This window comes from Panthera pardus, unplaced genomic scaffold (genome assembly GCF_024362965.1).
Source record: "Panthera pardus isolate Hobbes unplaced genomic scaffold, ASM2436296v1 HiC_scaffold_13, whole genome shotgun sequence".
Classification (NCBI taxonomy): Eukaryota; Metazoa; Chordata; class Mammalia; order Carnivora; family Felidae; genus Panthera; species Panthera pardus.
In genome coordinates, this window is record NW_026526688.1 from 117,622,410 (window position 1) to 117,694,498 (window position 72,089).

Sequence of the window (72,089 nt, forward strand, 5' to 3'; positions counted from 1 at the left end):
GAGTGGCCTTTGCCAAAACAGGTTTAGTGTTGAGGCCAGCAGCCAAATTGTAGAGGCTGGGGAATTAGTGGGTGCTGGGGACCATGCAGAAGCAGGGCCCATGAGTTTGTGTCTTTTTTTTTTTCCAGAGAGAATTTTCTTTATAAAGAGCTGGACCACAGTTGTAGCTAGAGGGGGCACTTTGGGGGGAGGTATTCAGACATATTTATGCGTTGAAGGGAAAGAATGAGACTATTTTCTTTTTTAAGAAAATCTTCTTTTCTTTTTTCTTTTACTTTCTTTTTTAAAGTTTATTTACTTTGAGAGAGAGCAAGCGAGTGCAAGTGGGGGAGGGGCAGAGAGCGAGGGAGAGAGAGAATCCCAAACAGGCTCTGCACTGTCAGTGGGGCTCAAACTCATAAGACCCCTGAGATCATGATCTGAGCTGAAATCAAGTCAGGTGCTTAACCAGCTGAGCCAACCAGGTGCCCCACGACTGACATTTTAGAAGAGAAATTTAACACAGTAAGATCTCCTGGATGCAGGAATGTTGTATTAGTTTGAAAGGAGAATGATGTTCAGTGAGGCTGACCTTCCACCCTACAAAGGGATGGAGGTGACTCGAGCAGTCACCATGGTCGGCATGTTCTCTGGGATTGGACACCTTTCGATGTTCAGGGAAAGTGGAATCTAGGGCATACATCCTCCTAGAGAAGAACAAGTACTGGTTTGCCCTGAACGCAGACATTTTATCAAAATATTTTGTAACAATAATAAATCAAATTATGGAAAAATTCGTTTGTATGGATTGCGTTTTGAATTTTTACCCTGCTTCTAGAGGATAAGAGCTAGTCAGGTGATTGGAAAAAAGTCAGCGGCTCTATGGGACTGACCAGCTGAGATAAATTCTCAGTACTATATGGTGTTTATCAGGACTGAACCTGAATTTCAGACCTGGAGGTTTGTCCAGCTGACATCCTATCTGGTTTATGCTTTTTCTGATAGGCAAGTGACTCGGGATCTGACATACAGACACCAGGCCATCCACATATTGATGATATTATAAACTTGCCATGAAGTGGACTAAGCCAAATTAAGCATATTAGGAATGAAAAGTGTAGATGGAAGCTGATGTCTTTGGGATTCCAGTATGTGACTCTGCCAGATCAGTGTGTTAACTTAATGAGGGAAAGCAGCTCTCTTTTTCAGGATGGAAAACAGCCACATTGTCCTGACAAATACACCAATCCCTTCATGCAGGTCCTGTGTCTGTAGAGCGTCCCCCACCCCCAACTTATCCCCCAAAAGCACTCATCTGACTCATTGTAAAAATACACTCAGGGCTTAGATGTTGCCCTTCTGATATCCGTAGCCTTTTCTGCAGACCAATTACTCTGTAAATACGTTGCTTCTGAATTCCCTTTAATGCACAGTTCTTTGTTCCTTTCTGTTGACGTCCTCTTTAGTTTGTGAGCCATTTCCTGCTTCTCCCTTCTCAATACTCATCAGAATTTTAGACACCTCAATAATTATCCCTCCTAATCTCTTCCTTTCTAATGAACATAAAGCTAATTTTTCTCCCCTTTCTTTGCAGTTATGAACCCAGGTACCACTTATCATTTTGTTACTGTTTCTGTATTTCTTCAAGTCTTTGATACTTTTTCTGGCAATAATATACTTGAAGCCTTGCACAGTATTTCAGTGGCCCATTGTACTGTGATTAGTGTCCTTTGCTAATTTTTGTCAGATTTGTACTAGTTTTATGTCACTCTTTGTTTAGAATGTTTTTTGTTTTTTTTGTTTTTTTTTGTTTTTTTTTTTTTCAACATTTATTTATTTTTGGGACAGAGAGAGACAGAGCATGAATGGGGGAGGGGCAGAGAGAGAGGGAGACACAGAATCGGAAACAGGCTCCAGGCTCTGAGCCATCAGCCCAGAGCCTGACGCGGGGCTCGAACTCACGGACTGCGAGATCGTGACCTGGCTGAAGTCGGACGCCCAACCGACTGCGCCACCCAGGCGCCCCTAGAATGTTTTAGATGACATTGAAGCATTGGTTTTGAATTTCTGCTTCCTTTTGGCTCTAGACCTCTCCCTTAGTCCATATAAACTGTCTTAGTCTATTGGGGCTTCTATAACAAAAATAGCATAGACTAAGTAGCTTAAACAGTAAATATTTATTTCTCATAGCTCTGGAGGCTAAGAAGTCCAAGAACAAGGTGCTGGCAGAGTCTATATCTGCTCAGAGCTGGCTTCCTGTTCATAGTCTTTTGGCTGTGTCTTCATATGGCAGAAGGGGCAAGGCAGCTCTGTGGGGTCTCTTTTATTAGGCCACTAATCCCAATCATGAGAGCTCCACCCTAATGATCTAATCATGCTGCATAGGCCCCACCTAATACCATCACATTGAGGGGTAAGATTTCAACGTATGAATTTTGGGGCCACAAGTTAATCCAGAATATGCTTCACAGCTTGTGAGCGTTTGGGGTTTTACTCTCTGTAGCTTTTACACGCATTTACTTCTCTATCTGTATTAACACAGTCTTAGGCTGGACCCATACCTAAATCATTCATATCCTTACTTGTAGAATGCTTGAGCAATCAATTGTCCCAGACTCAGGAAAAAAACCAATATGCCATATGTATTCCATTTGTTTTTTGTTTTTTTTTTTCTTACATAGCTATCTCCCTATCTTAGGTCCCAGCCTGTAAATAAAAAAGGACTTCCCTTATCAAAGTATAGAATGTAAGGGAAAATGTCAAAGCTCTTCTAAAGAGAATTTGTGGCTAGAGTCCATTATATCAATGTTTTTCAAAGTGAAATGCTGTCTCTTTTAATCTATTCCTTTTTGCCTACCAAGCTTAGAGACACTGTCTACTCTTATTTCTTATACCCATAACTTATTATCACCCAAGCCAACACCTAGCTGCAGAGCTAGATTGGGGGGATGGGGCAGAGCTCTAACTGTACCAGATGGCAACCTGGCATAGTTAGAATTCTCTGGAGTTCTTCTGTCCCTCCATCCCACTGAGCTTACCATACGCTGAGAGACTTAGACTTGACTAAAGGCTAAGGAATTGACCTGGCTGGAGCAGAACCTCCATATTTTCATTGCCTGTACACAGCAGTTGACTCCCCAAACAGACTTACTTCCTGTTACAAGTAACATGTATCACACTCACCTTTCTGTCTAGGAAAGGAAGTTTTATGTGGGGCTTTTCCATTTTCACATTTGATAAAACCAAACTCCCTGGGAGACAGTACCATTTTGCCTTTGTCTCATTTGGGTGAGACAGGGAAGGAAAGAGGTCCAACAAAGGAATATTCTGGGAAGAAAGTCTATTCCCTAATAGTTCCAGTTTATATATAGAACCTCAAGAACATCATGAATTTTAAAAAGGATTTAATTTAGAAGTATGTACATATTTTATCTTCTAGAGATGTGGTGGCGTCTTTATGCAAAAACTCAAATAAGAGGATACTTGTAGGGCAGTAGCTGTAGTGATTTACTGAAATTGTATCTTCCATGCTGCAGCAGCCTCCACAACAAAAAGGGTTGAAGTGGCCACAGGAGGACTCTGGCAGAGTTAGCAATCTGTCCATTTAACAAAGGGGACAGTGAAGAGTTGGTAGTGTTAACTCACAAGGTAGAGAGAGGTTGGCATAGTTGAGGGAAGTTTTCCACTACCACCCAAAGAAATTCTAAGAAGCCCATTGTGGGATGAGAAGAGGAGACCTTCCTATGTAAGACGAGCCTATAGGAAGAATAGAAAGGGACCGAAGAGGAGGTGATACACACAGCGGTCTGTCTGGGATCCCAAGATATAGCATCTGGACAAGGATTCCCTTCGATAGAGTCTAGGCTATGGTGGCAGTCCCTGCATGGGATGGTGGCTAATATTGCTGCAGCTGCCACATCTATGAAAGAGGATGGTAAAGAAGCAGAATTATGGTCTTTACCCATTCATTTTCCCCTTACTGGTTCCTGGGGAAATATTATTATTTGCATAGTTATGAAGAGAAACATATTCAGGTCAATTTAACAAGTACTTATTTGGCCCTCTCTACATATCAAACACTTTGCTAGATTCTGGAAATACAGAGGCATAGTACACAATTCTGCCTTCAAGATATATTTTAGGATGTTTTGCTCATGTGAGGAGATCATTGTTTTTCGTGAGGTGATGTATAAGCCCTCACACAAATGGTCCCTAACTAGTTAAAATGACAAGTTTATACAAGTTGCTGATGAGGGGCCATGCATTTTGTTTCCTGTCCAAACATCACAGAAGGTGATTTCATGTAATAGAATATATTCAACTGGTTAAACCCTTAGAGAAACTTGAGACCACAAGGCACACGTATTCTGGTTACCGAACTCCTTGTCTCTTTAAAGAATATATACACTGCATGCTGGTATAGTGCAAGAATGAAGAGTAAGGCTGTTTGATTCAGGGCTTTCAAATGACTTACTTATGCCCAGGGAAGCATTCAAGTTCAAAAGGTATGGAGACAAACAATTTGAATTACAGAAGCATAAATGGAGACAGTATCAAGTTTGTGACAAAAACATGGGAAAAAAAAACCAGTCATAGCTGAAGTGGAAATCTTGCTTTAGGTAATACTGAAATATCTGCCTTATTTCTGACAACCCTCCCCTGTTTCTACTACAATGAGGCTTTTGTTTTTTTTCTGTTTTTCTGCCCCCCCACCCCAAGAGACAGGAACATACTCAAGGACATAGAACCCTGTATTGGAGCCGGGGTTGAAGCTCAGATATTTTTGGCTTCTAATTCTCTGCCGAGTCCATTAGACTGTGTCTCCTCTTAGTTCTATTATTTGATTTTCTGTTCCCTGTGTGTTTACATACTCAAAGTGATAAAATACATTTTTGTTCTTATGTTACTAATGCAGTAGATGTATTTTTCAATTTTGCTGAACTACAACACTCTTAACATGGCAAATAACTGCTTTCAACAAAATGTTTTCAAGGCATGCCTTGAAATGGGAGTTAAAAATAGGAATGCAAATGCTAATAACCGTATTGATAAAAGAAACTCTGGCTTCAGAAGTGAGAAATTCAATTAGAAAAAAAAGCAAAAGTATTTGAGGACAATACAATGTATGAGAGTACTAATGGAAAATTCAGTTCCATAGCATTATTACAAATTAGATAAAGTTTTCTGCAACATAGTTACCTGCAGGTCAGCTAAAATAATAAGAGGAGTGGGTTCTGGGACTCTCAATTCTCATCAACTTTCTATAGGTTACATCTTGGAACTTAGATCACTTTGACATTTGTAAACAATGAAAAAACTAAGTCAAGGATTTACCCACTGGACCCAGCCTGATAGCTTAATGTTCAGCTGCTCAGACCTATCAGAAACTTTATCTGCCTACATCTCAGAGGTAAATGCCTCACTGACTATTTTAAGATCATCTAATATACAAGTGCTTAGGTACTAAGACAAATGCTTTTATATATATAAAGTATTTCTATATCTCTATCTCTATCTATCTATCTATCTATCTAAAGTATTTTTTATATGGTCGTCCCCAAAGGAACTCAAAAGCATTTATCAAACTTCCTGTCATTAATTTTCACAGCATCTTTGTGATGGAGCAAAAATCATTCTGTTCATTGTTATCATCAACATTTTTAGATATTATATACTTAAGATACTCTGTAAGACTTAAGAAAGCTGTTGTGTCCCTCTGCATGGAGGTTACAAACTAGGAAGACCTGATAAGATCAACATCACAGATATCAAAACCATTTATAGCAATGAAGAATTAAATGCCCTCCAGAGCCAAAAAGAGTCTGTGTTCTCCCTCAGTAGATTTCAGTTAATAATTGAAATCTTAATACTTTATGTTTTGATATAAAGCTGCTTACTCCAGATCTTTTCTTAATAGACATGGAGTTCAGCCCATCATAAAACTTTGTGAAAAGGACTTAAAGTTTTTGTTTTTGTTTTTTTCTGAAGGCTGTAGGTGAGTGGGAAATTGGCATATCAGAAAGGAGTTTTAATATAGCCTGATCATTTGCCCATAGTTGCAGTGGGGATCGTCATGACAAAGACTAGCCTTTTAAATACATATGGATATGTGGGATTACTTTATATGCTTCATATAAATAATACATATTTATATTAAAAGAGAGTTGGGTGAATACTAGCTCTTAAGCCAGGCTTTTAAGAAGTATATATTCTGGAACACTAGTTGCATAAGATACTCTTGAAATAAAAGGCCAATAAATTTGATAAACTTTTCATTATTATTCCCTTTTAGATATTAACCATATATAGTCCTATTCTAAAGACTCTGAGACATCTTAAAGAAACATGTTTTAATCTTGTAAAAATTGCCTGAACTTATTTTAATGCCAAAACATTTTTCATGTAGCATTGGGAAAATAAAAAACACTGAGAAAATAACCTTAATTCATTTCATCTGAATATTTAACAAGTTCAGCACATTCCTTCTATATGAGGGATGAGGGGAGATGTGTAAGCCAAGAGGTGTAATACAGGGAGAAGGATTTTATGAAAGGTTGGTGCCATTGACTGAATGTTTGTGTTCCCCTAAATGTGTATGTTGAAAGCTGATCCCCAATACAATGGTACTTGGAGGTAGGGACTTTGGGTGGTGACTAGATCATATGGGTAGACACTCATGAATGTAACTATTACCCTTATAAAAGACCCCAGAGAGCACCCTGGACTCTTCCACCATGTGAGGACACAGAGAAAAGACAGCTATCTATGAACCAGGAAACAGGCTCTTGTCAGACACTGAATCTACCAGCATTTTGATCTTAGAATGTCTGGTCTCCAGAATCATGAGAGAGAGAGAGAGTATTTCATTATTTGTAAGCCACCCAGTCTTGGTGGTTTGTTTATAAGCTACCCATTATAGCAGCCCAGATGGACTAAGACAATTGGGTAGTCTCAAGCGATGCGGAAAGGGGCAAAACAGTCAAATTCTATGGGGCATGGTCAAATTGTGTGGATTGGAGAATGGGAGAAGGGAAGGAAGCTAAGCATGATATTCCATCTTCCAAGGATAAGCCAAGAATGTCTGATTGACTGTATTCATGCTTAGCAATTACAGTTTAAGGAAAACAGGCTTTATTCCTCAATCACTAGGGTTAGATGTATCAGTAGATCAGTAGACTTCACCTCAGAGACTCCAGTGCGGCTGCTGCCACCAAAATTGCTTACAATAGAAAGATAGCCTCAGGCTCTGTTCATTTCCTATTAGACTCCTCACTTCTCTGTCCAGGGTCATCTGCCAGATTTGCAACATTGGGACAGGAATACAATTGGAGACCTACATACCATATATCTAAATACTTAAAGTAGCAAATTTGGAAAACTAACTATTGAATATGTTCTATCCTTCTACATTGACAAGTATGCCTTCATAGGCCAAAGCTGCAAGGCCAGGTTCACATTTAGAATTCTTATGGTAGGCAGACTTCTAAAAGTAGCCCTTATTATGCACTGAATTACGTTTCTCCCAAATTCATATGTTGAAATCCTAATTCCCAGTACCTCAGAATGTGACTCTATTTAGAGATTGAGTCTTTAAAGAGATAATTAAGTTTAAAATTATGTCCTTAGAGCAGGGCCTAATGCAATATGATTGGCATCCTTATAAGGAAAAAAAATAGGGCACAGGCATATACAAAGGGAAGAAGATGTGAAGACATAGGGAGAGGTTGATCATCTAGAAGTCATGAAGAGGACTCCTAAAAAAACAATCCTTCTGGCACCTTGACCTCAAACTTTCATCCTCCAGAACTGTGAGCAAATAAATTTTCTGTTGCTGAAGCCACTCAATCTGTGGTACTTTGCTCTGGCAGCCCTAGCAAACTAATTAATACAGCTCCCAAACACATCCGGCCCTAATCCCCAGAACCTGTAAATGTGAGGAGATGCTGCTCATTAGGTAATTTTGCATGGCACAGCTTTCATCCTAGATTTTCTTGGTAGACCAAAGTAATCATATGAGCCATTAAAAGCACAGAGCTTTCTCTGCTAGCTGAAGAGAAAGTCAGAATGATGAAGAGTCCATGAACTGTTGCCATTCTGAAGAGGGAGGGGCCTTGTGAGAAGAAATGCAAGTGGTCTTCAGAAAATGAGAGAAAAGCCAGTGGATGATGGCGAGAAGGGAAAGGGAACTCAGTCTGACTGAATTCTGCCAAAACATAACTGAGCTTGGAAGCAGATTCTTCCCCAGATCCTCCATAAGACCATAGCCCAGCTGACACCATAACTTTAGCCATATGAGACCCCAAGCAGAGAACCTGTCTGAGCCCATTTGGATTTCTGACCTACAGAAATGAGATGATAAATTGGTGCTGTTTTAAGTTAGTAAGTTTGTGGTAATTTGTTTATGCAGCCATAGAAATCTACTGCAATGCCCTTAGAGTTTATCTCAGGAAAAGATAGTAAGGGACTTACAAACCATACGTCTTTTCGTCCTACACTTAACCCCATCCTTCATATAGTCTGAGAGACTTAACCATACACATTCCAACTTTATCTACACCTTCTGAAAACAGCTATTTATTGGCCACTCTTTGGACCTAGATATGCACAGATTTGCCTCATGACTCATTATTAGAAGGACGGAGTCAGGAAAGAGGCTCACACAGGCAGACCCCAGGCAGGTATCTAGAGCATAGTTCCACTTAGGGAACAAAAAGCTCTCGGTGGGTAACTACCCTGGCCTATCGATTGCTTGTCAGAGGTAGAAGATGGGGGGTTGGAGGGAGTCATGGTCAGATGAGGACTCAGTGGGTCCTCCAAGTGCAGAATCCATGATCGGGCTTCTGTTAACAGGGTCTAGTTATCACACAGTCTCTGATTAGTGCTTTTGAAAACTAAAAAAAGCGAGAGTTCCTATACAAAATAGGTTAAGAAACTTCACTGTAATGGAAGGCTAATTAGGTTTTTTTTTCCTTTTAAGTCAGCAGAATAATATAATAAAAATGGAACTTGAGTTCTCTTTGATTCAAAGTTAGGTATAAATTGGATTTGAAGTGGAAGAGATTGAAAGAGGAATTAGCAGATGAGGATGCTTTGCAATAATCCGAACACAAGGTGAGGATAACTCAGATGCAGGTAACAACACTGGAAATAGGTAAAATAACAACAACAACAAACAGTGCAAATATATTTTGTAATATTATTGTATTTGAAATTCAATAGTATTTCTAACTGGAGATGTTTTATATGCAGTTAATGCAATGAAACAGATTGAAGAAACAATCAGCATGGATAGAAAGAGGCACTTTGCTATAATTAGCATTATGGGAATACCTGCAACTGTTAGGATATAAGGTTTTTCAGTGGGGTGCAGTACAGGGGATGAAGATAAACCTTAGAGAACTATGAAAGATCAGGAACAGAATAAGAAAACCTGGAGGCAGAGAGAAAGGGTGTGCATAGAAACACCTTTCTAGACGATCCCTCTGAGATGGACCTGAGGAAAAGAAAGGGTGAGGCTCTGAGTCAGGTGAACATGAACCTGGAACATCCTCTCTCTCCTTCCATGATCTTCTCCCTTACATTTCTGGCCTCTGAACCAAACTTCTGATTCTCTCTATAGTATTCTGACTTTGGGTTTATAACCATGTTTGGATTTTCTATGTCTCTGAACTTGTTCTTGTTTACTACCTCTGTTCCTCAAAGGTCCTAGACTCAGTGCTCCCGGTATCATCTCTGCCCTCACTTCTATCTCATTAGAACTGATGGAGTTCAGTTGGCTCAAGACTTTTTATCCAGCAATACTGGGTGGTCCTTGAGGTTAAATGCAGCAAGAGGGAGAATAAAGATTAAGGAAAGGAGTTAGAGATTAGGTAGTCATCACTGGCCTTGAAAAAGACCATTTCTTGCCAGAAAAATTAAAATAAGTTGATAAATCAATCATCTAACCTTAGTCTTCTCACTCTGTAGTATTGATTTTCCAGGGAATTTTAAGAGTGGCCAATATGAAAATTAATTTTGTGCTCATTGTTTAGAGGAAGAAGGTAGAGCCAGAGTTCAGAGAGTTTGTCATCATATTTCTCATTTCTGTCTTCTCAGAATGTTAGAAATGACTTCAATTTTATTGATCTGACAGGCTCAGAAGTAAAATATTGCATGAACACTTGACTGAAGATGTGACGTAAACTATGAGGATTCCTGTAATCATGATCTCAATCATACACAATGCACAGTCATCCAGTGCACACATACTTATTGAGTCTTACACTGTTTTGTGGGCTAGTCCACATGCTCAATTTAGAGTGGTAACAAGAGTATAAAACCTTGTCCTCAAGGAGTTTACATTTTAGTGATGTGAGGTAGACTAAGTTAAACATGAGAACAAATAACATGTTTGCAAACACAGAAATCATCTATCTTGTAATTTTATTTATTTATTTATTTATTTATTTATTTATTTATTTATTTATATTTTATCTTGTTTTTTGAGAGAGTGCTTGCACACATGCATGCGAACAGGGGAGGGGCAGAGAAAGAGGGAAAGAGAGAAAATCTTAAGCAGGCTCCCTGACATAGGGCTCCATCTCACAACCCTGAGATCATGACCTGAGTTGAAATCAAGAGTCGGACATTTGACTGACTGAACTACCCAGGCACCCCTCTTGTAATTTTAAATGCAAATTGCCTTTTCATGCGTTCTCTAAATTCTAATGGGGCCATTTTCTAAACATCACTATACCAAAATTTTCCAACGAATTTGGAACCTAGCCTGATAGTTGGATCTTTGTTAGATGTTGCTTATTTGTGTCCTAGTAACTGTAGCGTTAACCTGTAGTATGCTCTTGATTTATGCAGTAAGCAAATCAGAGAACTGGGAATCATTGTACACTCCCTAGCAAGGAAATCTATTGGTCTACATGATGCCATTTCTCATTTTTACCTCTTTGACATATCTAGAATCTTCCTCATCTACTCCAACTCCATGGTTACTTAACTAAATGGCATTATTTATTGCTTTGAATTATTTAAATTGTCTACTAACTTGTCTCTCTGCCTTCCAATTTGAGTGAGTCTTACCTCAAAACCTTAAAACTTAAACCTTAAGGTTTTAAGGTTATACCTTAAAACTTCAGTATGATCATGTCATTTCCTCATTTAATATCATTCAGAGGCATCTTGTTAACCAAAAGTAAGGTGTAAACAGCCTCCCTTGGCTTACACAGCTTTTTGTGACCTGGCTTCTGTTCAACTCACCAGGCTCAGTTCCACCACTTTCCTTCTCATCCACTCTGATCCAGATGCACTAGTGATCCTATGACTTGGGAAAGAAGATAGACTTTATGGACCGTTTGGACTTGGCTCCAAGCCAGGCTGACATACAGTGGATTACTCAAAGCTTTCTTATGTTTAGTTTTGTCTTAAATAAATATGATATTGCCTACTTTAATAGATTGCTATGGGGACCACATAAGATACTGATTGTTAATTTGATAGTTATGAACCCTAACACGTAGTAAATGCTTTAAATGATAGCTATTATTAAAATTCCTCTCTGTCTAAAATATTCATTCTCTAATGTTTACCTGTTCATAAAACAGGCTTTAATTCTTTTTTCATGATTCAGCACAGACATAACCTTCTCTAAGACACTTTCCGTAAACTTACAAGAATAAAGTTCTTGAGTTTGTTGGAACTGGGTTCAATCTTAGTTCCATTATATTCAATATGTATAACTTTCAGCAAGTAGCAGTTTCTCAGATCTTCAGTTTTCTCATTGGTGCAATGAGGATGAAATCCCTATCTTGTGAGTTTCTATGAGTATTATTTTTGAAAAGACAAATAAATCTGCTCCTTCTTTCCCAGTGCACAAATGTTCTCTCATGCTCACGTTTTTTGTTTGTTTTTTTTTTTTCTCCATCTCTTTGGTGTTTTTATCATTTTCAATATTAATGGAAAACTGGTCCTATTTTTCAAAATTATAGGTTTATTATTTGTCTCTTTAAACTTTCTTTCAAAGCCATTGCCAATGAGCCTGAATTATTTTAATTATTTCTTTCTGTATTCCTTTCAGAAACAGGAAGACCTTTATTTATTGGTAGAATCAGAGCATGAATCATGTGCATTTATTTGTTTATATTTTTCAAGTATAAATGCATGATGCTACATAAAACCTGCACCTTAAGGAGTCCATCATCCATGGAAATAACCATGTATAGCAGACAAAATCATGTGGTCTGATTTTGTGTTCGGTAATGGTAAATGAGGTGTAGGTCCTGTTTGGGGTGAGAAACACTTCATTTTCTCAAAAAAGAGAGAAGTTATTTCGTGTGGTAGAAGAGATCCTTTACAGGAAAATAAGCCAGCACTAGAAAAGACCCATGGTCTTGAGCAGAAGAAATTTTAAATAGGCACCTTTAAAAAATTACTACATGGTTATTTCTCTAAAGTGCATAAAATATATATTGATTGTTACCTTCTGAATAATAATGATCATAATGGAATACTGTGAAATTTGCAATCTCTGATGTTTATACATTTTTTCTTTCTGTTATCCTTCTTTAACATTATAAATACATTCCTTTGTAAACCTCTCCTGATAAAACTTTAAAATCTATGCACAACCATGTGATTTGAATAATACTATTTGAATGGTCATATGAGATGATGAACTGAATTGATAGCAATGGCTTCTGTCGTTTTAATAATCAGAGTGCTTATGCTACCTGGTCCTTATAATGCTTAACGATTGGTCACTCTATGAAATCTACAGTAGGCAGCCTATAGTCTTATTTCCATCTCTCTTTCTTTCTAAACATAATTGTCTTCAATCAGTTCTTGTTTTATGGGCTTTTAAAATTGTGTAGAACAGCTTCCTTTATTGATATAATATGGAGTATCTCAGCTTTAGCCCTCATACAGGTTGAAATGTCTCTGTAATAACCTTGCAAATTATAGGTATTATACTAGCAACCAATTGCTGATGGTTTGTTTCATCTTGAGTAACTTTATAAAAGATTCAGCTTTCTTTCAAAATCTTTGCAAACTGTTTGGATCAGGCTGAATGATTTCTTGAATGAGTTGAGTCATCTCTGGCTGTTTCACACACACACACACATACACACACTCCTGAAAGAGATGAGTCACCAAGAAGAGTGAACCTTGAGCACAGACTGAAGCTCTGCCAAGTTAAATATCAAACCAAATAAATCAGTGTTTCCTTTAGCTGGGTTGCCTGTAGACTAAGGAAGAATGGGCTACACATTAACAGAAGCCTTCAAATCTCACTGAACAGAGTAGAGAGAAGCTCCAGGGATGGGGAGATCCTGACACAGTCAATCAAATCATTCTGGATTGGAAAGGCTCAGAGAAGCTAAGAGAGAGAGAATGCCGTAAAAATGCGTCAAGTTAATTTCACGCTTTTCCACCTTCAACTTTTGCGCAAATTAAATTTAATGCTCCTCAGCCTGAGTGGTCTGCATGCAAAATGGTACCACAGTGGCTTGGGCTGATGGAGATAAAAAGGGTTTAGTGTTATTTACAAAATAGTAAGAAAATATTTGTGATCATGAGTGGCTTCACAGTAATTAAAATGTCCTCTCCGCTTCTCTTTAAATATACTAAAACTCTTGTAATTCACACTGCATTAACATTAAACCATTTACTGTTCCTTAATATGAGATACCAAGTTAAAGTAACTAACTACTTCAATGTCTCAATTTCAATCTCAACATCAAAGTGAGAAGTTTTGTTCATTAGATGATTACCTTTGGCACTTTCCTGGTCTAATGTTTTAAAATCTAAATGGAGTCCATCCTTGGTGACTGTCTCAATATGAAGGTTAAAATAAAACTCTGCAGGACAGGGAGATGTGTGTGTGACCTAACCATATGTTAACTAAACTTATTATGGTGATTATTTTGTAGTATACACAAATATTGATTCATTATATTGTTTACTTGAAACTAGTATAATGTTATATGCCAATTATACCTCTTTAAAACAAAGAATAAAACTCCACAGGACTGGGAAATGTGGTGTGTGCATGGCCTGAACTGTATCTGAGAACAGATACAGACACATTTTTCTTTCTTTCTTTCTTTTTGACACATTACTAATATTCACTAGAATTGATGACACCAATCTTCACCTATGATGAAACAAATCCAAATTAACCATGTTCAAACATGACAACCCTTAGTAATAGCTAAGAATTAGAGTGTTTGACTCTAATTCTGTAAATATTTGTGCAAAAATCATATACAAATGTATATGTGTATGTAGAATATAACATCGATTTACCTCGGCACTTTGAGGAGTTTTTGGGCTTAAGGAAGAGCTCACCTTCTTCCAGATCTGTTCCTTCAGGAATGAGGAAATGATGGAAGCCCACAGGAAATGTGTAGGGTGTAAGAGCTCGGGGGAGAATCTAGGGGAAAGGAAGGGACTTGATAGAGTTGTCAAAAAATAATTTCTCCATTTTTCACCTCAGTTAATATACTCCTCTTGCACTTCAACACCCTCAGAACATTTTTTTCTCTGTTATCCTCAAATATGGTTGTGTCCCTAATAATTATTGAGGGAAGCTTTTCCCAGCAGCAACTCCTAGGTAATCCACTGGTCTTGCAATGGTGAGTTAAAGGAAGAAGTCAGGAGATTGCCCTCACTTGGTTGGGCTTAGTTTGCCATGATGTTACTTTTTGTTGAGGCAAATGAGGTGGTGAGAGATTTTTTAAAATGTTTTCCCAGATAATGTATGATTTCAATCATATATGGAATTTGAGAAATTATGTAACAGATGAACATAGAGGAAGGGAAGGAAAAATAAGATAAAAACAGAGAGGGAGGCAAACCATAAGAGACTCTTAAATACAGAGAACAAACTGAGGGTTGATGGGAGTAGGGGGTGGGTTAAATGGGTGAGAGGCATTAAGAAGGGCACTTTTTGGGATGAGCACTGGATGTCACGTAAGAGATGAATCACTGGGTTCTACTCCTGAAGCTAAGAATACACTGGATGGTAACGAACTTGAGAACTAAAAAAAAGTGTTTTCCCTAGTCTTGAAATGTATATAAGGACATTATAGATGCAAATAGAGACACTGGATTGCCATAGTTCTTGTCCTTTCTTTACAATACAAGGACACTTTTGCAAGGAGAGGAGAGTGCTGTCACCTACTGAACTGCTTCACAAGGAGAAGGCAGAAAAAAAAGGTAAGAGAAAATGTGTTTACTTCAAACTAAACTGAACCTTCTTTCTTGGATGATGCTTAGATGTGCCTTGATAATTTTTGTTTACCACAGCATCTCTATAAAATATGACATGAATCTCAAAGATTTCATCTTTTCAGTAGGAATTACAGTGAACACATATGCTCTTGCCTTGAGCAATCTCAGGCATTTGTGGAAAAGAAACTGTTTTTGCTTTAATCCCATAAAGTATTTGAGAAATATTATTTTATTTTTCCCTGAATTTCATTCCATTTTTTCCCCTAAGCCTCCTTTAAAATCTTATAGCTAAGCCAATGTCCATGCTTTTCTCTGTTGGAATCCCTCCTCCATCTACCCAACCCCTTAAACTGTAGTAACTCTCTCTTTCTTCCCCATCAACATTGCCACTTCATGGACTGGTGGCCCTGTAATTGTCCTTTTAAAAGTTGCTCAGATAGTTCTGTGAAACCTTCTCTGCCTGTCCCAGAAGAGTTAGCTGCCTCATCATTTGTGCTTTCAAAGTACCTTGGAAACCCTTCCATTACCACCTATCTGATTGCACTGTGGTTATCTGCTCACATCTATTTCTCCCACTGGACTGTGATATCCCTCAGGGCATGACTGTGCCTTTGTCAACTCTGTATCCCTATTGTCCAACCTAGTACCTTGCCACTCAACAAATGTTTGATCAATGTATGAATCAAGAGTAGGAAAGAAGAGAGGAAAGCAGAGAGCAACATGAAAGAACTAAAGCAAGCATATAAAGGATGGCATTAAAGGCTGTCTGCTGTCCTACTCCCTGTCCCTACATCCCCTGGGGAAGACATTGGGCAGTATCAATGTGGATAACAGGAGTCGACTTTGAAGAGGTAGCTAAAACTGGTCAACAGGATGCACTAAAGCAAGTAAAGTCATGATCTGGTGGATTCAGCTAGGAGGAAGTTGTTGTCACGTACCTGTGTGATAAAGGACTAGTGATTTTAAAATCACTTAAGTGTGCTTGTAATTTATAGACACGGTAGTAATCTGCAATAGGCAATAATAACAATGATGAGTTCCAATATATAAAGTACCTACAATGTGGTATATGTCTATTGTGCTAGGCATTTTTCTATATTACAGATAAGGATCTCATGAACCTTGTATCATTTTCACAATTTTAATATGAAGAAAAAGAAGCTATGAACTTTTTAGTACTTCTATCTAGACCACACAACTTTTAAGTGTTAGAACAGCCCAACCTGGCTCCATCAGTTGAAGCCAGAATCAACTTTTGCCAGAGATCCACCCCAGGAAAAGTTTGTAGAAACCAATTAAATCATTACCTATGCAACAGGGGTGGATTCCTCTGTTGTTTGATCAAGTAAGGCTCCAGTTGATTCTGAGTTGCTGGACTCCTATGATTTGCTACCTTTTTGCCAGAAGAATTTCAGAAAGTCCTTAATCATTTTTTGACAGTGCTTCGTTAGACCTTGGCCAAATGCTACATTTTGCCAGAATAACCAAGCTTGCAGCAGTTTTGGAGCTTTAGCCTACAGGAGCATTAATACAAGTTTCCTGAGTTTTATTTAGAAGCTTACAGAGGAAAAATGCCTCATGCCTTACATTCTCCTTTCTTTGGCCAAGGTCCATATGAAAGTCTTTGCTGATTGTTCCCTTAAGGTACTCTCAGTCTAGGACTATCATCCAATTCTTCGCAGATTCATTATCCCACTTCTTATCTCCTCCCAACCATTTTCTTTCCTTCCTCTGATACCTCTGAATCATGGTAAACACAACTTCCCACCTGTCCAGCTTCTTCATAGAAGGTTCCTCCTATCTTCTATTTTATCTGAAAGTGGAATCTCCCTTAAAGACACACATTTTTTTCCCCCTGCACTCATCCATGGGGGCAAGCAGTTGATTGTTTTCTGTCTGGATGGCTGCAGGTGAGGGCTGCCTTGTCTTATAAGTTCCAAACACTACAACTCAGCTAGGACCCTTCAGGCTTTATTTACAATTCTCTGCTCCTACTGACTAATCGTCACTGTTTTATTTTTATTTGTGTAGTCTCCTTTAAAGGCAGGGACACTTTCATACCTGCAACTTCTCTTCAGCAATCAGCCGTTCTATAGAAAGTCAGTATTTTCCACAAATAATAAAAATAATGGCAAAATCCTTCTCTCCCGAGTCTCTTTCCTTTTCTCCTACTGCTTCCTCCCCACTGACTTCTGCTCATAACTGATTTAGTTGTATCACACTGTACTTACTATTTCAAATCGTTTTTTTGCTAGTTATTTTAGCCTCATGCATTCAGAACATTTAAGACTAAAATTTCCCTTAAGTTTCTACTTTGCACTGCATCTCAAAGTTTGATATAAAGTATTTTCATTGTTCAGTTCAAAATTATTATTTGTTATAATTTCTTCTTTGATCAATGAATTTTTAGAAGTATTATTTTTATTTTAAAATATATCTTTGCTCTGGTTTGTAACAATTCGACTGTAGGCAGAGTCCACATCCTACATGATCTATATTATTTGAAATTAGTGGAGGATTATCTAGTATTTGCCTCTCCTGTACCTTTAAAATATGGTTCATGTGTGCCTGAAAAGAATGGGAATGTTCCAGTTACAGACCCAGGATTCTATATATGTCCTCAAATCAAGTTTGTTGTATTCTTTGTCAACAAGTTTTTGTGTTGCTTTACCTAAGAATAATATGGAGAGGTGTGTTGAAACCTCTCCCGATGGTGGTGAGGCATCTGCTTCTTTCTGTGGTTCTGGTTGTGTGTGTGTGTGTGTGTGTACGTGCGCAATTTTTAAGCTATTTTATAAGCCCCAAGTTTTGAATACATTGGTCTTCTTAATGTTCAATCTTTTATCAAGGTGTAACCCTCGCCTTTTTAATCTCTACTAATTCTTTCTTTGGCATAAAATTGGAATAGATCCCATAGTGTTATTTGGGCTGATATTTCCTTAGTATCTCTTTTGCATCCTTTTACTTTCAACCTTTTAAGAGCTTACATTTTAGGTGTGTCTCTTTGGAAACAGCCTAAGACTAGATTTATTCCCCACGCTGAAAATCCTTCTCTCCTTTGAAAGGAAGTCAGTTCAACCAGTTTTATGTTTGCTGATATTTGGATATGTTTCTACTATCTTATTCTGTGTTTTCTTGTTGTCTTGCTTTTCAATGCTTTTTTTCCCCCTTGGTTTATTAAGGTTTGTTTTCTCATTCCATTTTTCTCCTCTACCTCTTTAGAATAATAATATATGTTTTAAAAAAATGTTTATTTATTTTCGAGAGAGAGGAGGAGAGAGTGAGTGCAAACACGTGAGTGGGAGAGGGGCAGAGGAGGGAGGAGAGGATCTGAAGAGGCCTCTGCACTGACAGGAGTGAGCCTGATGCAGGGTTTGAACTCACAGACTGTGAGATCATGACCTGAGCCGAAGTGAGACACTCAACCAACTGAGCCACCCAGGTGCCCGAATAAAATATATTTTTATTTCCTTATTAATTATTCTTGATATTTTAACATTTATGCTTAACAAGGATTCATCTATCTTAACCCACGCCTGAAGAACATTAGGACTTCAGAACACTTTGAGATCACCTTTCATTGTTTAGATGCTATTGTGGTCCAGTATCTCATCTTTCCCTTAAAAAGACTTGTAAATGAAATATTTTTATTTTTTGTAAGGTGTAATTCTCTCCTAACTGATCACCCTACTCCCACTCTACCATCCCTAAGGTTCTATTCACAACAGAGCAGCCAAAGAATCCTTTGTCTTAAAACAAAAACAAACACAAACAAAAAACTTCACTTTTATTAAAATATATAATATGCATGCATATAGACCAGACCTTATGTGTACAGGTTGATGAATTTGCAAAATGAATACATGCGTACCACTATCCACCTCAAGAAGTGAAAAATAACCAGTATCCCAGAAGCATCTGTTGTGTCCTCTTCCAATCATGAGATCTTTCCTTCTCCTTTATGAGAGCCACTAGACTGATGTGTAACACCTTAGTTTGCTTCATTTTGAATTTCATGTAAATGAAAACATGCAATGCATATTATTTTGTGTCTAGCTGTTTCCACTCAACATTATCCTTATGAGACTCAGCCATGTTGTCTCATGTAACAGCCACACATTCATTTCCATTGCTGTGTAGTAGTATTCCACTGTATGAACATACCAAAATGTATCCTTTCTACTCATTTTTTGAAAAAATAAATGTTTATTCTTTTTTTTTTTGAGAGAGACAGAGAGACAGAGAGACAGAGAGACAGAGTGACGGGAGGGGACAGAAGATCTGAAGCAGGCTCTGCACTGACAGCAGTGAGCCTGAGGCAGGGCTCAAATTCACAAACCATGAGATCATGACCTGAGCTGAAGTCAGACACTCAACCAACTGAGCCACCCAGGCACCCCATAACCATTCTACTATTGATGGACACTGGGCTTGTTTCCAGCTTTTTGCTATATTTAATAATGTTACCAAGCACATTATTGTATAAATCTTTTGGAGCACATATGTATACAAATCTGTATGACAAGGTATATCCCTAGAAGTGGAATTATTGCAAAATACAGCATCTATAGGGTTATTTTAAGAGGAAGCTGTTAAATCATTTTTCAAAGTATTTGTAACAATTTAATTTTATGCTGCTGATGACTATCAGTGTATGGATTCCCATCATTCCACGTCCTCAATAGTACTTCCTCCTAATTTTTAATTTTGCGATAATTTTAGATTTACACAGGAGTTGCAAAAGTGTGACAGAGGATGCCTGTATCTAATAACTAAAGGAGAGTCTGGGTAACATCATGCCGAATCATCATATGTTTGTCAAAGCTAAGAAATGAACATTGGAATAATACTAGTAATTAGACTACACATCTTACTCAGATTTCACTAGTCCTTTAAACGTCCTCCTTTGTTTCAGGATCCAATCCAGGATCCCACAATGTGATTAGTTATCATGTCTCCTTAGTCTCTTCTACCTGATGACTTCGTCTTTCATGACTTTAACATATTTAAAAGGTACTGGTGGATATATATGTAGAATATCCTTTTATTTATGTTTGTCAGATGTGCTCTCATGATTAGATCAAGATTATGCATTTTTGGAAAGAATGCTACAGGGGTGATCTATCCTTCTCAGTGCATCAAGTCAGGAAGTAAATGATGTTGATATCCATGACTTGTGATGCTGATCTTGACCACTTGGTTAAAGTGGTGTATGCCAGTATTTCTACTGTAAGCTTGTTATTTTCCCCCTGTGTGATTAATAAATATTTGGAGGAATATACTTTGAGAATCTGTAAATATCCTGTTTCTGATTAAATTTTTATCACTACTTTTAGGATCCACAGGTGAATCCTGCCTGCATCAATTATTACCCTGCAGTTCCAATGGTGACTTTCTATTCTCCTCAGTTATTAATTATAGTTCTTCTGTAAGGAAACATTATACCTTTTAACTCATTTATTCACATTTTTATTTATATCAGCATGGACTCATGGATATTCATTTTATTTCTGAGATATAATCCAATACTATTATTATTTATTTTGTCCCTAATGTTGTTCTGATTATAGCAATAGGAGCCAATGGGAGGATACACCCTCATTCTTAAACATTTTTTTGCATTAATTTGCTAATAATTTTTACCTTCCTAATACCACAGATGCTTCAGGTTCCTCTTGTATATTTCCTGCCCTATCCTTGGAAACAACCACTTCTCCAAGGACCTTTGGTTGCTTTTGTTGAAGAATAGTATTTAGAAACCAAGAAATCAGATACCAGTTGTGCTCAATGCCATGGGGCTGCCACTGCTTCTAATACCTTTCAGTGGATAGAGCTATTTCTAGTACATGTATGTATACTAACTCAGGTGTAGACATACATCTTTGTTAACTGTCTAGCATCTACCTCTGTATTCTGTGCCTCTCTATGGATCTGTCTTAAATCCATGATTCCATACTGATAGATGTGACTTCCGCACTCCAGTGTTCATGCTATCCTTCTCTTTTTCTTTATTTGTAATTTATTTCTTTGGCAATTAGCAACCTGGCTCTCATCTTCAAAATATGTACTTATTTGTTCAAGCCTAATATACAAGTACTCTAATTACATAAATTCTAAACATACTCTTGTGAATGGTATATTTAACAACTACACCATAGTTTTTGCACAGATCTTTTATTTTAGCCTTTATGGTATTGCTCAAAATACTTTTTGTCCAAGTTTCTTAGGACAACTTTCTTTCCCACATCTTTCAGTGCGGCTATGTAATTTATGTTTAATAAAGTTCATGTCATTGTTACAATTGGCATTCCTTCTTGAGTTTCCCCAACATCCTAGTTGATCTTTAAAATTCGCATATAATAAAACTCACTCTTTTTGGTATACAGTTCCATGAGTTTTGGACAAAGACATAGAGTCAGACATCCATCAACAGATTTTCTTACAGAAGAGTTCCATCACCCCCAAGATTCTCTCATGTTGCTTCTTCATAATTAATGTGCTGTACCTTCCTATTCCCAACTTACCTATTTACTATGTGTATATTTTTGCTTTTCTGGAGTATTATATAAGCGACATCATGCTGTTTATAGTCTTTGGGATCTGGTTTCTTTCATTTAGTAAAATGTAAGATCCACTTATGCTACATGTTTGTTCCTTTTTTATTGCTGATCGGTATTCCATTGTATGGATGTACCACGTTCTGTTTTTTTATTTACCATTTGAAAGACATATGGATAATTATGAAAAAAGAAATTGCTCTAAATATCTATGTACAGGTTTTGGCATGAAACTCAGTTTCCATTTCTTTTGAGCTAATAACTAGAAGTGAGATTGCTGGGTCATATGGTACATATATGTTTAAGTTTATGAGAAACTGCCGAGCTATCTTCTGGAGTGCTGTACTGTTTTTAATTCCCATCAGCAATGTATGAGAGCTCCAGATGTTTTGCATCTTTGTCAGAACTTGGTAGTGCTATTCCGCCCCCCCCCCCCCACACCTTTTAAGAAGAATGGGTAGTATCACATAGTTTTAATTTGCATTTACCTAATTAACTATCTCTTAATGTGCTTATTTGCCATTCATATATTCTTTTTGGTGAAGTGCCTGTTCGAATCTTTTGCCAATTTGTTTTATTGGGTTGTTTGTTTTATTACTGTTGTGTTTGGAGAATTTGTTTTATAGTCTGAATACAAGTTCTTCGTCAGAAATGTGATTTGCAAGTGTTTTCTCCTTGTCAGTGGTTCTTCTTTTCATTCTTTTAACTGTGTATTTACCAGAGCAAAAAATTTCAATATAGACAAAGTTTAATTTATCAATATTTCTTTTACACATTGCGCTTTTGGTGTTGAATCTAAAAACTCATCAACAAACCCAAAATCATTCAGATCTTTTCTTATATTTTCTTCTAGACGTTTTATTATTTTGTATTTGCATCTGGGTCAATGATCTGTTTTGCATTAATTTTCATGTAAGGTATGAGATACAAGATTGCCTGTTGATTTTCAATTATTCTAGCACCAATTTGTTGAGAAGACTAAACTTACTTACTTACTTCACTGAATTGCCTTTACATATTTGTCACAAACCAATTGTATTTGTAAGGGCCTGTTTCCAAGCTATTTTGTTCCATTGATCTATATGTCTATCTTTCACCAACAGCACACTTCTTTGATTAATGTAACTTTATGGTAAGTCCTGAAATTAGGTAGTGTGATTCCTAGAGTTTAGTTCTTTTTCGGAATAGTTCAGCTGTTCTAGTTCCTTTAGAATCAACATGGCATCTAAAAAAAGTCTGCTAGAATTTTAATTTATACTGTGTTTAATCCATGGATTAAATTGGAGAGAATTAATAATTTTCAGTCTTCTAACACATGAATATAGCATATCTATACATTTATTTGTATTTATTTATTTCATCAGTATTATATAATTTTTAACATACAGACATTCAGATTATGTTTTTAGATTTATATCTAAATATTTTATTTTTCAGTGCTATTGTAAATGGAATTAAAAATTTCAAACTCATTGCAAGCTTACAAAAATAAAATTGATTTTTGTATATTGACCTTGTATCCTGCAACTTCACTAAGCTCATTTGCTAGTATGTTTTGTATAGATTTTTGAGAAAGACAGATTTTATTTCATCTTTTCAGGCTGTATGTTGTTCATTTTTGTCCTTGCCTTATTGCATTAGGTAAGACTTCTAGTCTGATATTGAATAGAAGTGATAAGTGAAGACATTCCTTGCCGTGTTCTAGATCTTAAGGAGAATACATTAAGTTTTTCATCCTTATCTATCGTGGTAGCTTCTGTTTTTTTCAAGACACCCTTTTACAGGTTGAGGAATTTTCTGATTCCTAGTTTGCTGAGACTTTTATCACAAATGAATTTTGGAATTTATCAACAAGTTTTTCTCTATTAAGATGATCATATGGTTTTTCTTATTTAGTCTGTTAATACGGTGAATTATGTTGTTTGATTTTTGAATATTGTACCAGGCTTGCATTTCTGGAAAAGCATACCCACTTGGTCTTGATTTATTATTTTTTTTTATATTTATTGGATTTAATTTGCTAATATTTTGCTGATGATGTTTGAGTCTTCATTCAGAAGGTATATTGATCTATAGTTTTCTTTTCCTGTAATGCCTGCCCAATTTTAGAATTAGGGTATACTTGCCTCATAAAATGAGTTGTGACTTGTTATCTCCTGTTTTATTTTCTGGAAGAGATTGTACAGAATTGTTTCAATTTGTTCCCCAAATATGTAATAGAATTCAACAGTGAAAACACATTCTGAGCCTTGCTTGTTTTGGAAGATTTTTAACTACCAATTCAATTTAATAGATACAGGTTATTTATTCTTCTTAAGTGAGATTTGGTAGTTTGTGTCTTTAAAGAAATTGGCCCATTTCATCTATGTTTTTGAATGTATACATACAGATTGTTTCTAGTATTCTCTTATTATACTGTTCAGTCTCTAGAGTCTGTAATGATATCACCTCTTTTATTCCTGATATTTATAATTTGTATTTTCTCTCTCCTTCCCTCCCTTCCTCTCTTTCTTCGTCTCTCTCTTTATTTATTAGTCTAGTTAGAGGTTTATCAATTTTAGTGATTTTTCAAAGTACCAATTTCTATTTTTATCTTTTTTTCTATTTTTGGTTTTTAATTTCATTGATTTCCACTATTTTTATTATTTACTTGCTTCTGCTTAATTTGTGTTCATCTTGCTCTTCTTTTTCTAATTTCTTAAAGGGGAAACCTAAGTTATTGATGGAGAACATTCTACTTAACTAATATAGCATTTAACACTATAAATTTCTCTGTAAATATTGCTTTAGCTGTATCCTACACATTTTGCTATGTTGTATTTTCATTTTCAGTCAGTTTGAAATATTTTATTTTTAAAAACTTCATTTATTTATTTTGAGAGAGAGAGAGAGAGAGTGTGCGTGTGCGTGCACATGAGTGGGGGTGGGGAAGAGAGAGAATCCTAAGCAGGCTTTGTGTGGCATCAGTGCAGGCACTGACATGGGGCTTGATCTCATAAACTGTGGGATTATGAACTGAGCTGAAACCCAAGAGTTGACCGTTCAACTGACTGAGCCACCCAGGTGCCCTAGTTCAAAATATTTTCCAATTTCCGTAGAGATTTCCTCTTTGACATAACATGAGTTATGTAGAAGTGTATTGTTTAATTTTCAAAGACTTGAGAATTTTCTATAGGTCTTTCTGTTTTTGATCACTTTAATTCTATTACCTGAGAAGTACTTTGTATGAAATTTCAATGTGAAATTGAAAAAATATGTTCATATTCACATTTGTATCTGTAATATAGTGTTATTGTTGGTAGAGTGCTGAGGACACTCAAAATTCCATCACTAGACAATCTTCTAGTCTCATTTTTATTTAAAAAAACATTAATGTTTATTCATTTTTGAGAGACAGAGACAGAGAGTGAGTTGGGGAGGGGCAGAGAGAGAGAGGGAGATGCAGAATCCAAAGCAGTCTTCAGGCTCTGAGCTGTCAGCACACAGCCAGATGCAGGGCTCAGACCGACAAAGTGCGAGATCATGACTTGAGTCAAAGTTGGACACTCAATGGACTGAGCCACCTAGGCGCCCAAGTCTTATTCTTATTCAAACTCCTGACTATAACTGTGATATACATTTTAAGAATTCTGTCTGCAGCATAGATACCTATTTTTATGTCTAGGCTTTTGTATGCACTCAAATATTTATTGTACTTTTGGAGGCTACAAAGACTCTGAAATCAATAGGCCCTCAAATAATTTAAAATAAACCCATTCTTCCTAATTGGGTGAGTATTATTTTCATAATCTACCCAGTTGCCCAACTGAGACATGTGGCTCATTCTTGACTTCTTCTTTATCTCCCATTCCAATAATCAAATCAAATAATAATAATCAAATAATAATCAAATAATAATAATAATCAAATCTTGTCAATTTTCTTCTCATTTTCATAAAACATCCTTATTTTTTACCCTAATCTTTCCAGTAGTATCCTAATTTGTCCTTTTTTCTCCTGATTTGAATATCATCTACTTTAGTCCCCATAACTGTATTGATCTGTTTGAAATATGAATTTAACAATTGCCACTTGCCAATTTTTCCTTAAATTTTTCTATGACTTTTAATTGCCTTAAAGATATTATAACAAACATGCACATACCTTAGCCTGGTCCAGCTGGTTGCTTGTAATCTAACTTCTCTCTGCTGTATCTCATTTTACTACCACTCTTCCATTCTTCCTGCACCTTACATTTGACCACACTGAACTGTTAGCAAAATATCTCCTGTCCTTCTCTGAAATCTTTTCATCTCTTATGCATTACATTTGCTCCAGAAATTTATGTTTAATCAGTTAATGTATCACATTATAATCATTTGCTATTTGTATATTTCCCCTATTAGATTATGAGATCTTTTAGGGTAGGAAATGTAATTTCATCATCTACACAATCCCTTCCTGTACCCAGTGGAGTGTCTGACTTATAATAAATACTTAATAAATCTTGTTTTGAATGAACGGCTAAATGAATGATTTATTGAATGAAAGAAGAAGCAATTGAGGCCAGACTGGAAACTGTATTCTACTTCTAACACACTGCTATTTTATGTATGTATGTATGTATGTATGTATGTATGTATGTATGTTAGCAGAACAATAGTTACCTACTGCCTTATGTGCCATTTCAGTAAAGGACAGGTCTTATTTAAATGAGTAAAACAATGTTTGCTCTTTGACTTTACTTTTTTTTTTTTTTTTTTACATTTTTGGTTATGGAAGCAACTGTTACAATGTCTTAGATAAATATTCCACAAAGATAATCAGTTCTAGTATTTTTAAAGGATGTAACTGATAGCTAAATGCATGCTTTTCACTTGCTCCCACAGGAACTTGATTGCCACTTTTATGCCATCTCATGGTATCACGTTATCTTGCTACACCACACTCTCATCAGTTTCTCTTTTCTCTAACTGGCAGAGCTTAGTGTTATCCATAACTCATGAACTCCCTCCAGTTAATTCATAAAAGGTTAAATAAAAACGGTCCCAGTCTCAGTTAAATAACAAAATTCTTTGAGTATTACAAAATACTCTTTATTTTGTAAATCTTAACTAAATGTATTTTTTTTTAATTTTTTAAAAATCTTTATTCATTTTTGAGAGAGGAGTAAGGGAGGGCCAGAGAAAGAGGGAGATACAGAAATGGAAGCAGGCTCCAGGCTCTGAGCTATCAACACAGAGCCTGATGCGGGGCTTGAACTCATGAACTGTGAGATCATGACCTGAGCTGAAGTAGGACACTTAACTGACTGAGCCACCCAGGCGCCCCAATCTCAACTAATTTCTAATCTGTACAATAATACTCCAAATCTTCAGTGCTAAGCTTTGCCAAAAATATTTTGAATATTTAGCTACATTAAATTCAGTGTTTTTTCCTTGTATAAGCATATTTTCAGCCTCACACATCTTTAAGGCATTAGCCAAAATGCAAATTGCCATATAGACATTGAATTGATGTGGCATGGTGAAGCTGTTGGTATTAACACATAGATGCCATAGATTGCTTAAAAAGTACAATGAAGTGTGGTACTTGGGTATCCTGTTAAGAAATTTAGATGATGAGGGGCACCTGGGTAGCTCAGTTGCTTAAGCATCCGACTTCAGCTCAGGTCATGATCTCACAACTTGTGAGTTCAAGCCCCGCGTCAGGCTCTGTACTGACAGTTCAGAGCCTGAAGCCTGCTTCCTATTCTGTGTCTCCCTCTTTCGCTGCCCCTACCTTTCTCTCTACCCCTCCCCTGCTCCTGTTCTGTCTGTCCTGTCTCAAAAATGAATAAACGTTAAAAACTTTAAAAAAAATTTTTAGATGATGATTTTGTGCTATAAAAGTTTTGAAATACTGCCTCTTTAGGTCTGTTGGCAAGGATGAATTATGGTGGTTTGTAAAGCATCAAGGCAACCCATTAAGTAAGCATGGGCATTAGCACATAGTAAAGTCTTAATAGATGCAAAGATGCAAGCCTTTATAATTATTTTTTGTTCAAATTTATTCTTCAGGAAGCTGTAAAAATGAATGCATTAATTGCTATAAAATTCTTACTAATCCTAGAAAATAGAAAAATGAGATTTTGCAGTTATTGTTCTTGTTAATGATATATTTGTTTTGGTTCCTGGATTATGTTCTCTAATATCAAAGAATTATTTGGTCTCAAAAAGACTGTTGTGGAGGTCCTGCTCAGGGCTTTCCTATTTATTTCTAACAGCAACTCAACATTTGCAGCAAAAATTATCAGAAAGATGAGAGTTAAATACCAACTATTATGATTTTATTGTTTTCTTATTGAAAAGAGAATAGTGTGCATAATGACCCCTTTCTTGAATGAGGAGGATAAATGGAATGCCATTCATAATGGCACATTTCCTCTTAGGGATTAAGTTAATTTCTTCTTCAAAATGTCCCTCTGCACCATCTCATGGTCTTTTCCGAATTTCAGATGCTCATTCACAGAATAGGGTGATATTCTGCATGGAGTAATAAAAACGAAATGTAACAAAGATGGAAAATCAGATCTGGCATTTAGGAGACAGTTTTAATATGCCACAAATTCTCACATCCTAAGACCGTTGCAGAGTTAATAGACTTATTGTATGTCCTGTGGAACCATGGTACAGAAATAACTGATAAGGAAACAAATTAGCTAAATCATAGTTAAGACACTGCTTTTGTAGTGATTGATTAAAATTTGGTTCACGGAGTATTATTTGTGACTGACGCAAAACAAGGAGTCAAACCAATTAAGGTCATTAAAGAGCCCAGAGAACTTTACTCCAAAAATCATGTTTGCGTTTGCTTTCAACTGAAAGTAATTGTTTTCTGTTCACCTGAATTTTCCACTTCACTCACCCTATTCCTTGAACAGAAAACCTCAGAGTGCTTCCTCATTATTAATCTTGATTTGCTTTCTCTCCCTCCTGTCCTGCTTCGCTATCTGCTCTCCTCACTGCACCCCCCCACCCAGCACATCTTTTTAGAAGCAGCTTTATTTAATTATCAGTTTAGCACCTTCTCTTAAGATGGTCATCTGCTGAGAAAGCCATCATCTCCCCAGCTCTGCTTCCCTTTACCAGAGGGAATCACTTTCACAGATATTCTGCAACAATAGGATGACAAGTGATAATCCTGGTTCTGACCCTTCAAACTATATCCCCCACCTCTTTTCTCCACTAAACGTGTAATTCACGTGCATTAGCCTCTGTTAAAAGAAATGCAGTACACCAGGACCCAGTAGCCCCACTGTCCTTTGCAGGGGTCGGGGAACAATGAAGTGCTTCAGTCAGTGCTGGCACCACTTTTTAAAGGGGACATTGTCAAACAAAAAAGGTAACCAGTACAAATGTCCAGGATATTCAGGAGTGTTAAAAAGATAGCAGAGGACAGTTGGAGGGAAGTAGGGCTCTTCAGTACGGAAATGAGATTTCAGAGAAGTCACATGTGCTGCTTTTCAATGCCGGAAGGGATTAAATTTAATCTGCATTTCCTTAGAGGGCCAGGCCAAGTCAGTAGGTAAAGATTACGTGGAGATTACTGTAACTCAATGTAAAGAAGCAAATCTTATTGACTCTACTTCTACATCATATTCTGATCTTTCCACTTCTCTTTTCTGGTCCAAGGCACCATCATCCCTCACACCAAGTGCTTCACTAATCCACCATCTGGTCTCCCTGCTTCCACTTTTTTTTTTTTTTTTTTTTATGCCTCTCCAATCCATCCTCTACAGAGCAGCCAGAGAGATCATTTTTAAAACCTAAATCAGGTTGTGCATACCCTGCCTCTCTCTAGTGTTCTCTTACTTAGCATAAAATCCAAGTTCCTTTTCATTGCCTACAAGGCCCTGAATGATCCAGTCCCTGCCTATCTATCCTCTTTCCTGCTGCTCCGTGTGTTCCAGTCATACTGGCCATCAATCTTCTCTAGGAGCCTGCCAACACTCCTTCCCAGCTTCAGAACTTTGCATTGGCTATTGCCCCTGAAGGAACACTCAGCCCCCTCAGACTCCCCATCACTGACTCCTTCTTGCTATTCAGCATCAACCCAAATGCCGCATTCTAAGAGAGACTGTACCTTGCTACTCACACTAAGGGAAATTTCTCTTGTCTTTGTAATATATCTTTATTTTTCCCTACAACCCTTATCACTCTTTGAAATCATCCATGCTATTTATTTTTGTGTTTTCTAACTGTAGCATTAGATTCATGATAGCAGAACTTTGTTTAAATCACTACTATAGTTGATGCTCGAACAACATAGAGGTTAGGGACACCCACCACCCCCCCCCCATGAAGTCAAAAATTCATGTATAACTTTTGACTCCCTCAAAACTTAACTACTAATAGCTTATTGTTGACCAGAAGCCTTACCAATAACATACATCGTGAACATTTTTTTCTATATTATATGTATTATACACTATATTCTTATACTAAAGTAAGCTAAAGAAAATGTTATTAAGAAAATCAAAAGTAAGAGAAAAAAATGTATGGTCCTATACTGTAGCTGTCGAAAAAACCCCACATATAAATGGACCTATGCATTTCAACCTTGTGTGGTTCAAAGGGTATATCCACCATGTGTAGGGCAATGTCTGACCCATGACAGAATCACTAAAACTTTGTTAGATTTGGTTACCTCTCCAGCCCCTTATATTCTAAAATTCTATGATTCTAGATCTCAGTATTCTTAATTTCATTATGTCCAGAAACAAGTTCAATGTGGCTTATTTCTTAGGTGAATACTTATTTACATTTAAATATTGTATCTACAGCACATTATATCTACCATATGATGGAACAGTAGTTAATATGATCCTCAGACTGTGAATTTCTAACTAGATTCTGTCAAGCAGCATTGTGCTAGTTTTTTAGACTTTTTATTTTAAATATCTGTATTTACAAACTGGGGATAATAACAGTAACCCCTCGTCATGTGTTTAGTTGAATAACTGAGGACATGTGTGCATAGTATTTAACACAGTGCCTGACAAATGTGAGGCTCTAAATTAGCCATTAGGAATAGTAGTGGTTTTAATGTTTTTACACAATTGTGCAACTGTCAATCATGTCCTTTTATACGAGGATAAGTCAATACCAAGGTGAATTGAATAATGGCCAAGAATTTAAGTATGCCTTTAAAGTTGTTTAGTCCAGAAAACGAAATGTATACCATTTTTCATTGTTGCCCTTTCCAACCTTACATGTTTATTTTGACAAGTGATAAGCTTTCTGATTACTTCAGAGGGAGAGGGAAAAAAGAGATTTGATAGAAGAGTATTTCTATCTTTTAACCATTACATAACTCAGGAATGTTCTCAACTGTACTCATATTGTATATATATTATATGCATTGTAGGCTGTTTCACTTTTATGTGTTTTATGATAGAAAAGGTAAAAAGAAATTACATTGATGTTCAATATGAAAGTAAAATGATTTTAAAATATCAGTATGTAATCAACATTATTCAGCAAAAGAAACAAACTCTACATGTTCTTATCTGCATTTGTAAGAGCATATAGAAGTCAATATGATAGACACATAATTATGCATATCTACTAGCTGTTACAATTCACCTTAAGTATTAATTCTTCTCCTTTCATATGAATAATTCATATGAATAATTAGAATTAGTTTTTTTTTAGAATAGCTTTACTTTAAGTTTTTTAAAGAATTTTTGAGAACTAGCACATTTCTAAGGACTAAATACCCTTGATCTATGCTTTTTGATCATGATTCAATGAGATTGTTTTTCTTTCAATTTATCTTTTTACAGCATATAAAATAGCCAGCCCACAGTTTGTATTTCATGACCGCCCCCAACTCTTGTCAAGGAATGACAAAATTGCAGTCCTGTCAAAACATATTAGCAACTGTGGACAATCTTTGGGTACCTATAGTTTTCATGCATATTCATATCCTTAATATTATAAATATAATGCTTGGTTAAAAGGTGTATTGATCTGATCCTATTTAGAAATGCCCTCTCCTTTTAGGAATAAATGATTATTCAATTACTCTGTATACTGTATTTCTTTATCATCTTAATATGATTTTCTTAGCAAGGTAAATTTTCTCTGACTTGTGAGAAAAGCAAATTGGAAAGCTAAATTATTTTCAATAGAAACTCAAGGAAACATGCTTGCAGGAATTCCAACTGTTAGAAGAAAACCATGTATGGATTGATTGTCTAACTAGGGTACTAATTTCTCTACACATATTTATCATTAATCTATGAACCTAGCTACTCATTTTCGCATCTGGGTACACATAGTGGTTATTGGTACAGAATCAGGTATGCCACCAAACGTACTCATTTAGCACAAAGTAAATATACGTGTCCACCGCTTTCGTTCAGTTCTCAGCAACAAAAGCTTAAGTCAAGTAGGCATTTTCCTAAATCTAATGAAACCACCATCAAAACAGAATGACAAAGTGCCAGCTGTCTCCTGTTCAGCTTTTGGGGGCTTTATTTATTGACTGAGTGGCTTGTGTCTCTTCAAGGCCCCCATTCACTTTTCTAAAGCCTTGACCACAGACCACTCAATTGCTTGGATGTTAAATTTTCAGCAGGCAGTGGCTATTTAAATATAATCTACCAAAAGTCCAATTTTCTGACACAAGCTACAGTGTATCAGTAAATAGATACCCCTCCCAGAACTCACCCTAGGGGAAGCAATTCTTATGCTCAGGGAGTTATAACAACATCTGAAAAATGTGACAGGGAGAGCAGAATATGCCTACATATTAGTTGTTTAAGCTTTGACTTAGTAAAAGTTTTATGTTGAGGATACTCACGAATCATGCTTTACATACAAAATAATACCCACCCTAAAGATATATTGCCAGGGAATGATTCTCCTAGTAGAGGATATTGTATGTATCATGATCCAGCCACATCTGAAAGTTTTCCGTGTACGTGAGGGAATTTGACAGTGACACCTACCACTCTTAATAGATTGGAAGCTCTTGATGATATGACTGCTAGGAGAGTGCTCCTTTCTTCTTCTTGGCTTCAGAGGCATTGCTCCTTTGTCTGTAGACTCCCTTTGGAGTATCTTTATTTGGAAAACTGGCAAGAATTTAGGATACAGTTAACTTGGGGTTACAGGCTTAGGGATAAGAAACTGAAGTATTCTGTGAGTTGATGAAGTGGGTCCATAGGGGATATATACCCTGGTCTCTTATACTAAGAAAGAAGTATGCAATTGGGCACTGGCATTTCTTCCAACCCTACGATCTCAGTAATGTCACTTCAACTTCTCAAGCCAGGTAATAAGAGCTGTGGGATTGGAAGAGAATAGAGGAACCCACAGAGAGAAACAAAAGGATAAGCACTACAGTGGATGCTAAGCCCTCAGGAGAAACTTTGAGACTTTTATCTTGATTTTAAAACAATAACATTTACTGTTTGCCAAAAAGACAACTTACTGTGCCTAAAATATTGTAAGAAAGACATAAATTTGTATGTTGATCAATACAAAGGTATACAAGTAACAGCATCAACAGTCAAATTCATGGGGGACAGGCAGATAAAATGGAAAGTAGATAGAAGTGGCATTATGACAATGTCATCCGTGATAAAAAATATATAAAAAAGTACTTTTTGTTTTCATTCAGTTAAACATTTGTCATTTGCTACTGAATTTCAGTAAAGAGGTGCAGCTTAGAATGATGAAGCAAGGTAAGGCAACTGGCCGTAGTTACATGCTCCAAATTGGGTGAATAGACCCAGATGGCATCAAATACCACTGGCATGTTGAATAATATTTGAGACATCTGTGTGATTAATCATGACTCCCTTCTCCACCAGTGTGTTATTAGAAATAAGGCTTATTTTATTTCTAAAAGACAGCTATCCAAATGGAGATTATAATTATCTATGGACAGTCACATAGAATGTCTGATGCACAACAGAAGAAAAGTAATGGTACATTCAACTAACTGTAAATCTGTGAGTAGATGTGTAAGCACAGAATATGACACCTTGGAAACACAAAAACAGATCATGCCGAAATAGCGCAGTCAAATGTAGGGGTGGAGTAATTGGAATGACATGTCATACCGGCATTACTAAAAAGCTGGGTAGCAAGCAGTAGTAACCACTGTGGGCAGCAGCTGATTTACAAAAGGATGCGCACATAATGGTAAGGGACACACTGGTGCCCACAGAGGTACTGCATTGAAGGATAATGTCCAGGATCCAAATCTGAGCTCCATGATGCTAACCAATCCTCTTCTAGGATTTCTGGTGCGTGGTTCTGGAAGGGTATTTGTGTATCACTTTGTGATGAAAGTTTCTGGAGTATTTCTGTCTGTTGTTTTGAGCATATTAATACACATACCAAAAAAAGGGGGGGCCCTTTTAGTGATTATCATTTTCAATTAGAATCATCAAATATTCATAGAGAGTGCAATTCTGAACATTCTGTCAAATTGTTTGAATAGATCTGTCACTGCCTTCTATATATCTTGCTACAGGACTCAGTGTCTGAGGGTGGAAGGGTGGGAGACATTGGGAAGGGGTCAATGAAACCAGTGAGAGTTCTGGGTTAGACTGGAACTGAATTGATTAGCAAGAGCAAAATAAGAAAAGATAATTGATATATATTGAATGCATGTTATGTACTAGACACTTGTTCATGTGCTTTATATATTATATCTCATTAAATAAGAAAGCCATCATGGGATGCCTGGGTGGCTCAGTTGGTTGAGCATCTGGCTCTTGATTTCAGCTTGGGTCATGTTCCCAGGGTTGTGGGATTGAGCCCCACATGGGGCTCCGTGGTGAGTGTGAGTCCTGTTTGGGATTCTTTCTCTCTCTTCCTCTGCCTCTCTCACTCACTCATGTTCTCTTTCTCTAAATAGTAATGATGATGATGATGATGATGATAATGATGATGATAATACCACCATTCTTACCCTTTATCATTCAACCCTTTAACACTACTCAAAAACTATTTTCAAGTATCACCTGATAATGTCATTTTTTCCTCTATGCTGAAAGTCCCTGGATTTTTTTTGCCTGTCATTTTGAGCATGTAAAAAAAAAAAAAAAAAGATTTTAATGACCATCATCATCAATTATCCCTTATCAGATATTCAGAATCCAATTCTGATCATTCTGTTAAATTGGTTGAATAGACCTGGCACAGCCCTACAGGCAGTCTTCTTATAAATTTTAATGCTGTGCCTTTACTGAATTATTATATGAACTCTAGCAATTTTTTGGTTAGAGTCTTTTGGGTTTTCTATGTAGATTATCATGTCATCTGCAAATAGTGAAAGTTTGACTTGTTCCTTGGTGATCTCGCTGCCTTTTATTTCTTTTTGTTGTCTGATTTCTGAGGCTAGGATTATGTGAGAGTGGACATCCCTATCTTGTTCCTGACTAGAGGAGAAGCTCTCAGTTTTTCCCCATTGAGGATGATATTAGCTGTGTTTTGTTGTTGTTGTTGTTGATTTGTTTTGTTTTGTTTTGTTTTTGTAAAGGGCCTTTATGATGTTGAGGTATGTTCCCTCTATCACTACTTTGTTGAGGGTTTTTATCAAGAATGGATGCTATACTTCATCAATTGCTTTTTCTACATCTATTGAAAGGATCATGTGGTTCTTATTCTTTCTTTTATTAAATAAATGTGGTGTATCAATATTAATTGATTTTTGAATACTGAACCACCCTGCAACCCAGGAATAAATCCCACTTGATCATGCTGAATGATTCTTTTAATGTGCTGTTGGATTCTAGTTACAAAATCAACCTACAGAAATCTGTGTACTTCTATTCACTGATGGTGAGAAAGAGAAATCAAGGACTCGATCCCATTCACAACTGCATGAAAAACCATAAGACACTTTGGAATAAACCTAACCAAAAAGGTAAAAGACTTGTACCCTGAAAACTGTAAAATACTTATGAAAGAAATTGAAGATGACAGAAAGAAATGGAAAAACATTCTATGCTTGTAGATTGGAAGAACAAATGCTGTTAAAATGTCGATACTATCCAAAGCAATCTATACATTTAATGCAATGCCTATCAAAATACCACCAGCATTTTTCACAGAGCCAGAACAAACCAATATTAAAATTTGTATGGAACTATAAAAGACCCTAAATAGCCAAAGAAATACTGAAAAAGAAAAGCAAAGCTGGAGGGATTACAATTTTGGACTTCAAGTTATGTTACAAAGCTGTAGTGATCAAGACAGTATGGTACTGGTACATAAATAGACACATAGATCAGTGTAACAGAGTAGAAAACTTAGAAATAGATCCATAACTATATGGTCAACTAATCTTTGACACAGCAGGAAAGAATATCCAATGGAAAAAAGGCTGGTGTTGGGAAAACTGGACAGAAACATGCAGAAGAATGAAACTGGACCACATCCTTACACTATACACAAAAATAATTCAAAATTGATGAAAGGCTTAAATGTGAAACAGGAAACCATCAAAATCATAGAGGAGAACACAGGCAGTAACCTCTTTGACAACGGTTGTGGCAACTTCTTACTAGATACGTCTCCTGAGATGAGGGAAACAAAAGCAAAAATGAACTATTGGGGCTTCGTTAGAATTTAAAGCTTCTGTACAATGAAGGAAGCAATCAACAAAACTAAAAGGCAACCTTTGGAATGGGAGAAGATATTTGTAAATAACATATTGGATAAAGGATTAGTATCCAAAATATATAAAGAACTTAGCAAACTCAACACCCAAAAGACAAATAACCCAGTTAAAAAATAGGTAGAAGAAATGAATAGACATTTTTCCAAAGAAGACATTCAGATGGCTAACAGACACATGAAAAGATGCTCAACATTGCTTGTTATCAGGGAAATAAAATCAAAACTACAGTGACAAACTACCTCATACCAGTAAGAATGGCTAAAATTAACACAGGAAACAAAAGATATTGGTGATCATGTGAGGAAGTGGAACCCTCTTGCACTGATGGTGGGAATGCAAACTGGTGCAGCCTCTCTGGAAAATAGTATGGAGATTCCTCAAAAGTTAAAAATAGAACTACCCTACGATTCAGCAATTGCACTACTAGATATTTATCCAAAAGATACAAAAATACTGATACAAAAGGATACATACACCTGATTTTATCAACAATAGCCAAAAGTTCATTGACTAATGAATGGATAAAAAAGTTGTGCATATGCATACACACACACACACACACACACACACACACACACACACACACACTGGAATATTACCCAGCCATAAAAAAGAATGAAATCTTGCTATTTGCAATGATGTGGATGGAGCTAGAGATTATTATGCTAAATAAAATAAGTCAGAGACAGACAAATACCATATGATTTCACTCCTATGTGGAATTTACGAAACAAAACAAATGAACATGAAGGGGAGGGAGAGAGAGCAAACAATAAAAGAGACTATTAACTATAGAGAACAAACTGAGTGTTGCTAGAGGGGAGATGGGTGTGTGAATGCGTTAAATAGGTGTTGGGTATTAAGGAGTATACTTGTTGTGATGAGCTCTGGGTGTTGTATGTAAGTGATGAATCACTAAATTTGACACCTGAAACTAATATTACACTATATATTAACTAACTGGAATTTAAATAAAAAACTTGAAACTACAAAAATAAATAAATGAATGAATAAATGAATACATTTAATTTATACATTTTAATGCTATGTTATAATTAAGAAAGTAATACAGAGTAGCATTAAAAAGTGGAAAATATTGACAAGCATAAAGAAAGCAAAAGTCAGAAACCTCTCAAATTTGACCACATATAATATCTGACCAAATTTGACCAATATGTATGTATTAGTGCATTTCTTTTCATCTTCATGTATACATGCATATTTTAGCATAGTTGAGAACACATGATATATACAGTGCTATGTTCTATTTTTTACTACACTTTTAAACAATTTCTTACATTATTAAGAACCTTATAATTTTGGGGTGCCTGGGTGGCTCCATTGGTTAAGTATCTGACTCTTGGTTTTGGATCAGGTCATGATCTCACAGTTCATGAGATCAAGCCCTGTGTAGGGCTCTGTGCTGCCAGTGTGGAGCCTGCTTGGTATTCTCTTTCTCTCCCTCTTTCTCTGCTCCTCCCCCACTTGCGCACATGTGCTCTCTCTCAAAATAAGTAAATAAATATTTTTTTTAAAAATAGAACCTCACAATGTTAGTGTTTATACAGTAAATCCAATTATTTTTATATATTATAATTTATTTGACTATTCATTAGATCCTTTTTTTTCTAATCCTTTGTTGTTTCAAATAATACTATAGTGAATATCATTTTTCCTTTATTAATTTGTTCATTCACATTTTTATCAAAATGCCTTTATGCATTTTATCAAATGCCTTTGCTGGGCTTTGGAGGTACCAAAACAAATAAATGAGGAAGATAGTTTATAAAAATAATTACAATAAAGTATGATAATTGCCAATGTAATTTTAACATAAATATATGCTTATATTTCTGACCATTTATTTACATATATTATATAATAAGGATTATTGGGTCAGTGTGAATAAACATTTTGAAGTCTTTAGATGTGTACTGCCTAACTGCCCTCCAGAATGATTCTATCAATTTACAAATACATTGGTAGTGTGTTATATTACATTACTCACTAAAGCACTATCAGCATATTATTACCATTTGATAAATATTTGCTAATTTAATATTTTAAAATGTTTCATAATTGACATTTCTTATTTCCTTATTAGTGAAGTTAAACATATTGTCATATGCTAGTCAGTTATTTCTACATCTTCTCTTTTGAACTTTTAGTCCATTATCTTTCCATATTATCCCATTGGAGCATTAGTGTTTTTCTCATCAAAATGTATATTCTTTTTATAAAGTTTTTTTTATCATTTTATGATATAATTATAGTAAATATTTAGTCTCGATTTGTATGCCCTTCAATTCTGCTTGCATTTATGATACACATTAAATATAAAATTTTAGGGGTGCCTGACTTTGGCTCAGGTCATGATCTCATGGTCTGTGAGTTTGAGCCCCATGTTCGGGCTCTGTGCTAACAGTTCAGAGCCTGGAGTTTGCTTTGGATTCTGTGTCTCCCCCTCTCTCTGCCCCTCCCTAACTCATACTCTTTCTCTCTCTCAAAAATAAACATCAAAAAATTAATAAAAATATATATACAATTTTAAACGCTTATGTTGATATTTTGTGACTTATTTCCACATAGAATAATGTATTTTCTCACAAACATGAAGTTGAAGAATACATTTAAGTGTTTCTCTTTCATATACATTTTTTTTTTTCAGTTGTAGAAACAGTTTCTCATCTAGATCACTGTAAGATACAGAGAATTTACTGGCTGGCTCTGGAATGGTTCAAGGTAGGTCAGATCAAAGGGAGCTCTGGCAAGTCCCTGGTTCTAGCATCTCCCTCTGGTGGAATTCCCATTATCTCTGTATACATTGCCCCTTATAACTTGGCCTTGTGGTGATCGTATATGGCTCTGACTTACATTAGTCTCTCTAAATACGTATTTTTAATATCAGAACCTTTTGCTGACTGGTTGAGGCTCTCTGTGTTTTCCTTTTCAGTTTCCAAAGGGCATGACCCAGTTTATCTTTCTATACCAAATCTCAACCTGGATTATAGGTCAGTATATGGATTGGCTGTTCTTGTGTTGGGACTACTCTTAGACCACTCACCTGAGACACATAGGAAGGAGTGGTAGTTCCAGTGAGTCAGGTTGAACAAGGTTTGTCTGTGGGCTGGCCAGTCTCCCTTAGAATGGATTGTGGGTATTGGAAGTCCCATGATTGACATTGCTGTTAAGAAACAGTTGCAGGTAAGAATGTGATTGATGTGATTCAGGAGATTATAGTAGAGATTTTCAGCTCTGCTGCCAACCAGCTCTGGGTCCTTATACAAATCCCTTAACCTTTCTTAAAGCATAGTCCACTTGTCTGAAAAGTGTGATGGTTGTAGAGTCTTTAAAGTTCATTTCAATTCAAAAACATCTATACTTCTTTTTTGCAGTATTTGACCATCCAAAAAAAAAAAAAAAGAAAGAAGTGAAGTAGTTTTCTCTATTTTGTAAACCTATCAGCTTTGATGAAAAATCAGGGAGAATCATCATCACTTAGTTGTGAACTGAACGAAGCAACATATTTGAGAACAGTTAAGTCTGATACAGTTCAGAGCAGTGATATCCAGGAGGAACAAGTATGCAAAGTTGACAGTCCTCGGTTGATTAGAAGGTAGTTCAGTTAATAATGTATTGTGAGCAACCCATCTATTTTTTTTTTTTTTTTTTTTGGTTATTTCTTTTGGTCTCAATAATAAAACTTACCAAACTCCAGAAAGGAACAATAGCACAAAATGTTCCTCAAACTACCAAACCTACCACTTAAATATACAATCAATAATGTCAACAGAAAACCTTTGCAGAGCAAGTTTGGTATCTGGGAGAGTGATTAATGCTCACTGTCTTTTTTTTTTTTTTAATTTTTTTTTTTTAACATTTATTCATTTTTGAGACGGAGAGAGACAGAGCATGAACGGGGGAAGGTCAGAGAGAGAGGGAGACACAGAATCCGAGACAGGCTCCAGGCTCTGAGCTGTCAGCACAGAGCCCCACGCGGGGCTGGAACTCACAGACCGCGAGATCATGACCTGAGCCGAAGTCGGCCACCCAACCGACTGAGCCACCCAGGCGCCCCTGCTCACTGTCTTAAAAACAACCCCCACCTCTCAGTAACTTAGCAAAATTAAGTTTTTCTTTCTATATCATAATACAGTTTGGATATTTGATGTGTGGGCTTTTGTATGGTTATTAAAGGATCATGGCTCTTGTCATCTAAGGCACTGCTGTTTTCTAGGCTTTCTTAAAACTTATCTAAAGGTTTCTTTACCTGGGGTGCCTGGGTGGCTCAGTTGGTTAACCATCCGACTTCATCTCAGGTCACGATCCTGCGGTTCATGGGTTCCACCCCCGTGTTGGGCTCTGTGCTGACAGAGCCTGGAGCCTGTTTCAGATTCTGTGTCTCCCTCTCTCTCTGCCCCTATCCTGCTCAAGCTCTGTCTCTCTCTGTCTCAAAAATAGATACACATTAAAAAATTTTTTTATTAAAAAAAAAAAAAAAAGGTTTTTTTACCTTAGTTTGCAGGGAGCAAAGAGTGAGAGGGACTCTTGATTGGTCCTAGAAGAGGTATAGATTTCTTCTACCCATGTTGTTGCAACAGAACCTAGGAACAGAGCCCTCCCATGATTGCCAGGGAGTCTGGGAAATGAAGTCTTTCTGTGTGCCAGGAGCAGGAAGCGGGATTAATAACATCCAGTCAGTCTTTGCTACAATGGGCTAAAATGTGAAATATAAGTTTCTAGCTCATGGCTACACCAATAATAATAAAATTGTCAAAAAGTGTCCTTCATAGAAACTGAATATAAATTTTCATGTAGAGTAAAAAATCTTTTACTCAGATAGTTTTAAGCAATTCTTATGAATCATGAAAAGATGTTAATGAAGTTTGCATCAAGTGATTACATTTACAGCACATTTTGACACTAGTTTTCCAAAAATAAATTTTTTCATAGATTCTTCACAATTGAATTTTAGATCTCTGGCAAATTGATGAAAGGTGACTGCTGATGACATTGGCACTGTCTAGGAGAAAGGGTGTTTTAACAAGGGTAGAGATACATGTCATAATAAAGGACTCAGTAGGACAGTCAGATTTTCACATGATATTATTTTGTACTGTCACCTTTCACATTATAGGTGATGTCTGTCACCTTTTTACAGATTTGTTAATTTTACATAAGAAAACTAAAAAAGGGGTGCCTGGGGGATCTCAGTTGGTTATGTGGTTAAGCATCTGACTCTTAGGCTCAGACCATGATCTCACAGTTCATGAGATGGACACCCAGGTCGAGCTCTGTGCTGACAGCCCTAAGCCTACTTGGGATTCTCTCTCCCTCTCTCCGTCTCTGTCCCTCACCTGCTCATGTTCTCTCTCTCTCTCTCTCACACACACACACACACACACACACACACAAAATAAGTAAGTAAACATTTTTAAAAAGGAAAGAAAATTAACAATAAACAGTATTTCTTTAATTTCCTGGCTTCATTGATTTTAATATCATGACTTATTTATTCTTCAAGGTAGATTTTTTCCCCCTCTTCTCTTCTCTACTCATATTTCATTCATACTCCTAGACAGGGTAAAGTTTTTTCTTGTTTCTGCTTTTTATTCTGCCTTTATGATTTTTTTTCTTAAGGTTTCTATTAGACTGCTTAGCGTCTTTTCCTTAAGCTGTATCTCTGTTCCCGGTGCTGTTGCGACTTGACTATCAGTTATATTTACTCAATACTCAGAATATATTAAAAAATAGAACTTTAATTAATGTTAACTAGATGACCCACACATGTTCTCTCAAGCAAGGAAAAGTAATATTCTTGTTTTGAATACAGAAGTAGCTTCGGCCACATTCAGTTGTGTCACATTATGCCATATTAAGAAACAAAGTAAGTGTATTAAAATTTTGCTAATTTGAAATGATTTTGATTTTTTATAATGTTTTGTTTTCTGGCTAATTTAGCAATATATGTATTCAAATTCCTTTAGTGTCCTAGATTCAATTGTTTGGGGCCTGAAAGTAAGCTTATTTTTACTTTATATGTTTGACATGATCCTTTTTTTCAAATGGACAGCATAGAAACAGCATCTTGCATCTTTTTTCTTTCAGATATAACCTTTGCCTTGTCAAAAAACAGAATGTAAAGCTAATTCTGCGTCGTGTTAGTTAGAACGCATTTATCAATAAATAGTCTTCCTTAAGGTGTCTTCATTTTGTCACAATAAGCCATCAACAATTCCAAAGAACGTTGCAATTAAAATATCTTTAAAAAATCATGGTTGTTATGGACACTGCTAAGTATTCTACATTAGGGAATGGTGCATCATCGTAAGATCTAAAATTTATTAACCCTCAACCTTATTAAGACCCTATGAGGAAAAAACGTTATGAAATTTGCATTTCAATCTAAGTTCCACAATTCTGAACAATACTATCAGATATAGTTCTAATGGAGTCATTTTGAATTGAACTTTTAGTGAAAGAGCTTATCAGTATAAAATTTACAAAGTTTGTGATAACAATAAAGTTTACTAGCTTCTCCACTCTTACGTTGAAAATAATTAATGTAATCATTTTTACAATTGATCTGCACTAACTGAATACCAAGTACAAGGCATTGTTTATTTTGCCTGTAGGAAGATAATAGGCAGTAACATACACATGCCCACTATATTTATATAATGTGTATAAATAAGTATGGGCAGCCATATGATGGAATGCTAATTAACCATTAAATGATTTTGCAGATTGATATTTGCTAATGTGGGAAATATACACCATATGTTTTTAAGTGAAAAACAAGCTAGCTGAAATTAATATGCAAAACATATAATTTTTTAAAAAAATATGATTTAAAGATATACTGGAAGTATATACATCAAACATTTATAATAATTATCTTTGGGTGATGGTATTATGGGCAATTATTTCTTTGTGGTTTTCTGTCTTTTCATAACTTCTGTTTTAAGCATGTCACATGTCTGTAATAAGAGGAAATGATAAATGTAATTAGAACACATAATCTAGTCTCAGAAATGGCATGAATATAAATAAGTATAATACTTTAAAGGGCTGCAGATTCATTCATTTGTTTATTCAGCAATTTCATTTAATATTTACTCTGTCAGACTTAGAGCTAAATATTGAGGATGCAGCCTCTACACTCAACATGCCTGTTGTAGCAAAGCGGAAGGGCAATTCAGAGAAAGGACAGATTATTTTGGTTGCTATTCCAGACACCAGGTCTTTATGATACCGAAGAGCCTTGAGGGTCATTATTCACATGAAAAACTTCATCTCCTTGTAAATGATATCAAAGAAGCATCTGAAAAACATCACAGCTGCAGAAACAGACCCAAATTGGGAATTTATTTATTTGAGTATAGTTACATTATTTGAGTAATGTTACATTATTTTTGAGTGTACAACACAGTGATTCTGCTTCTGTATACATTACGTTGTAATCACCACCAGTGTAGCTATGTCCCATCACCATACATCGCTATTACAATATCATTGACTACATTTCCTAGTGTAGCTGTGTCTTTTATTCCCATGACTTATTCATTCCACAACTGGAAGCCTGTATCCCATTCCCCTTCATCTATTTCGCCCATCTGCCCACCCTACTTCCTTCTGGCAACCATCAGTTTCTTCTGTGTATTTATAGATATGATGCTGCTTTTTGTTTATTCGATTCCACGTCTGAGTGAAATAACATGGTATTTGTCTTTCTTGGTCTGACTTATTTCAGCATAATATCCTTGGTCCATCTGTGTTGTTGCAAATGACAAAAGCCTCATTCTTGTTTATGGCTGTGTAATATTTTACTATGTGAGTGTGTATGTGTGTTTGTATATATATAACATCTTTATCCATTCATCTATCAATGGACATTTGAGTTGTTTCCATATCTTGGCTATAAAAAATAAAGTTGAACTAAACATGGGGTTTTAGCTTTCTTTGGGTAAATACCCAGAGGTGGAATTATCTGATAACATGGTATTTTTAGTTTTAATTTTTTGAGGAAACTCCACACTGTTTTTCACAGTGGCTGCACCAGTTTACATTCTCACTGATGGCACTCAGGGGTTCCTTTTCCCCCTACATCCTTGCCAACACTTGTCATTTTCTGGTCTTTCTGATTTTCACCATTCCAATAGGTATAAGGTAATGTCTCATTGTGGTTTTGATTTGCATTTCCCTGATTATTTGTGATGTTGAGAATATTTTCATGTGTCTGTTGGCTTTCTGAATGTCTTCTTGGGAAAATTGATTATTCAGGTCCTCTGCCCATTTTTAAGTGATTTCTTTTTTCTTTTGGTGTTGAGTTGGATAAGTCCTTTACATACTTTGGATATTAACCCTTTATCAGATATATCATTTGCAAACATCTTCTCCCATTCAGTAGTTTGCCTTTTAGTTTTGTTGATGGTTTCCTTTGCTGTGCAAATGCTTTTTATTTTGATGTAATCTCAGTATTTATTTCTGCTTTTGTTTCCCTTGCCTTAGGAGACATAACTAGAAAAATGTTGCTATGGCCAATGTCAGAGACATTTCTGTCTACGCTCTTTTCTAGAATTTTTATGATTTCATGTTTCACATTAGGGTCTTTAATCTATTTCAAGCTTATTTTTGTATATGGTATGAGAGAATGGTCCAGTTTCATTCCTTTGCATGTAATTGCTCAGGTTTCCCAGCACAATTTATTGAAGAAATGGTCTTTTTACCATTGTATATTCTTGCCTCCTTTGTCATATATTAATTGACCAGATAAGCATGTGTTTATTTCTGGGCTCTTTATTCTGTTCTATTGACCTATGTGTCTATTTTTGTGTAGTACGGTTTGGATTACTACACTGTTATAGTATGTCTTGGAATCTGGAATTGATATATCCAGCTTAGTTCTTCTTTCTTAAGATTTCTTTGGCTATTTGTGTTCTCTTGTAGTACCAAATTTCAGATTATTTGTACTAGTTCTGTGAAAAATGCTATTGGTATTTTATAGAGATTGTACTGAATCTCTAGATTGCTTTGGGTAGTATGGACAGTTTAATAATCTTAATTCTTCCAATCCATGAACATTTACTATCTTTCTATTTGTGTCATCTTCAGTTTCTTTTGTCAATGTTCATAGTTTTCAGAGCACAGGTCTTTTAACCTTCTTGGTTACACGGATTTCTAGGTATTTTATTATTTTTGGTCCATTTGTAAATATATTAATTTCTCTTTCTACTACTTTGTTATTAGTGTATAGAAGCACTAGTAATTTCTGGGTATTAATTTTGTGTCCTGCAACTTTACTGAATTCATCTATTAGTTTTTGGTGGTATCTTTAGGGTTTTATATGTATAATATCATGTCATCATAGTGACAGTATAACTTCTTTCTTACTATAATTCCTCTTATTTATTTTTCTTGTCTGAATGCTGTGCCTAGAACTTCCAGTATGAGGTTGAATAAAAGTGGTAAGAGTGGATATTCTTGTCTTATCCCTGATCATAAAGGAAAAATTCTCAGTGTTTTGCCATTTAGTATGATATTAGGGGTGGGTTTGTCATATATGGCCTTATGTTGAGATATGTTCCCTCTATACCCACTTCACTGAGAGTTTTTATCATGAATGGATGTTGAATTTTACCAGGTGCTTTTTCTGTCTCTGTAGAGATGATCCTATGAATACCATCTTTCATTTTGTCATGGTGTATTATATTGATTGATTTGCAAATATTGAACCATCCTTGCATCCCAGGATTAAATCTCACTTGATCTTGGTGAATGATCCTTTTAACGTATTGTTGGATTTGATTTGCTAATCTGTTGTTGGGAATTTTTGCATCTTTGTTCATCAGGGATCTTGGCCTATAGTTTTCTTGTTTTGTAGTGTCTTTGGTTTTGGTATCAGGCTAATGCTTGCCTCATAGAATGTATCTGGAAACTTCTCTTCCTCTTTTATTTTTTTGGAATTGTTTGAAGAGAATACATATTAACTCTTCCTTAACTCTTTGGTAGAATTTACCTGTGAATTCAGGTCCTGCACTTTTATTTTCTTAGTAGTTTTTTGATTACCAATTCAATTTTATTGGTAGTAATTGGTCTGTTCAGAGTTTCTATTTCTTCCTGAGTCAGTTTTGGAAGATTGCATGTTTCCATTTCTTCTAGGTTGTCCAATTTGTTGTCATACAATTCTCATACTAATCTCTTATAATCCTTTGTATTTTTGTGGTGTCGGTACTTCTCTTTCATTTCTAATTTTATTTATTCGTGTCCTTTCTCTATTTTTTTTCTTGATAAGTATGGCTAAGGGTTAACCACTTTGTTTATCTTTTCAAAGAACCAGCTCCTGATTTCATTGATTTTTATCATTTATTTATGCTCTGATCTTTATTATTTCCTTCCTTCTACTCACTTTGGACTTTGTTCTTCTTTTTCTAGTTCCTTTAGCTCTAAAGTTAGATGGTTTATTTGAGCTTTTTCTTATTTCTTGAAGTAAGCCTGTATCTCTGTGTATTTTTCTTTCTCAGAACAGCTTTCACTGCCTTCCAAAGATCTAGGACTGTTGAATTTTCATTTATCCCCATGTATTATTTCTTCTTTGTGTGTATATGTGTGTGTGTGTGTGTGTGTGTGTGTGTGTGTGTGTGTGTTGTAGATTGATTAGTTGTTTAGTGTCATGTTGTTTACCCTCCAGTTATGTTTTTTCTAGTTTTTTTTTCTTGTGATTGATTTCTACTTTTATATCATTGTGGTCAGAAAAGACGGATGGTATGATTTCAGGTTTTTTTTTCTTTTTAATTTATTGAGACTTGTTTTGTGGCCTACCATGTGATCTATTCTGGAGGCTGTCTCATGTACATTTGGAAAAAAATGTGTATTCTTTTGCTTTTGGATGAAATGTCCAGTATATACCTGTTATATATATCTACTTTAATGTATCATTCAAAGATGCTATTTCTTTATTGATTTTCTGCCTGGATGATCTATTTATTGACATAGGCAGGATGTTAAAATCTCCTACTATTATTGTATTACTATCAATTATTCTCTTTATGTTTGTTAGTATTGGCTTTTATATATTTAGGTGCTCCAGTGTTGGGTGCATCCTCTTGTTGGATCGATCCTTTTATCATAATGTAATGTATTTCTTTGTCTCTTGCTACAGTCTTTGTTTTAAAGTCTATTTTGTCTGATATAAGTATTACTACCCCAGCATTTTTTCTTCCATTTGCATGGTAAATCTATTTCCATCCCTTCACTTTCACTCCATGTGTCTTTAGGTCTGAGATAAATCTCTTGTAGGAAGTGTGTGTATATATATATATATATACACACACTTCCTACAAGAGATTTATCTTATAAATATTTATTTATATATATACATATAAATAAATAAATAATAAATATTTATCATATATATATATATATATATATGGGTCTTTTTATTTTTTTTCATCCATTCTACTACCCTACATCTTTTGATTAGAGTATTTAGGCCATTTATATTTAAATTGACAATAAGTATATACTTATTGTCATTTTGTTAATTTGTTTCTGATGTAGTTCTTCTCTGTTCCTTTCTTTTCTCTTGCTCTCTTTCTTCATGATTGGTGAGTTTCTGTAGTGTTGTATTTGACTTTATTTCTATTTATTTATTTATTTATTTATTTATTTTTTTTTTTTTTTTTACCTATTACAGATGTTGGGTTTGTAGTTACCATGAGGTTCATATATATCATCCTAAGCATATAGCAGTCCATATTAAGCTGATGGTCATTTAAGTTCAAACACATTCTAAAAAGACTTTTATTTTTACTCCCTCCTCCACATTTTATGTTATATGCTATCATATTTTACATTTTTTTTCATAATTTTACATCTAATTATGGCTTCCCCCACCCCACTTAAAGTAGTGGTTTAACATTACTTGTAAGGCTGGTTTAGGAGTGATAAGCTCTTTTTTTTTTTAATATTTTATTTGAGAGAGAGCATGTGCGCAGAGAAGAGGGGTAGAGGGAGAGAGGGAGAGGGAGAGATAGATAGATAGAGAAAGAGAGAATCCTAAGCACTCCTTAAGCCTCAAAGAATGCCATATTCTATAGTACTATGGTCCATTTTAGGTGATGCTTACTATGCAGGTGTGATTGTGTGTGTGTGTGAATATGATGTGAAACAGAAAAAATAGATCAACAGGGAGGGAGGGAGGGAGAAAGGAAATCAAACTGTAAAGCCTAATAAGGACTAGGACTAGTAAATGTTTAAGAGTTAGCAGAATAATTCATTTTCTGGGTTTCTTGGAAGGTTTCTCTGTAACATCAAATAATATTACTAATTTCTCAAGTTATAGAAATTCACATTTTAGGGATTTATTCCTCCAACCTAGAATATTATCTTTTATTCTAGCAATTTCACTTCAATGTGTAGCAATTTGTTGTCACTTTTTCTGCATTTGCACACTCAGTTAATTCTCATGGAACACTTACCCCTAACATTATCCCTCATACCTGGTGGTTTAAGACCCAATTCAAGTGTCTTCTAATTCAAAACCTTCCCTGAGCTTTCTAAGTGAAGTTGATAACTTTCTTCTGTGAGTCAAGTTTATACATAGTATCTAATTCTAATTATTGTATTCATCACATCGGATTGCATTTATTTTGCATCTTTCTCCCCATTAAACTATGAATTATTAAGTGTATACTTTATGCCTTGTGTGTCTTAATAATTCTAGCATCTGGCACTTAAGTCTTATGAATTGTTCATTGAATGAATACATGATTAAATGAATTTGAGTTGTCAGTGAAGGGGAAAGCTTCAAGCCTGTGGGAGCATTCAGAGGAAGAGGTGAAAGAGAAAGATACTGTGTGTGCACTGATGAATTTCACTTACTTTGCAATTTCATTTAGGGCCAACACTTTGTTCCAGTTACCACCTGGACTGAACTTTGTGTACCTAAAGTCAGGCCCTTGATTTGCAACCATGGCTGTTATTTGCAAAACCTGTAGGAGATTCTAACTCTTAGAGTCTGCTGAAAGCTTTTTCTTAAGAGCTTTTCTGTTTGTTGCAACCACTTATTATGATCTGTCTTTGGTGGCAATGCCCCAGTTTTTACCAAACTGTTTATTCAATTAATCCTTGAAGAATTTCTTCTTCAGTGGACAAATAGATGGCTTCAAAGTATTGAAGAGCTAAAAAAGTAATGTTGCATGTGTAAAGAAAAAAAATCTCTTTTTAGACATGTAGACTTCTGAATGGGAGAGGTAATTTATAACCGTTCTTCATGTTAACGACAGTTAATGTCAACAGACAACTCTGCCATGACATTGGAACTATCAAGATAATAAGTTTCAGCGTTGATTTTAAAATAAGTATTTGTAAACATATGAATATATCTCTGATTTGAGAGTTTTCTTATATAGGAATACTTTATCTACAATTAAAACTCAGAGAGAAACACTATTGTCCATTTTTATACATCATTTTATAATGTACTCTAGAGAGCTAGAAAGCAGTTCAAGGTCAGTGTTAGGGTTGTCCTTCACTCTCAGAGAAAATACTGCCAAACTGGAGTACTTAACAGCGCTTGCGTCAAGAAGCTGGAAAACTCATGATGTTCTTTCTTCCTTATCTGCTCCTATTTATTCACAGGATGCTTTGGTTGAGCCCTTATTATTGCTTCAAATGTGTAATATGGAGGGGGTTTAACATATGAAATTCAAGACTTTTCAATTTACAACTTTGACAACTGTGTTACTCCTCAGAGATTTATGTAAGTAAATGACTTCCCCAGCAAAAGAGAACATTCTCTTAGAAGTTTAGGATAATGGCCTACACTTTTGTCCAATGCATCATGCTAGTTACACAGAGTCCTGTGGAACTGAATTAGTTTGTAACAGATGGCCAAAAATGGAGTGTTGAAGAGGGAGATGCAGCAGTCAAGTTGGTCTTTGTTATAGGATAAAATAAAATAATTGGAAAACCTCCCCCAGTTTTTGACAAATTAATAGGCAATGTTGGCTTCTTCCTCTGGGTATAGTTCTGTGGATGTGACAGAGATGATGGATGCTATGGTTGATTCTGAGAAACTACACTGAAAAGACAGAATTCTTAGGAAGATGTAAGTTGATTGGTCTTCATTCATGGAGAGAAAGAAGAACAACCTACACATGAAAAGAGCTGTGTACAGGGCAGCAGAAGTTAGGACAGCAACATTTCAGATGTAATTCCTGATTTTCCTCATATTGTCCTACATGGATTATTGCCTATAGTAAGGAGAAACAATCATTAGCACCAGTCTAGCGCCAGCTACAGATGGTGGGAAAATAGCAGAATGGCACTCTTGCCAAGCTGGGGTGGAAGGTGGGTAACCACAGATTCTGACATTGTAGCTGGCTCCTGAGAATTCCCTCCTGCCCACCATCCCTTCCAGGACTAGAGAGGAGGAAAGGAGTGTCCACAAAGGGTAGAGTTGCTTATTGTGAGTAGGGATACATAGAGAGTGGTTCAACCCAGGGTGTAAGTTAAAAAATCTCATAGGGCCCCTGGGTGGCTCAGTCAGTTGGGCATCCAGCTTTTGCTCAGGTCATGATCTCACAGCTTGTGAGTTTGAGCCCCGCGTCGGGCTCACTGCTGTTGTTAGTGCAGAGCCCACTTCGGATCTTCTGTACCTTCCTCCCACCTCTGCCGCTTCCCTGCTTGCACTCTCTTTCTCAAATATAAATAAATATTTTAAAAACTCACAAACTTGAGGTGAATCTCTCTAACCTATGCCAAATAAAGGAGAATTTAGTGGACCAGAAACTTAAAGTAAATATAAATAAGGGCACATGGCTGGCTCAGTAAGTACAGCATGAGACACTTAACCTTGGGGTTGTGAGTTCGGGCCCCATGTTGGGGGGTAGATTGTACTTAAATAAATAAATAAAAACAAAAACTTGAAATAAATATAAGGCAAGCATAATCAATATTCTCAAAGAGATAAAGAGGAATATTGGAAAGATCAGCAGAATAGTAAGTTTTAAAGAAATGAAATAAAGAACTCTTATGGATTAAAATATGAAAATTAGTACAACAGGGTAACAAAGTAGTGACTTTAAGAATTCAGTTGAGGAATTCAGAAAAGTTATCCAGAAGGGATAAAGAGAGTTCAGTGAAACAAAAGTTTAGAGACATGGTTGATGAATGTGAAAGTGTTGACCTACAAATTAAGGGTTTTCCAGAAAACTGATAGGAAAACAAAATGGAAATGAGGAAACACTTGAAGAAATAATGACCTAGAATTTCTAAAAATTAAAGAGAGATAAACACTGACATTTTTCATACTTCAAGCCATATAGATATAGCCATATAGGTAATTAAAAAAAATATAAACGTACTAGAGTTAAAACATCAAAGACTTTTCTTAAAGCTTTCTAATAGAAGGTTATTTTTAAAAAGAACAGGATATGGGTCAGTAACATACTTCACAAAGTTAATCTTCTATGCAAAACACATATGACCTTGTATTTTACATATAAGTGGAATAGCATTGTTGCAAAGAGTCAGAATGAAAGAACTTTAAATCTATAATACTATATTCAACTAACAGTAATTTAAATGCAAGGAAAATATACTTATGTATTTTTAGGCAAACAAGAACTCAGAACTTCACCAAGTAAACAGGCTGTTTTGAAAATACTCTTTCAGGGGCACCTGGGTGGCTCAGTCGGTTAAGCATCCGACTTCAGCTTGGGTCATGATCTCGCGGTCTGTGAGTTCGAGCCCCGTGTCAGGCTCTGGGCTGATGGCTCAGAGCCTGGAGCCTGCTTTCGATTCTGTGTCTCCCTCTCTCTCTGCCCCTCCCCCGTTCATGCTCTGTCTCTCTCTGTCCCAAAAATAAATAAACGTTAAAAAAAATTTAGAAAATACTCTTTCAGAAATCCTCTAGAAAGTTGTCAGATAAACCTAGGAAAATCTAAGAAGTATATGGAATGTGGAGTTGTGGAAATAACTTTTGTGCTAAAGTAAACTTAAAATCTATAAAAGATCCATAAATCTCAGCATTGCAAATGTAGAAAATACAAACGTGGTGGTAGGAGAGAGGAGAGTGAACGATGGAAGGGTTTACACACTATGGATATTGATACATAAAAGAAAGGAGTAGAAAAGAGGAAACTAATGTAGATATATATCATTTTACTGGTGCCCAACAGAAAAAATAAAATACAATGTTAACTTTCATATAAGAAGAAACTTGGTATGTTCAATGGAAGGTTTGAAAGGAGAATTAAAGTATAGAAAATACATAAGAAAAAATCACATGTGAAGATACTAATGAGTGTTAGCAGCAATTGAAATAAATACAAATATGTTAAACTCACTATCAAAATAGAGACCTTTAGAATGGATCAGAAAAACATCATCCAACAATATATAAAAATACAAAAGAAACACCTCAAAAAACTAGTGAAAGTTGAGAAAAAAGATGAGGCTTACAATTACAAACAATGTCAGATTCGGTTATTAGAAGCAAGCCTCTAATCACAGGCAACTAAAATACAGACAAAGTATTAAAAACATTTTTATATTCATAAAAGAGTTGATAAGACCAGGCTAAAATTGAAGGGAAAATGAGAACCAAGAGGACTTAGCAGTACAAAATCTATTTTGACTAAAATCTGGAAAATTTGAATTCTGCCTAAATGTGGGAACTGTACTTTGTGTACTGAGGTCCTTTTCCACATAAGTAGGAATGTAGAGGTCTCTGGAAATTTGGTTCTCTTTGTATAGCCCTTGACCAAGGGCTGACAGATGAAGTATGACAGCTTAGCTTTCTTGCCTTGGACAACTGTGAAGTATAATTTGCTCCAGAGTTCCCTTGTAGGATCAGGCTGAAGCTATTATGTTCTGCAGGTGTTTGCCTGAGACCACACTTTTGCTTAGCTTTGTTTCCTTCCTCTCCTGCTCCCCTTATTCTCTTGCTGGTCTCTCCAGAGAATATTGCCTTATTAAGTTACCTGTTCATAAATCCTTATTTCAGAGGCTGCTTCTGGGAAAACTGACCTAAGATACCATCTCATTAATAATGTCCCTTCCTCATTCTCTCTAATTAAAAAAAAAATATGGTACTCTAATTAAATGCCTACTAAAAACTCATGGTATTCTCTATGTATTTCATATTTTCCAACTCTGTTTCCATGTTGTGTTACAGATCATTTCTTCAGCTCTGTCTTCCAGTTATTAAATTTGCCATTAACTTCCAATTATTAAATTTCCCGTTAAATTCCCATGATATTTACTATTTACTAAATTGACAATGTAACCTGTCCATTGAAATTTTTTATTTGTTTCACATTTCTTATTTCCAGAAGTTCTATTAGGCTCTTTGCAATCTGCTTTACACTTTTTTAGTTTTACTATGTTATTTATTCAAACATGTTAAACATATGCTTTTATATTCTGGGTACAAAGTCTTTCCATCATCTGTTGTTTTTGTTAAACTCTAGTGATTATTTGTGGGATTGTTTCATAAAATTTTGACTGTGAATCCAAATTCCTGTTGGAACTTTATCTGTAGGAATCCTTTGAAGTCTGGATGGAAGGTGATTCACTCAAACAGAATTTGCCCAAGCTCATTCCAGGTGCCTGGAGGCACTACTAAGTACTTTAAACAGATTGTTAGATTTAAGTTTCTTGGGTCACCAAGGCAGTGTGGATTCAGCTACAAATCAGCATGAGGAGCATTGTTTGGCTGTGAATACTCGAGGGAGATATTTTTTCTGAACCAAGCAACAAAATTATGGCAGAGAATTTTTTGCTATCTCACGCCATGGTGTGGGTTTATTTCTGGTACACTCCACATTCAAAGTATGGTAGAAATGTCCTATTAGATTTCTTACCTGTGGTAAGTCCTAGTCTTTGTCTTACATGCCTTCTGTCCCATGAAGCAGGAAAAGAAATGGAAACTAAGATTAAACAATAGTAATTATCTCCCCCATGGTAACAATGCTTTCAGGGTTTTTAAAAAACTATGTAGGTAGCAGTTTTAATTTAGTTTTTGATTTTGAGAAGTTTTTTTGTCAAGGATATAGTTATAATTTTTTAAAGACGTTTATTTGGAGAGAGAGACAGAGAAAGAGAGGAAAAAAGAGAATCCCAAGCCAGTTCTGTACTGTCAGCACAGAGCTGGATGCAGCGCTCATGGTTCGTGAGATCATGACCTGAGCCAAAACCAGAAGTCAGACACTTAACCTACTGACCCACCCAGGTGCCCCTATACCAACATTTTAGTTGTTTCTATTTCCAGTGCCTCTGAGCTACTACTTTTCTCAGAAACAGAAGTCAGTTTCTCTCTCTTTTTTCTTTTTGTTACAATTCCTACCACATATGTGTTTCTCCAAATTTCATGTTGGCATGTCTCATTTACTTAATTATTGGCAACTTTGTGGGGTTGGCCCATGCAATTCAAACATGCCGCTAATACTTCTAATAGTCAGGAAGCAGTACAATTCAATCAGTCCATTTAAATTTTATAAAATTTATATTAATAATATAATTAATTATTAATTAATTAAATTATTAATTTTATTAATAATAAAATTAATTAATGCGCTGATCATCAACAATGTAGCAATGTATATGTTAAACTTCTAGAGATGCTCTGATGAATGAGATTTAGTGTTCACCTTCAAAGAGTGAAAACTTTAGTAAAGAAAACAGTAAAATAAATATATGGTGGCAAATTTTATAGTGATTAAATCTGCTTTGAGAAGAGCAAACTTGATTAAAGAGACTTACAGTGAGGACATTACATCTGGCCTGACCTGGAAGGATAAGTAAGAGTTTCCTAAGTCTATGAGAGTGAGTTGTGGGAAGATGAGAGAATGGAAGTTTTTTCCTGAAAATACATATGTATCAGGAATGCGAGGTTTAGAGTGAATAAGTCATTTATAGCTAAATCAGCAGGGTGTATATTTGGCGGCATATTTGGGAAGCCAGGCAACAGATTATAGAGATTGTTGAAAAGAGCAATTGTATCATTGGATTTAAGATTGAAAAAATAATCTGGGACTGAGTTTCACAGCACCATTAATACCAAACTAAGCAAACTAAATTACTCTACAGGTAATGGGGAGTCACTGAAGGATTTTTAAAAAGTTATTTATTTAAAAAAATATTTATTTATTTTTGAAGGGGGGGGTCAGGAATCAAGGGAGACACAGAATCTGCAGCAGGCTCCAGGCTCTGAGCTGTCAACACAGAGCCTGAAACACAGCTCAAACCCACAAACCATGGAATCATAACCTGAACCAAAGTTGGACACTTAACTGACTGAGCCACCCAGGCACCCCATGGATTTTTAAGGATAGGAGTGATGTTGTGGATCACATCAAGCACCCCACTTCAGCTCAGGTCATGATCTCCCGGTTTATGGCTTCAAACCCCACGTCAGGCTCTGTGCTGACAACTCAGAGCCTGGGACCTGTTTCAGATTCTGTGTGTGTGTGTGTGTGTGTGTGTGTGTGTGTGTGTGTGTGTGTGTGTCTGCCCCTCCCCCACTCTCACACACCCTCTCTCTCAAGAATAAACATTAAAAAAAAATTTAAGAAGAATAGGAGTGATGTGATAAATTCTATATTTCACAGAAAATTTTGGAATTATGAAAGATAGAGGGAGAGGTATTACTGGATTCCAAAGGAAAAATAAGGAGGAATTGAATTGAGCCCAAAAATGAAGAGAAGAGGACGAATGAAAGACACATTTTAGAGATAAAAGTGACAAGCTGACCATTCACCTGTGAGAAAAGAGAAAGGGAAAGTTGAAAATGACTTCAAACCCTTTTGCTTTTTAAAATTAGATAGTTTTTTTATTGATATATGGAAGAAAGAATGAGAAACAATTTTGAGGAGAATGATATGGAGTTTCACTTTGTGTTTTTTTGAGATACATACTGAATGTTCATCTGAAAACAAATAAAACCTACAAGAGGAAGGCTGTCATTAGAGTTTAGTTTAGAGGTTGGTGAGGGTCTGCAAAATGAGAAATGGAAAAAGCTGAGACAAGAAACCTGGGTAAAGCCAACATGTGAGGAATAGAAGCAAGAGATGAGTGCAAAAGACAAGGGGAGACTGTAGTGGCATTCTAAAACAAATGAGGAAAGGGTGAAACCATAAGGAAAGGGGCACCTGGGTGGCTCAGTTGGTTAAGTGTCCGACTTCGGCTCGGGTCATGATCTTGCAGTTCGTGAGTTCAAGCCCCACATTAGACTCTGTGCTGACAGCTCAGAGCCTGGAGCCTGCTTCAGATTCTGTGTCTCCCTCTCTCTCTGCCCCTCCCCTGCTCACAGTCTCTCTGTCAAAAATAAATAAACATTAAAAAAAAGAAAAAACATAACGATAGTTGTTGGTGTGAAATGCCTAGGTAAGGATTGAAGGTGTGCTGCTTTGTTTGGCAATAGAATGTCATTGGTAACTTTTTTCTGTGTAGCTTTAAGAGAGAGTTGAAAGTAAAAACAGAGACTGCTTTTTTACGAATTTGGACCATGAAGGGTGAGGCAATGTCAAGAAATGATTTTTTCAGAATGGAGATAACCATGCATAGTTAAATATAGAAGTTAGGAAAATGAGAAGAGGCCAATGGAAACATGGAGGTTGAAATAAATGGAACAAAAATATTTTGAAAAAGGCATGACATTGAACTTGAATTTATCTGAGTTAGCATATATATGTTGTGTTGAAAGGAGTACATCAGCTGATTCTAAAATCCCTGTGTAAGTAGAAGAGAACAAGAATAGCCAGAACAATCTTGAAACCAAAGAAAAAGGTTGTAGGTTTCACATTTCCTAATTCCAAAATTTACTACAAATGTACAGCAATCAGAAAGTGTGGTACTGAGGTAGAGATAGACCTATAGCTCAAGCAAATAGAATTGTGGCTCTAGAAACTAACCCTTACATTTCTGATCAATCCTGACAAAGATGCCAAGGCAATTCAATGGGGGGAAAACAGTAGCTTTTAAACAAATAGTGGTGGGATAACTGGATACTGCCATGCACAAAAATGAGTCTGTACCCTTAATTTACATGATACATGAAGATTAACTCAAAGTGGGTCAAAAATCTAAATGTAAGTGCTAAAACTATAAAATTCTTAGGAAAAAACATACAGCAAATCTTTGTGACTTTGGATTATAAAATAATTTTTTAGCCATGACATCAAAATCACAATCAAAAACAGGGAAAAGCGATGTTAGCATCAATCAAAATTTCAAACTTTTATGCTTCAATTACATCAAATAATTTGAAAGAGAAAAAATTTGCAAATCCTATTGTGCTAAGAGACCTATATCCACAATAGATGAAGAACCCCTAAAACTCAATAATAAAGAGGCAAATAGCCTAATTAAAAATGGCCAAAAGATATGGATATTTCTTTAAGAAGATATAGGAACATCCAACAAGCAAATTAAAGAGATGCTCAACATTATTAGTCATTTCAGAAATTCAAATCAAAACCGCAATGAGATACCTCTTTTAAACTCACTGTAACTGTAATTTTTTTTTAAAAAGAACTTATACAACTTCACACTGAAAAAAATAAAAAATCCAATTAAAAAATGGGCAGAGAACCTGAAAGACATTTTTTCAAAGAAGACATGCAGATAGCCAACAGACACAAGAAAAGATGCTCCATATCATTAATCATCAGGGAAATACCAATCAAAACCACAATAAGATATCATCTCATATCACTCAGAATGGCTAGTAGCAAAAAGACAAGAACTAACAAGTGTTGGTGAGGATGTGGAGAAAAAAGAGCCCTAGTGCATTGTTAGTGGGAATGTAAATCCCAGTGGTACAATCACCGTGAAAAACAGTATGGAGTTTCCTCAAAAAATTAGAACTATTATATGATCCAATAATTGCACTACTGGTTATTTACCTAAAGAAAACAAAAATGCCAATTCAAAGGATATATACACCCCATGTTTATTGCAGCATTATTTATGATAGACAGAATATAGAAACAAGTTAAGTGTCCATCAACAGGTGAATGGATAAACAAGATATGGTGTGTGTGTGTGTGTGTGTGTGTGTGTGTGTGTGTGTGTGTATACATCTGGGGGTGTTGAGGTTGGGTGAGGACAAATTAGAAGTGAATGCTAATGGGTACAGATTTCTTTCTGAGGTAAGGAAAATGTCCTAAAATTAGATGATAGTGATTACAGTGTACAACTCAGTAAATACATTAAAAATCATTGAACGTTAGATGAGTGAATATTATGGTGTATATGTATATGTATACATGTGTATATAAATATGTGGAATGAATATATATATATATATATATATATATATATATATATACACACATACATATATAATGGAATACTGGTTAACATAAAAAACAATGAGATGCTGCCATTGGCAACAACATGGATGGAATAAGTCAGATAGAGAAAGACAAATACCATATAATTTCATATATGTGGCATCTAACAAGCAAACAAAAAACAGAAACAGACACTTAAATACAGGAAACCAAGTGGTGGTTGCCAGAAGGGAGATGGGTAGGGAGATGGGGGAAATAGATAAAGGAGATTAAGAGGTACAACTCCAGTTACAAAATAAATAAATCATGGAGATGAAAATACAGTATAGGGAATATGGTCAATAATACTACAATAACATTGTATGATGACAAATGGTGATACACTTATTGTTTTTTGGGTTTTTTTTAATATGAAATTTATTGTCAAATTGTTTTCCTTACAACACCCAGTGCTCATCCCAACAGGTGCCCTCCTCAGTACCCATCACCCACCCTCCCCTCCCTCCCACCCCCCATCAACCCTCAGTTTGTTCTCAGTTTTTAAGAGTCTTTTATGGTTTGCCTCCCTCCCTCTCTAAAATTTTTTTTTTCTTCCCCTCCCCCATGGTCTTCTGTTAAGTTTCTCAGGATCCACATAAGAGTGAAAACATATGGTATCTGTTTTTCTCTGTATGACTTATTTCACTTAGCATAACACTCTCCAGTTCCATCCACGTTGCTACAAAAGGCCATATTTCATTCTTTCTCATTGCCACGTAGTATTCCATTGTGTATATAAACCACAATTTCTTTATCCATTCATCAGTTGATGGACATTTAGACTCTTTCCATAATTTGTCTATTGTTGAAAGTGCTGCTATAAGCATTGGGGTACAAGTGCCCCCATGCATCATGTTGTACTGAAACTAATATAACATTTTATGCCACTTATACTTCAGTTAAAAAAAAAAAAAACTAACAAAAAGTTGGTGAGGATGTGAAGCTATTGAAACCCTCATACCCTCCTAATGGGAATGTTCATGGTTGAGGCTACACTGGAGAACAGTTTGGCTGTTCCTAAAAATGTTAAATATAGAGTTTCTATATGCCCTACAAATTCCACTCTTAGGTATTTACTCAAAAGGAACAAAACATATGTTAATATCAAAACAGGTACACAGATTATTTATAGTAGCATTATTCACCATAGCCAAAAGTTGAAACAATCCAAATTTGCAACAACTGGTGAATGAATAAACAAATGGCATATCTATACTATGAAATCTTATTAAGCAATACAAAGGAATTAAGTACTGATAGAGGCTACAACATGGATGGACCTTGAAAACAGTTTGTAAGTAAAGGAAGCCAATCACAAAAGACCACATAGTGTATGATCTCATTTATATGAAATGTCTAGACTACGCAATTCTGTGAAGACAGAAAATAGATTAGTGGTTGCCTACATCTGGGGGTGGTGAGGTTGGGTGAGGACAGATTGGAAGTGAATGCTAATGGGTACAGATTTCTTTCTGAGGTAAGGAAAATGTCCTAAAATTAGATGATAGTGATTACAGTGTACAACTCAGTAAATACATTAAAAATCATTGAACTTTAAATGAGTGAATATTATGATGTGTAAATTATATCTCATTAAGCTGTTTAAAAGGAGTATACCTTCTTGGGGCACCTGGGTAGCTCAGTCGGTAAAGCATCCGACTTCAGCTCAGGCTAGGATCTCATGGTTCACGAGTTTGAGTCCCTTGTTGGGTTCTGTACTGACAGCTCAGAGCCTGGAGCCTGCTTCAGATTCTGTGTCTCCCTCTCTAGGCCCCTTGCCCACTCACACTCTGCCTCTATCTCTTTCTCAAAAGTAAATAAACATTCAAAAAATTTTTAAATAAAAAAAGGAATGTACCCTCTTAATGCTTATTATAGAAAATGTGCTGCTTAGGTTTAAACAGAAAGTCTTTTTTTGTTCTGAATTTTTTTCCCAAAGACTGCTCTTAGGTTGGGCTATATTGTGAGGGACTTATACTATTGTCTAGGAAAATTGACGAAACTGTGGACCTAGGTTGTTGCTGAACTATTCCATGATTCTGTCTTGATTCTCAGAAGAGTGAAATGGAATGAAACCAAACAGGTTTCTAAGATAAAAGCTCCATATTATGTACCATTGTATATTTACAGTTTGGTGACTTGATGGTCATTATTGATTTGACTTTCTTTTGTACTTTAATTTTATCTCTACTTTTAGTCTGAGATTATCAATGAAAATTAATGATATTTTTCAACTTGACTCTTAAAAATAACTTACCTGCAAAGATTTAAGTTTATGTCTGAGGTCAGTGACCTGGTCAGTCTAACTTGGAATGTTTATTGCCAGACAATAGAAAACATAGATGATAAAGTTTGTCAATTTCATTCATGCTGCGCTTTATTTTTTTAATTTTTTAAACATTTTTATTTATTTTTGAGAGACAGAGACAGAGCATGAGTAGGGGAGAGGCAGAGAGAGTGAGACACAGAATCTGAAGCAGGCTCCAGGCTCTGAGCTGCCAGCACAGAGCCTGATGAGGGGCTAGAACTCACAAACTGTGAGATCATGACCTGAGCTGAAGTCAGATGCTCAACCAACTGAACCACCCTGGTGCCCCTATTGTTTATTTTTATTTTTTTCAGGTAGTATAAACATTCTACTTTTGTTGTTTTTCAGAATCATGTTCGGCTGTCCTAGGTCCTATGGATTTCCATGTACATTTTAGAATTAGTTTCAATTCCTACAAAAAAAAAAAAAAAAAAAAAAAAAAAAACTCTTGCTGTAATTTTGATTGGAATTTCATTGAACCTATAAGTTATTTAGGAAAAATTTACTTATTAGTAATATTTAATCTTTTTATCAATGTCTATAGAATATGTCTACATTTTCTTATATCTCTTTTCATTTCTCCTAGCAGTATTTTGTAGTTTTGTGCATATTTTGTTTTATGTATATTTTGTTAAATTTATCCCTAAGTATTTTATGTTTTTTTCTTGCAATTGTACATGGTATTTTAAAACTTTATTTTCCAAGATACTATGCTTTGCTTAAATGGCTAAGTTAATATTCTTGACAGGACATCAAATTTCCACTTAGTTATAACATAAGAAAGTAGGATTATATTCGATAGACTTTTTATTTATCTATTATAATGTATACATCTCTAAACACAAAGAATTTTTAAAAGTATTTTAAACAACTATCATTTATAACTGATCAGAGCTTAAATTCCATGTTACTCAAATTCTTAAAACAGGACCATTATCCTAGTTTTATGGACTGAATGTATACCCCAAAAATTTATATGTTGAAATACTAACCCCCAATATGATGGTATTTGGACATGGGGTGTTGAGGAAGAATTAGGTCATGAGAGGGGGACCCTCATGAATGGGGTATACTGCTGTTATGAAAGAGACCCCAGAGAGCTTTCTAGACCTTTTAGCCATGTGAGGATACAAGAAGTCAGTAGTATGCAACCAAAAAGAAGGTTATCACCAGAATCTAACCAGACTGACAACCTGATCTCAGACCTCTGGTCTCCAGAACTATGAGATATAAATTTCAATTTTTTATAAGCTACTCAGTCTATATAGTACATAGACAGCTGGATAGCAGCTGAACTGACCAGGACTCTAGTCAATTCTTTTGTACAAAAAAAAAAAAAATTAAGCAAGGGAGGGGCAGAGAGAGAAGGAGACAGAATTCCAAGCAAGCTCCGTACTTATGGCATGTGGAGCTCAAACTCACACCATGAAATCATGACCTAAGCCAAAACCAAGAGTCAGAGGCTTAACCGACTTTACCACCCTGGTGCCCCTGAATTCTAAATATATTAATAATACTTCAAAAATTAAAACTGACTTATTTTTAAGTCTTCTCTCTTAGGATTTAACATTACACCTGACTAAAGTGTTGCTGCAGATGTGATGAGGCCCTCCCCTAGAGGATCAGCATGGGTCCACACCTTGCCAGGTCCCTAAAATTTGGAGTTTTGAAACTCAGCTGGTATGCCTGAGATAAAACATAGGTGCATTGTACTGCCAGTCAGGCAGACAGCCCAGACACAGAAAGGGTGAAAGCAGGGATCTAAGGGATGCCTGGGACATACAAGGGGGGGATTGTTCACTATTCTATGAGGGCTTCTTGGACAGTGGTGAGTGGGAACTCCCTTCTCTGGGGGGTGAGAGAGCAGGCTGGCGCCATTTATCCCCCTTGCCCATCAGCATGGAAGGACTTCACTGAGCAGCACAGCACATACAGTGAAGGCTTGAGCCCCTAACACCAAGCTCTATTCCCCTGCACTCTGCAAGTACTTCTGTATTAAGGCAAGTATGCCTAATAGAGTAGTAGTGGGCCCTCCCCCAGAAGACCAGAACAACCCCCCCCCCCCACCACACACACACACACCAAGTATACTGACCATAGAGTGCTGCAAAGCTTCAGCTCTAGTTGGAATAAGATCAAGCCTTTTTTCACAGGCAGACCAGAGCATACCTACTTAAAACTCATCACACACTGCATAAATGTCCAAACAGTCCCCACTGTAGGCAAGGAGAAACTGCAGAGAACTGACCTGAGGGAAAGAGCAGCCAAAACACACTAGCAGAGTGCACACAGCATATACCAGAAACACTTCCTAATGTGCCAGGCCCTGGACAGTATATGACCTCTTCTTAATAAATTCATTACTTTCAGGAGCAGGAAACGTAACAGACTTTCCTAACACACAGACTTTCCTAACACACACATAAGACCTAGACAAAATGCCAACATGGAGGAACTCACCTCAAAAGGAAGAATTTAAAGCAATAATCATAAGGATACTAGCTCTGCTTGAGAAAAGCATAGAAGACACCAGGGAGTCCCTTACCATGGAGATAAAAGACCTAAAAACTAATCAAGCCAAAATAAATGCTATATCCATAATGCAAAACTGACAGTAGAGAAATGAATAAATGATATAGAAGATAAAATAATGGAAAATAATGAAAAGAAGAGGGAAATAAAAATATTAGATCACAAATGCAGATTTAGGGAACTTAGTAACTCCATAAAGTATAATAACATTTGTATCATAGGAGTCCCAGAAAAAGAAGAGATGGAAAAAAGGGACAGAAGGTTTATTTGAACAAATTATAGCTAAAAGCATCCCTAGTCTGGCAAAGGAAACAGACATCCAAATCCAAGAGACACAGAGAACTCCCATCAAAATCAACATAATCAGGCCAACACCAAGACATATAGTACAATTTGCAAAATACAGAGATAAGAAAAAGTCATAAAGGCAGCAAGGAAAAAGAAACCCCTAACTTACAAGGGATGACAAGTAAGGTTAACAGCAGACCTGTCCACAGAAACTTAGCAGGCCAGATGGGAGTAGCATAATATATTCAACATCCTAAATGAGAAAAATTAGCAGCCAAGAAGATTTTATCCAGTAAGGCTTTCATAGAAGGAGAGATAAAGAGTGACCCAGACAAACAAAAACTAAAGGAGTTCCTGACCACAAAACCAGACCTACAAGAAATATTAAAGGTGACTCTTTGGGAAAGAGAGACCAAAACGTGATGAAGACTAGAAAGGAACAGAGAAAATCTCCAGAAACAAGGACCTAACAGGTAAAACAATGGCACTAAATTCATATCTATCCATAATCACTTTGAATGTAAATGTATTAAATTATGCTAAGCAAAATAAGTCAGTCAGAGAAAGACAAATGCCATATGATTTCACGCATATGTGGAATTTAAGAAACAAAACAGATGAACATAAGGGAAGAGAAGAAAAAATAAGATAAAAACAGAGAGGAAGACAAACCATAGGAAATTCTTAAATACAGAGAACAAACTGAGGGTTGCTGGTGGGGTGTTGGGTGGGGGATAGGCTAAATGGGTGATAGGCATTAAGGAGGGCACTTGTTGGGATGAGCACTGGGTGTTATATGTAAATGATGTATCACTAAATTCTACTCCTGAAACTAGTATTACACTATGTTACTTACTAGATTTTAAATAAAAACTTGAAATGCTAAAGAAAATGAAGATTTCAGAAAGTGGAAATAAATTGACACAAAGAAAAACATTAAAAACAAACAAACAAAAAAAGAATTGTGGCAGAATCATTTGTACCATAACTTTCAATAGTACCAATCAGTAACAATTTTCCTCTTTGAATACTAATCAAAGAAATACACTTCTGGGTCTCAGTCGATGGTAGTTGCTTATAAACAGCCCTTGACTGATTAGTACAATTGAAACGAATAGTCAGGTAAGTTTGTCATCAAGCATGTAGGCATAGCCCAAGAGAGTTTGAAAAAATGCTGGAGCAGCTAACCTGTGGCAATAGATCAAGACCGTTGCTACATAGCCAGTTCTGAACAGAAAAAAAAAAAAGTGACAAAACATGGTATATTTGTCACCTGTTCAAGAACCAACCTGGATCACACCTACTTAAATTTTAAAATCAGATAAAAATCAACAATTCTGCCTCCCTGTAGGTAGGTAACTTCTTAAACGTTCAATCCTGTACTTTTAATAGAAGCTGACTGTGTCTTCATTATTTATTCATTCCAGGAGGCACTTATAAATATGAAATATCATTATTTGAGTTTGTTATACCATTAACTTTAAAATTTTATAAACTACTGGACATGTGACATATTGGATAAGTTAAAGAAGTTTATTGTAAAAAAAAAAAGTGTATCAGTGGGAAATACCCTTGGTAAAACAGAAAAACTAAAGACTATGTAAAATTCACTAAGTGCATTTGATAAAAAATGTATTTACCAAGCTTTCAAAGTATTAAAGTTGTCTTAATGATTGAAATGTGTTTTAAAAAAATCGTAAACCTGGAAATTTATTTCTGTTTGACTTTGCAAAAGACACATGATTTGATTTTCACATGCTCCCATTTGTAGGAATGTACTCCATACATTCCTTTTTTTTAAGGTTATTTATTTATTTGGGGGGGGGGAGAGAGAAAGAGAGAGAGAGAGAGAGAGAGAGAGATCTTACATGCACAAGTGGGGGAGGGCCAAGTGGGGGAGGGCCACAGAGAGAGGGAGTGAGAGAATCCCAAGCAGGCTCCATGCTGCCAGCACAGAACCCCGTGCAGGACTTGATCTCACAAACTGTGAGATCATGACCTGAGCTTAAATCAGGAGTCAGTTGCCCAACCTACTGAGCCACCCAGGTGCCCCTCAAAAAGGAATTTATAATGAGCCATGGTTTTCTGATTATGTATGGATGCTAGAAGATTTTTTTTCCTTTCTGCATAAGAAACATTTTAAGGAACACCTCAGAGGTCCAACAAGTAAACTTTTTGTTGAGAAAATCTCGGAAAAAACTGTTACTCTTGATTTATTTTTGACCACCAAGGAAACTTGTTACTGGTGTGACAGTAAAAGAAATCTCAGGAAATTATATGAGTTGGAAAAATGCTAAAGTAATAAAAAGTATCTTTACAGTTTTAATTTCTTTAATAGTTAATAATATGAAGCACCCATTCAATGCCAAGCATTATGAAGATCTCTGCAAAAAAAAAATTAGATAAGGACCTTGCCTTCTTACTTACAGTTAAATGGGGGGAATGCAGATATGAAAGCAGGCAACAGCAATATAATGTGCTACATTCCATGGAAGGCTGTAAGAAGGTGTTGTAGGACATAGGAAAGGTGCCTAGTTTAGGTGTGGAGGATCTATGAAGGCTTTTCAAGGAGATTATCTCTGAGACCTGATGAATGAATAAAAATTAGATAACAAAAAGGTTCAGAACAAGAGGAGTGTTCCCAATGTAGAAGACTTATGTAAAGGCTAGGAATCATAATTATGAATATATAATAGATCTCCTCATTGCTTAGAAAAGATGGTGAGATGCTAGCAAATACAGACAGGAGACAGAATCATTTCACTCCTATTTTATCTGTCCTTGCCACTATGCAAAAGTTATTATCAAAATAGAACGGATAGAAAAACACAGTTGAGAGTGAATTGAAGTCCCAGAAAAAATGAAGAGATTATAAAAAGCCACCCAGACATTTAAATGAATTCTAGTTTGCAGCCATAGACAAATTACATTCCAGGGTGTTGAAAGCACTTAAAGATGTAATCACAGAATGATTGGCAGTAATCTACAGAAATCATAGGGGAAGGAAGTGATGTGATCGGAGCAAATATCACTCCAATTCTCTCAAAGGATGAAAAGGTAGATTCTAGCAACTGTTGGGTCAGCAATATTGATCACTAATAGCATTCCAGAATGGATCAGTCTAACAAGGAGTTGAGGGTACCTGGAAAATAATGAAGCTGCTTGTAGGAACTGGTCCGGGAGCAATCAAAACCTTCCTGCCAAATTAGCCTAATTTTGTTTCTACAGGCTGAGTAGCCTGGGATATTTCAGGAGTTTAAGTATTGATATCTAGGTGGGGATTTGATGAGGTCGCTCACGATGTCCTTGCAGATTAGTGTAGAAATATTCCTGGATGATAATAGGGGAAGATGGGACGTGTAGTTGGTTGAAAAACAGCATGTAATCTGGTGCTAGCTTGCAGGGGCGTTGCTCATGGTGTGTGCCTCATGGCTTTGTCCTTAGCCTTGTCTTGGTTACACTTTAAAATCTAATCTGGGTGAGGAGACATCAGTCTTGAAGGAGCAAGCTAATATACTGACTGACAGAAACAAAATGTTTAAACGTTTTAGAAAATAAAACAATGCATAAAAATCAGGACTTTGAGAGTTAGCAACAGATATGCATATGTAAAGTTTTGGCTTTTAAACATTTTTTTAAAATTTTTTTTGGGGGGAGGAGGGAAGAGCAGAGAGAGAGAGAGAGCGCGCGAGAGAGAGAAAGAGAGAGAGAGAGAGGCACAGAATCTGAAGTAGGCTCCAGGCTCCGAGCTGTCAGCACAGAGCCCCACACAAGGTTTGAACTCATGGACTGTGAGATCATGACCTGAGCTGAAGTCAGACACTTAACCAACTGAGCCACCCAGGAGCTTCATGAAGTTTTGGCTTTTAAAATCAGTTATATTAGAGGTTTTAAAAATTCATCTCAAAACAATACAAAGCAAAAGTTAAAAAAAATAAAAATAAACAGTTTAGGTCCTTTTGTTAACCACAAACTCCAAAAGTTGCACCTGCTTTAAAAAAAAAAAAAGTGGGGGCGCCTGGGTGGCGCAGTCGGTTAAGCGTCCGACTTCAGCCAGGTCACGATCTCGCGGTCCGTGAGTTCGAGCCCCGCGTCAGGCTCTGGGCTGATGGCTCGGAGCCTGGAGCCTGTTTCCGATTCTGTGTCTCCCTCTCTCTCTGCCCCTCCCCCGTTCATGCTCTGTCTCTCTCTGTCCCAAAAATAAAAAAAATAAAAATAAAAAAAAAATAAAAAAAAAAAAAACGTTGAAAAAAAAAAAAAGTGAATTCAAGCTAAGATTGAATTAATAGAGGAACACTTTCCAAAATGAGGGAAGTGGTAATAAAACTGATTCCCTAATATTTCACTGAACTTAGACTCTAGTCAGATCCATCCTGAGTATCAAATAGTTATAGGCATGGTGGACAGAAGATATGGTTATTACCTCAATGTCTATTCTATCTGCCCTGTTGATTCCAGCAATAAGGTTTGATTGGACTTGACTTCATCTCGACTTCAAGGGTAAACTATGCCCAGCTAAGGCTGCTCAGGAAAATTCCATCTTCCTTTGCACTATAATTGGTTTAATTAATCCAGGCCTAAGCTTATCAGTGTGCGGCATTTAGGGATTGGTTCAGGGGTGGCCAATTGATGTAAATCTCAGTGTTTTCTTTTTCTCAGCAGTTAATGGGAAGCAACTTGCCTCTCCTGCTGAATGAGGCATCATGCAGCACTAATTACTGCTGGCAGACATCCAACAACGATGAAGGAAGTCAGTTTGGGGAGAAAGTTAACACAGTGATAAAGGCGGAGAACAGCAAACCAAAAGAAAATGGACTCAGAGCTCTGACTAAACTATGTCTAAATTGCCCTGAGGATGCAGGCTTTAGTTATTCTTAAGCCAAAATGAGGCGGGTTTTGTGTGTTTTTTGTTTGTTTGTTTGTTTGTTTGTTTAATGCCCTTTAACTAAGAGCATTCTAACAGATCCAAGGCAAAATTCTAAGATTATTGCCAAAACAAAGGGAGGCCATACCATAAGAAGGAAGTTTGGAAAGACTCAGGGAGAGGAAACTTTCAGGTCATATGTGTTGTTTGGAAACATCTGCCCCATGGAAGAAACAGTGGATGGCTCTTGTTCTTTGAGAATCCAAGGCTAGGCTAGAATCCAGAGTTGTGGGAAGGCAGAATTTGACTCAATATAAGTCTGAGAATTACTCTTTCAAAGAACATTTCTAATTTTCAGAGGCCTTCCATTGTGGAAAGAGCTGTTTGCCAATTACTGGAAGTGCTAAAGCAAAAAATAATGAACCATCTGTAAGTTCTATTCAGCCTCAGGATTTGATGGTATTTTGCCATCCTATATTATTTAAGTGGAGATAAGGTAGCTATAGGATTAAAAGAGCTTGATTCCTGCTTTCGCTTCCCTATATGACCTAATCTATGTTTTCTCTGGGTCTCTATCCTCATCAAAGAGTGAGTGAATTAGAATAAATGGTTTCTAAAACTGTTTCTAGCTCCAAAAATTTTTTACCATCTAACAAAATTACTAGAAGTATGGCAACAAAGACCTTGACCTGCTACCCCAAGATAATAGTAAAATCTGAAAATGGGTAATAGAATATTAGCTACCCATTAATTACACTTCTCAAAGTTAGAATGAGAGATTGCCCTGGGAAATACCATCTAGATCTAAATCCTGAAAACATTATGAGCTTATTTCAGAAATGGAATCTTCCCTTCAGTTAATTATCAAAAATTCAATCAGTTAACAAGTAGTTATTGAGCACTTATATCCCCAGGCTTGTACTAGGCACCATGATAGAGAGAACCTTACCCATCTGGCATTGTCTAAGATGCAAAGTAAATCATTAAGTTTTAAGGGCAGTACATTCTCTGTTATCCAGAGGCCACATAACACCTTAGCTTTTGCTCTTGGTACTGAATCCAGGATATTGCTCAGATTTGCAATATGGAAAGAGAGAATAAGAGCTTATTAGTTTCTTTATTTTTTAATGTTTATTCATATTGAAAGATAGAAAGCATGAGCAGGGGAGGGGCAGAGAGAGAGGGAGACACAGAATCCAAAGCAGGCTCCAAGTTCTGAGCTGTCAGCACAGAGCCCAACACGGGGCTCAAACTCACAAACTGTGAGATCATGACCTGAACCGAAGTAGGACGCCCAACCGACTGAGCCACCCAGGTGCCCCAGAGCTTATTAGATTCTTTTGAAAGTTCCAGAAATATCCTTTAAATAAAAGCTATAAATCTGTACAACACACCCACACATATATGTAATACTATATTGAACTTATGTTAAAAATAGATACATATTTTACTAATTTAGGTATATATTTCTTTTTAGAAAATATAAAACAGTAAAGAGAGGGGTCATAAAAACCCTAAGTATCTAGCTAATAAATTCCTACTATGTATTCATGTCAGGGCAGGTGCTGTAGAATCTGTATGAAATGCCATTCCTGACTCCTAGGAATTAATAATTGGAAAGAATAAGCTTTTGAATAAGTTCAATAGGCATGTGCCATTCTATGTGGTACATGCCATGGGTATCACAGGGGCATAGAGGAGAGAAGGAAAAAAGAGATACAGTATGAGAAGGTATCGTGAAGGTGGAGGGTCTTAGTTTGGCCTTGAAGGATAGGCTAAAATTTCAGAGGCAGAAGACATGAGGAAAGCTGCCTATGTGAGGAAAGAGTTGTGAGGGCTCAGAAAGAATGGATTTCCATGATTACATTGTGAGGATACTGACCTTATTAGGCCAAGGAGTGGGGGCCTCCCAGGAAATAAGGATGTGACCAGATTCGGACATGTCTTAAAAGTTGAGCAAAGTAGTTAAGACTACATAAGGTTTGAAGTAAGGAGATCTAGAATGTTTTTGAGCAGGGAGTAACAAAAGCAATGCTTAGGGAGGCAAATATTGACAGTGAAATATATATATAGCATGAATTGGAGGATAAAGAGGCTTGCTAGGAAGCTGTTGTAGTAATCCCCATGTGGGTGATGACATCAACACATGGGTAGACAGTAACAAGATTAAAACTTGTGTAGAAGGTTTTTTGAAGAATAAAGGAAAAGAAGTTTGATAACTGATTGCACACAGGTAATTCATGCCAGATCTCTCAGTTTGGAATACACTCATTTCCCACTTAGTATAAGTATATACTAAATTATATACTCAGGCCATCATCTGAGCTTTTATGTAAGTGTCCTTTCTCTCCAAGTAGACTATAAGTCTCATGCAAGCTACATGAGAAGGAGAGGGGCAGAGAGAGAGAGAGAGGGAGACACAGAATCCAAAGCAGGCTCCTGCATCACCAGGGCTCCAGTGTTTTGAGGGGATGAGAGGTAGAAAAGGAAAATAAGAAACATTAATCCCAAGTTTTGCAACCTAAGTAACCAAGGTATTTCATCTACCTCTCTCATACTTTCACAAGGACGGGATGATTGAATGTTTGAAGCAAGGGTCATATTTGAATACTAAACTGCAAAGCTGATGTTAATATTAGCTTCAATAGCTATGACCCATCATTTTAGAAAAACTCAACCATACTTCTTTTAGTAAGAATGGGATGGGAAATTAAGAAAATATATTTGTTATTGATCATACCAAACTATGCAGAAGTTCTGTGCCTGAAAGTTTGCTTAAGGTCCCTTTACTTTTTAAATGTTTTTTTCATCTTTTCCTCTTGGGTGACATGTGCAAACAGCTTAAGCTCTCCTCTTCTGGTTTATGTTGTCACCAGAAACATTGGACACCAGGGTATAATTTGCTCTCTCTATATTATATGTTGTATGCTATGGATGTGGTTTTGGACTATGTACATGATTAATAATTTAAAAGCTCAATATGCTGAGAAATGCAGACTGCATTATGGGAATCCAATAAGAAAGTGAAGATCTTACATCTATTACTTATTTCTGTAATCAATCGTGTTGATAGGTCCACAATTACTTTGGGGAGAATAAAACTACTGGGATAGTTCCCAAGAGGAAAACAGTAGCTAAGCTGAAAATGTTTAAAAAAAAACCCACACATCGGATACAGGATCCAATGGTTTTATTTTGTTTAAGTTTTCAGTATCTATAGTTGATTTCTAAATGTGACTAAGAGTTAATTATATTGTGAAATAGAAAAAAAAATGTGGTTGGAAATGGGCTTCGGTTGCCATCCCTTTTGAAAGGAGGAGAGGCAGAGTATACAA

At 36.1% G+C, this 72,089-nt stretch overlaps 1 long non-coding RNA gene across 1 annotated transcript; it reads right to left on the bottom strand.

The window, feature by feature from the left end:
• Positions 1-14,343: 14,343 nt before the first annotated feature.
• On the bottom strand, positions 14,344-41,009 carry LOC128776432 (uncharacterized). Its single transcript, XR_008421479.1, has 3 exons — positions 40,936-41,009; positions 39,487-39,606; positions 14,344-14,401 (listed from the first exon to the last, which is right to left on the bottom strand). It is a non-coding gene; the product is annotated as an uncharacterized LOC128776432 (long non-coding RNA).
• Positions 41,010-72,089: the final 31,080 nt, after the last annotated feature.